The 72,089-nt window shown below is 36.3% G+C and overlaps 1 protein-coding gene, 1 long non-coding RNA gene and 1 other non-coding gene across 3 annotated transcripts; 1 reads left to right on the top strand and 2 right to left on the bottom strand.

Annotated features, from left to right (window-relative positions):
• Positions 1-41,869: 41,869 nt before the first annotated feature.
• LOC112718273 (uncharacterized) lies at positions 41,870-42,702 on the bottom strand. Its single transcript, XR_003160733.2, has 3 exons — positions 42,580-42,702; positions 42,294-42,393; positions 41,870-41,912 (listed from the first exon to the last, which is right to left on the bottom strand). It is a non-coding gene; the product is annotated as an uncharacterized lncRNA (long non-coding RNA).
• Positions 42,703-51,525: 8,823 nt separating this feature from the next.
• On the top strand, positions 51,526-52,876 carry LOC112715793 (uncharacterized). Its single transcript, XM_025767615.3, has one exon. It carries the CDS (start codon positions 51,885-51,887, stop codon positions 52,650-52,652), a length of 768 nt encoding a protein of 255 aa, XP_025623400.1. The 5' UTR covers positions 51,526-51,884; the 3' UTR covers positions 52,653-52,876.
• A 12,636-nt stretch (positions 52,877-65,512) lies between these two features.
• On the bottom strand, positions 65,513-65,616 carry LOC112719555 (small nucleolar RNA R71). The gene has a single exon (XR_003161853.1). It is a non-coding gene; the product is annotated as a small nucleolar RNA R71 (small nucleolar RNA).
• Positions 65,617-72,089: the final 6,473 nt, after the last annotated feature.

Raw genomic sequence — 72,089 nt, 5'->3', positions numbered from 1 at the left:
TACTTTTAATAATTATATTTTTATTATTATTTTAGGTTCTAATTTTTTACTAGTTATATTTTTATTATTATTTATAATTAATTTTTTATTTAATTTATCATTTTTAATAGGAACAATAATATATATTATTAAAAATTAAAATAGTAAACAATGCACAAAAATTAGAATAACTATTTTAATATTCTCAGTATTTTTTATTTAGAAAAAATGATGGAAAAAAACAAATAATAACGAGCAACAAACCTAAATGTATGTTGAGTAAAAGAAGAAGCTATAATTTCTTACTTCTAGTAAACGAGCTTTTAGGATGCAAAATCATGTTGGCGTTCAGAGAAAAAAAATTGCCAAACATCCAAGAACAACGTTCAAACCACTTAAACGCACTTTTATCCTCTCCAACGCGTTTCACAAAGACACCCTTTGTTATTCAATTTTTTTATGTTATATTTATATTTTTTATTTTTTTAAATTGTTAATAATTTCAATTAATATGAATAAGTGAATGAAAATACAAATAAAAATAAGAAACATAAATACCAGACAAAAAATAAAAATAAAAAAGTTATAAAAATAAATTAAAATAAAAATATGAAGACTGTGAAAATAAATATTTTAATTTATTTTCACAGTCTTCATATTTTTATTTTAATTTATTTTGATAACTTTTTTATTTCTATTTTTTTTGTGGCATTCATGTTTCTTATTTTTATTTATATTTTCATTCACTTATTCATGTTAATTAAAATTATTAACAATTTAAAAAAATAAAAATTATAAATATAATAATAAGGAAATTGAATAACAAAATAACTAGAAGTACTGTACTCTCTACGTTACAAGTCGATAAAGGTAATTGCTATTGATAATTAATTTTTAAGAAATAGTGTTTAATTTCATAAAAAAAATTAACACTTAATTTTTAATCCAAAAGCTATATTATCACTATCTTTCATCTTACCAACAAATATGGTCACAACTTATAGTTATTAAATTACATTTTTTATAGGGTTTTTTATGACATTTTTATTTAAGGCTTTTAAAAAAAAAACAAAAAATTTTCTAACATGATAAGTATAACTCCTTTTTCTTTATTTTGGTCAATCTAATGTAGTCCTTTTCTTTAGTCTTACAATCCACTCTTAAATTATGTACTACAAACAGTATTTTAATAAGACTAAAATTTTTTGGCTAAGTCCAAACATATTTCTCTTCTAAATCCGAGTTACTCTTTTTTAAAATAACCCATTACAGTTTTTGCAATAAATTCCAACCATAGTTACAAAAACACTACACACTTTAGTTACCGCAAGGATTAACCCAACGTTATAATTATAAATAAGTGTGTACGACTGCAGCTCTATGAGACTCATGATCTGCTACAAAATAAAAACTCAGTTTTCCATAATTTCTCACTCAATGCGTATCATTTCTGCAGTCTGTACATATGTCTTTAACACTTAAAGAAAAGAAAAGCCTTTAACATAATAAAATCTCCCTTAACTATCAAGAGATCCAATTCACTCCAAGTCAAGATGCCATAGATATAGTGGTAGCTTGTGGGGATAAATTAGAAACAAAATATCACTCCCTCATTAGAGAAGTAACGAATTTAACTTTGATGTTTGATTTTTACAACAATTACTTAAGTGTTATATATAATAAGAGAGATCTCAATTGATCTTTTTTTTGCCTGGCAGTGAGTATTGAGAACTTGTTAATCTTTTACCAACCAATGATGATTAGTTTACTAATTTATTTAAATAAGAGTTATAAATTTAAATTTTATTTTAGATATGTATTAATTTATTAGACTAATAACAAATTTCTAACTAGAACCTCTTCAAAAAAAAGTTAATCATTTTCTAATGTATTAATTAAAATTAAGGATTAGTTTACATTGAATCTTAAAAATCAATTTTGTTGGAAAACTAACTAGGAGGTAGATAACTAAAGTCAACTAGTTGAAAAACAAGAGATCTATTACAAAAAAGAAAAAATAACTCCCCACTATTCTAATTTTTCGAATTTCAAAACTAAAAATACAAAAGATTGATTTGAGTTGGCTTATGTTGTAGTTGGCTCTCTAGACGTTTTTTTTTAAATACTTTTCATATACTGACCCAAAATAAAGTCAATCCTAAAAAGGTTAAAAGTCCACCCAATAAGGGTGGCCTCATCTACTTCTATCCAACCTCATAGAGGTTGGGCATGACAACGGTAGTTCAATCTTATTAAGCTAAAAAAGTAACTAACTCCTAAGATATCTTCCACTTATCTAGAAGGGAGTAGGGAACAGTTATCCACCATCAAAGGTGGAACTACACTACAAGATGGTTATTTATTTTACTGTAAATATACTACAAACTCAGATATATTTAGAACTCAATCTACAAAAAAAACCTGCCTAAAACATTTGCTATTGATAATTAATTTTTAAGAAATAGTGTTTAATTTCATAAAAAAAATTAACACTTAATTTTTAATCCAAAAGCTATATTATCACTATCTTTCATCTTACCAACAAATATGGTCACAACTTATAGTTATTAAATTACATTTTTTATAGGGTTTTTTATGACATTTTTATTTAAGGCTTTTCAAAAAAAACAAAAAATTTTCTAACATGATAAGTATAACTCCTTTTTCTTTATTTTGGTCAATCTAATGTAGTCCTTTTCTTTAGTCTTACAATCCACTCTTAAATTATGTACTACAAACAGTATTTTAATAAGACTAAAATTTTTTGACTAAGTCCAAACATATTTCTCTTCTAAATCCGAGTTACTCTTTTTTAAAATAACCCATTACAGTTTTTGCAATAAATTCCAACCATAGTTACAAAAACACTACACACTTTAGTTACCGCAAGGATTAACCCAACGTTATAATTATAAATAAGTGTGTACGACTGCAGCTCTATGAGACTCATGATCTGCTACAAAGTAAAAACTCAGTTTTCCATAATTTCTCACTCAATGCGTATCATTTCTGCAGGCTGTACATATGTCTTTAACACTTAAAGAAAAGAAAAGCCTTTAACATAATAAAATCTCCCTTAACTATCAAGAGATCCAATTCACTCCAAGTCAAGATGCCATAGATATAGTGGTAGCTTGTGGGGATAAATTAGAAACAAAATATCACTCCCTCATTAGAGAAGTAACGAATTTAACTTTGATGTTTGATTTTTACAACAATTACTTAAGTGTTATATATAATAAGAGAGATCTCAATTGATCTTTTTTTTGCCTGGCAGTGAGTATTGAGAACTTGTTAATCTTTTACCAACCAATGATGATTAGTTTACTAATTTATTTAAATAAGAGTTATAAATTTAAATTTTATTTTATATATGTATTAATTTATTAGACTAATAACAAATTTCTAACTAGAACCTCTTCAAAAAAAAAAAAGTTAATCATTTTCTAATGTATTAATTAAAATTAAGGATTAGTTTACATTGAATCTTAAAAATCAATTTTGTTGGAAAACTAACTAGGAGGTATATAACTAAAGTCAACTAGTTGAAAAACAAGAGATCTATTACAAAAAAGAAAAAATAACTCCCCACTATTCTAATTTTTCGAATTTCAAAACTAAAAATACAAAAGATTGATTTGAGTTGGCTTATGTTGTAGTTGGCTCTCTAGACGTTTTTTTTTTAAATACTTTTCATATACTGACCCAAAATAAAGTCAATCCTAAAAAGGTTAAAAGTCCACCCAATAAGGGTGGCCTCATCTACTTCTACCCAACCTCATAGAGGTTGGGCATGACAACGGTAGTTCAATCTTATTAAGCTAAAAAAGTAACTAACTCCTAAGATATCTTCCATTTATCTAGAAGGGAGTAGGGAACAGTTATCCACCATCAAAGGTGGAACTACACTACAAGATGGTTATTTATTTTACTGTAAATATACTACAAACTCAGATATATTTAGAACTCAATCTACAAAAAATAACCTGCCTAAAACATTTGCTAACTTAAATATCGGAGTCTCTTGAGGTACCACCCCCACCTCTTCACAAAGAACTCGGACAGCGGCACCTCAGCTCCAATACAAGTCAGTCGGTGTCACAGAGGGAGTCTGGACCTCACGTTCAATCCTAAACACAATCCAATTTTAGGTAACCCTCGAAACATTGGCGTCATTGCCAGTGACCTGGGAGTCTACACCTACGCATGGTGGACAAACATTTCAAGGACAGCCATATGGCATCTGAATTGGAATTGAAGCCTCACAACGATGATCGAGCACTTGTGCTACCTCCACCACAGGAAAGAACAAGTGCCCCATCACAGGGAGGTACATCCGAAAATCTGCCACCACGGCGGGTCCATTCAAAAATTCACCCACCTGAAGATGAAAAACCTCTTCATCCCACAGAGATACTGGGACTCATACACAAGCATCACAGTCGATTAGAGCAACTCGAGCAAAAAGCTGAACGACAACGAGAAGCGGAAAGAGAATTGTGAAAAAAGGTACAGCAACAAAGAGAGATGGAGAAAAAGCTCTCGAGATTAGAAGCCGACCTTAGAAGTCGAAACAATCAGGCCAATCGAGAGAAAAGCCCTCTTGGAGGAGAAGATTCTTCGTTGAGAAAATCATGTGAGCTAGAGTTCCAAAAACTTTAAAATTCCCGACATAGATCTTTACGATGAGAGACACCACCTTAGATACTTTAAAAGTCGGATGTACCTGGCTAATACATTTGATGCAATTCATCGTAAGGCCTTCCCGATAACACATACCAAAGCAACATGAAATGGTCTGATAACTTACTGCCTAGGTGAGTGACTTGCTTTGATGATTTGGCAAGAAAGTTTCTTACCCGATTTTCAGTTTAGAAGGATAAAGTCAAACATGTTCCAAGTCTCTTAGGAGTAAAACAAGTGGTCAGGAATAATTTTGAGATTATATGAAAATATTCAACAAAGCTTGCTTCGAAATACAAAACTTACCTCTCGAAGTAGTGATAATGGAGTTGGTTAATGGCCTTAGAGAAGTGCCGTTTTTTCAATCTATATCAAAGTGACACCCAACTTCTTTGTACGAAGTGCAAGAGTGGTAGAGAAGTATATCAATATAGAGGAAAAGGCCCGACTTAGAGATCCAGTCCCAAAGCCAACCCTTCCTTACCAAGCTCGGGATAAGGAAAAGGAGCAAAAAAAAGAGGAGTACAATTCAGAGAAGCCTCGAATATAGCATAACTACACCCCACTCCGAGTTTCTCTTGTTGATATCTACAGGGAGATCTATTACACTAAAAAGCTTCCATCTCCTCGTCCTATTAAAATAAAACGGTAGAAGTCGGATAGAATATTGCAAGTATCACAAACTATACGGGCATTCTACCAATAACTATTATGATCTGAAAAATGTTATAGAAAAGTTGGTTAGAGAAAGTCGGGTAGAAAGGTTCCTCGCTGAAGGTCGGATGACCTAAGAAAAAGGAATAGAGGAGATGAAGATGGAAGTTGGCGAGATTGGGCACCATAAACCTTTGATAAGCATATACACATGATAATGAAGGATTCGCAGGAGGAGGAGTTACTAAATCCTCATGTAAAAGACATCTTAAAGAGGTATACCAAGCCGGGAAAGATAGTAGAGCTTCCGATCTGCCCACAATCTCAGTCACCAAAGAGGATGAACAAGGAGTGACACCTGGTCATGACAACCCTGTGGTAATTACAATGATCTTTGCTAATATGAATCTACACAGAACTTTGGTGGCCAAGAAAGTTCGACCAACATACTATTTGAGCCCGTGATGAGTCCATATTTGACAATATATTTTAGCTTGAATTGGATGGATTTCATCACATAAACTTTTACTTATTCACCAAAATAGCATACTTTTGTGTTTGATCCCTAAATTGAACCTAAATGTGAAAACATGCATTTTTGTGCTTAAATTGAGCAATTTAATCTCACTTTTATTCCATTTGATATGTTTGTTGAGTGATTTCAGGTTCTAGAGACAAGAATGGTTTGGTAGAAGTGGAAGAAAGCAAGCAAAAAGGGAGAAAACATGAAGAAAACAAAGGAGAAAAGTATCTCAGCCTGTGCCTACGCACAGCATCTATGCCGATGCACAGAATGGAAAATTAGGACCTGTGCCCACGCATAGCTTCTGTGCCCCTGCACAGGGGTAAAAAACAGCACCTGTGCCTACACACAGGCTGTGCCCATGCTCAGAACATAATGGAAATCAACACCTGTGCCCACACACAACTTCTGTGCCCACGCACAGGCTGTGCCCATGTACAGACCTGTGCGTACGCACAGGTACCAACGTGTGCCACCATTAAAATTGCACGTGGACTCCCATTTTGGGGGCTTTTTGGCCCATTTTTTGAAGGCTTTGGAGCATATTTAAAGGGGAAAGCAACTATATATCATACCATCCACTACCATACTTCATATAACACATTTTAGCAGTAGTTTTAGAGTAGTTTAGTTATAGATTTTCTCTCTTAGGGTTTTAATTAGGGTTTCAATTTAGCATTTTATACTTCAATTTTGTTCTTGGATTTTGCTATCTCATTGTAAGTATTTCTTTAATTCCTCTTTTATTACACTACTTGTTCTTCACTTTCTTCTACTTTAGTTTCCTTTGTCAATATTTACATAGCCTTGCAATTTTAGATTTCTAGTTGTTGAATTTGATGTTTGATACTTATTTTATGTTTATTTGAGTTGCTTTTATTGATTTTGAGCATTTATAATTCATAGTTTTTATCATTTTTCCAATTTTGCCATGTTTTATGTTTTTGCCCATTATGTGTTTGATGAAATGCCAATTTTGATTATGGGGTAATTTTCACCCCTTGGTTTGGGGAAAATGAGTTTATGGATTACTAGAACCATAATGTCCAACATTTAGTGATAATTCTTGGGTTGTTAGTTATTATTGTTTCCACTAACGCTAGCTTTTTACCAACTAGTTTGGTAAGTTAGTTAGGATTTGCGGATTAATAACAATTATGCTCACTTAACTTATCCTTCGATGTTAAGGGTTGACTTAGTGAGATTAATCCATCACAATTATCATAGTTGTGGTTATGGCAAGGAAGGAATTTCATAACTCATCCCAAGTCAAGGTTTCATTTTTGTTTTAAATCACATTTTCACCACTTTATAGTCTTACTTGTTTATACTGCATACATAATTCTTTTATTCCTTTATTAGTTCATTAATTACAATTTTGTCTAGTTCTTTTATCTCTTTATTTGTTTGTCTACTTCTATCATTGAAAACCCCCTTGCTTTCTCACAACCAAAATTATATGCACTTGTCGGCACTAGTTCCTAGGGAAAACGACCCGGGAGTCGAAATACTCTCGGTATATATATTTGCTTTGATTAGTGACATCTTTAGAATTATAATTTGATTGATGATCAATGGTTGGGTTTGGACTATACTTGCAACGTCAATCCTATTTTTAGTGCGAAAATCAAACCCGTGCTTTTGGCCATTGTCAAATTTTGGCGCCGTTGCCGGGGAACTAGCGTTATGAGTGCTATGTTTTAGTTGTTGTTAATATGTAAATAGTGTGAATAGATACTTTTTGGTTTTTTGTTTGTTTTTGTTGGTAATTAGGATTTTGTTTATTTTGTTAATTGATGTCTTTAGTTTTTGTTTTCTATTTTCTCTATGAGTTATCACCCTCTTGGTTTGGAGTTTGGTTGTGATTATTTTCTAGGGTTTGATAACTTCAATTTTGAATTGCATCATGGGATTGGAGCATCACTTTTGGAAGGAGCAACCTCCTCTATTCTATAATGAGTCATACCCTTCCCAATGCACATACTCAACCCAAGGATATGGTGGATTTCATCTTGATTATACACCTCCACCACCATATACCTATGATCATACCCCCAACATAATCCTCAACCACCACATTTTCAAACACCACACCACTACTACCAACAACCACATCCATACATACCACCTCCAGATGCTCATCAACATGAACTACCTCCCACATATACAACCTTCCTCCCAAACAATGAACCTCATTTTTCACCACAATGTGAAGCTTTTCCACCTTTGGCCCAAGAACCAAAAGACCTTCAAGCCTTTCTCCAAGAGCAAGAAGGATTCTGAAGGACATAAGGGCACTTTATGGCTACCATAGGTGAAGTGGTAAACCGCTTAATTCTTTTACACTCATCCGATCAAGGCATTCCTCTTGAGGAATGTATAGGATCAACTAAAGAATGTGGTAAAGAGGAGAGCATGGAGCCACAAGGGAAATAAGAAGGGTTTTGCACCTGAAGTGCAACAAGAGGGAGAGAGTGAAGTATGTGAACCGGAGGAGAGAAAGGAGGAGTTGAGAGAGATTGATCAAGATGAGGATTCCATCATTGATGATTTTTGTCCTCCTTAATCAATCCCCTCAATGATCCTAATGAGCCTCCTCCCATTGAGTTTGAGAGAGACATAGAGGTAGACTTCTCACAACCTCCATGTTATGATGTGAATGATGGAGAAGAGGAGGAAGAGGAAGTTGGCGAGGAAGAGGTTGACAACCAAGAGCATATTGAGTGGGTGGCAATCTCACCTATGAGCTTCATTAGGCCCCCATCAATATGCTATTTTGGAGACGGACTACCAACTCAAGGTCCTTCTTGGGTTGGTACATAGTGAAAAATTGGGGATTGGTTGCCAAAGGAGTCCAAGGTTCTTCAAGGAGACTAATTCAAGAATTGGAGCTTAAACATGGTGTGAAGCACAATTGAGTGGTTTCCGGAGAACGTTGGGTTGTTTCAAGGGTCATTTGAAAGCTTGTCCATCCGGCTTGAAGCATTGTGATCAACAAGAAGGTGACCGGATGCCTATAATATGGGATCCCAGAGGAGCCTTGAAGTGCAAGCATGGATGGAGATTCAAGGAGGAGTGGAAATGCAAGCAACCCTAACACGAGTCTCCTCAACAAGTCCAACTTAAGGACTATAAACCAAAGTGCTAGGTGGAAGACACCTGGTGGACGAAATTGTGATCACTTGTTCTTTTTACTTGTAGGATGTATACTCTGAGGGCATTGTTTATTTTCACAACTCCGTTCAACTAACCAGCAAGTGTACTGGGTCGTCCAAGTAATAAACCTTACGTGAGTAAGGGTCGAATCCACAGAGATTGTTGGTATGAAGCAAGCTATGGTCACCTTGCAAATCTCAGTCAGGCAGATTAAAAATGATTTATGGGTTTTTGAATAATTAATAATAAAAAGAAGAAATAGTAAAAGGGATAGAACACTTATGCAGATTCATTGGTGGGAATTTCAGATAAGCGGATGGAGATGCTGTAGAGCTTTCGGACGCCTGCTCTCCTACTCCTTCTACTCAATCCTTCTTACTCCTTTCCATGGCAAGCTTTGTATAGGGGTTCACCATCAACTGTGGCTACTTTCATTCCTCACGGGAAAATATCCTGTGCGGCTGTCACTCGCACAGCTAACCAGTCTGGAGGCATCACCCATGGCTGATGGCTACATCCCATCCTCGCAGTGAAAACTATGCTAACGCACTCTGTCACAGTACGGCTAATCACCGGTTGGTTCCCGCTCCTACTGGAATAGAATCCCTCTTTTGCGTCTGTCACTAACGCCCAGCAGGTTAAAGTTTGAAGCACGTCACGGTCATTCATTACCGGAATCCTACTCGGAACATCACAGACAAGGTTGGACTTTCCGGATACCCAGGATCCTACTCGGAATATCACAGACAAGGTGAGACTTTCCGGACCCTCATAAATGCCGCCATCTATCTAGCTTATACCACGAAGATTCTGTTGGGAAATCTAAGAGATACGCATTCAAGCTCTGTTGCATGTAGAACGGAAGTGGTTGTCAATCACGCACGTTCATAAGTGAGAATGATAATGAGGGTAATTTGACTCATAACATTCATCATGTTCTTGGGTACGAATGAATATCTTGGAATAAGAACAAGAGAGATTTGAATAAAAGATAATAGAACTTCATTAATACTTGAGGTACAGCAGAGCTCCACACCCTTGATCTATGGTGTGCAGAAACTCCACCGTTGAAAATACATAAGCAAAGGAGGTTCAGGCATGGCCGAATGGCCAGCCTCTCTAACGTGATCAATGATCCCCTAAGATGAAGAATAAAACAAAACTGAGATCAAAGATGTCTAATACAATAGATAAATGTCCTATATATACTAGACTAGCTACTAGGGTTTACATGAGTAAGTAATTGATGCACAAATCCACTTCCGGGGCCCACTTGGTGTATGCTTGGGCTGAGCTTGATCATTCCACGAGCTAAGGCATTTCTTGGCGTTAAACTTTGAGTTATGACGTGTTTTGGGCGTTTAACTCCGGATCATGACGTTTTTCTGGCGTTTAACTCCAGACAGCAGCGTGTACTTGGCGTTTAACGCCAAGTTACGTCGTCATTCTTCGAATAAAGTATGGACTATTATATATTGCTGGAAAGCCCTGGATGTCTACTTTCCAACGCCGTTGAGAGCGCGCCAATTGGAGTTCTGTAGCTCCAGAAAATCCATTTCGAGTGCAGAGAGGTCAGAATCCAACAGCATCAGCAGTCCTTTTGTCAGCCTTCTTCAGAGTTTTGCTCAAATCCCTCAATTTCAGTCAGAATTTACCTGAAATCACAGAAAAACACACAAACTCATAGTAAAGTCCAGAAATGTGAATTTATCATAAAAACTAATGAAAACATCCCTAAAAGTAGCTCAAACTTACTAAAAACTATATGAAAACAATGCCAAAAAGCGTATAAATTATCCGCTCATCACAACACCAAACTTAAATTGTTGCTTGTCCCCAAGCAACTGAAAATCAAATAGGATAAAAAGAAGAGAATATACTATAAAGTCCAAAATATCAATGAATATTAATTTAATTAGATGAGCGGGACTTGTAGCTTTTTGCTTCTGAACAGTTTTGGCATCTCACTTTTTCCTTTGTAGTTTAGAGTGATTGGCGTCTCTGGGAACTTAGAATTTCGGATAGTGTTATTGACTTTCCTAGTTAAGCATGTTGATTCTTGAACACAGCTACTTATGAGTCTTGGCCGTGGCCCTAAGCACTTTGTCTTCCAGTATTACCACCGGATACACAAATGCCACAGACACATGACTGGGTGAACCTTTTCAGATTGTGACTCAGCTTTGCTAGAGTCCCCAGTTAGTGGTGTCCAGAGCTCTTAAGCACACTCTTTTGGATCACGACTTTAACCACTCAGTCTCAAGCTTTTCACTTGGACCTTCATGACACAAGCACATGGTTAGGGACAGCTTGATTTAGCCGCTTAGGCCTGGATTTTACTTCCTTGGGCCCTCCTATCCATTGATGCTCAAAGCCTTGGATCCTTGCTACCCTTGCCTTTTGGTTTTAAGGGCTATTGGCTTTTTCTGCTTGCTTTTTCTTTCTATTTTTTTTTTTTGCCACTTTTTTTTTTTTTCACAAGCTTTTGCTTTTCACTGCTTTTTCTTGCTTCAAGAATCAATTCATGAATTTTTCAGTTCATCAATAACATTTCTCTTTGTTCATCATTCTTTCAAGAGCCAACAATTTTAACACTCATAAACAACAAGATCAAAAATATGCACTGTTCAAGCATTCATTCAGAAAACAAAAATTATTGCCACCACATCAATATAATTAAATTAAATTCACTAATAATTTCGAAAATTATGTACTTCTTGTTCTTTTGAATTAAAACATTTTTCTTTTAAGAGAGGTGAAGGATTCATGGAATTATTCATAATCTTTAAGGCATGGTTACACACTAATGATCATGAAGTAGAGACACAAAAACATAGATAAACATAACACTTAAAAACCGAAAACAGAAAGAAAATAAAGAACAAGGAATGAATCCACCTCTAGTGGCATCTTCTTCTTGAAGGACCAATGATGTTCTTCAACTCTTCTATGTCCCTTCCTTGCCTTTGTTGCTCCTCCCTCATAGCTCTTTGATCTTCTCTTATTTCTTGGAGAGTGAGGGCGTGTTCATGGTGTTCCACCCTTAGTTGTTCCACATTATGGCTCAAGTCTTCTAAAGAGGTACTGAGTTGCTCCCAATAGTTGTTAGGAGAAAAGTGCATTCCATGAGGCATTTGTTGATGAACTTCCTCATGTTCTCCTTGGGGGCCGTGAGGAACTTCCCTTGTTTGCTCCATCCTCTTCTTGGTGATGGGCTTGTCTTCTTCAATGGAGACATCTCCATCTATGATAACTCCGGCTGAATAACATAGATGGCATATGAGGTGGGGAAAGGCTAGCCGTGCCATGTATGAAGGCTTGTCGGCTATTTTGTAGAGTTCATTGGATATGACTTCATGAACTTCCACTTCTTCTCCAATCATGATGCTATGAATCATGATGGCCCGATCCACAGTAACTTCAGATCGGTTGCTTGTAGGGATGATGGATCTTTGGATGAACTCCAACCATCCTCTAGCTATAGGCTTGAGGTCCAGTCTTCTTAGTTGGACTGGTTTGCCTTTGGAGTCTACTCTCCATTGGGCGCCTTCCACACAAACGTCCATTAGGACTTGGTCCAACCTTTGATTAAAGTTGACCCTTCTTGTGTAGGGGCGTTCATCACCTTGCATCATGGGTAGATGAAACGCCAACCTTACATTTTTCGGACTGAAATCTAAGTATTTCCCCCGAACCATTGTGAGGTAGTTCTTTGGATTCGGGTTCATACTTTGATCATGGTTCCTAGTGATCCATGCATTAGCATAGAACTCTTGGACCATCAATATTCCGACTTGTTGCATGGGGTTGGTTATGACTTCCCACCCTCTTCTTTGGATCTCATGTCGGATTTCCGGATACTCATTCTTTTTGAGCTTGAAAGGGACCTCGGGGATCACTTTCTTCTTTGCCACAACATCATAGAAGTGGTCTTGGTGGCTCTTGGAGATGAATCTCTCCTTCTCCCATGACTCGGAAGTGGAAGCTTTTGCCTTCCCTTTTCCTTTTCTTGAGGAAACTCCGGTCTTGGGTGCCATTGATGGTGAATGAAAAATAAAAAGCTTAGGCTTTTTACCACACCAAACTTAAAATTTGCTCGTCCTCGAGTAAAAAAGAAAAGAAGAGTAGAAGAAGAAGAAGAGAATTGGAGTAGAGAGGGAGAAGAGGGGTTCGGCTATAGGAGAGAAGAAGGGGTTTGTGTTGTGTGAAAATGAAGAAGAAAGGAGAGGTATTTATAGGGAGAGGGGGGGTTGGGTTTCGGCCATTTTGGGTGGGAAAGGGTGGGAAATTGAATTTGAATGTAATGGAGGTAGGTGGGGTGTATGGGGAAGAGGAGGTTGATGTGAATGGTGAATGCGGTAATTGGGAAGAGGAATTGATGTGATTGGTGAAGAATATTGGGAGTGGTGACATTGAAAATGAGATTTGGATTAGGAAAGTGTGATTAGGATTAAAAGAAAAGGTAGGTGGGGATCCTGTGGGGTCCACAGATCCTGAGGTGGGGATCCTGTGGGGTCCACAGATCCTGAGGTGAAAAGAAATACCATTCCTTCACCCTATAGGCGTGTAAATTGCCTTCATGCATCATTCTGGCGTTCAAACGCCCATTGGTGCATGTTCTGGGCGTTAAACGCCCATGTGATGCTTGTTTCTGGCGTTGAACGCCAGTTTCAAGCTTGTTTCTGGCGTTCAGCGCCAGATTGCCCTCTGTGTGCGCATCCTGGCGTTAAACGCCAGGATGTTGCTTGTTTTGGGCGTTCAGCGCCAGAAAGATGCTCTGTTCTGGCGTTGAACGCCAGCCAGATGCATCTTCTGGGCGTTGAACGCCAGCCCGTGCGTCCTCCAGGGTGAAAAATTTTTTTCTTCTGTTTTTGACTCTGTTTTTAATTTTTTTGATTTTTTCGTGACTCCTCATGATCATGTACCTAATTCAACACAAAAATAACACCAAAACAAAATAAAATAAAATTAGATAAATAAAATTGGGTTGCCTCCCAACAAGCGCTTCTTTAATGTCAATAGCTTGACAGTGGCTCTCAGGGAGCCACAGAGCAATCAAGTCAATGTTGTCTAGTCCCAACACCAAACTTAGAGTTTGGATAGGGGGTTTGAACACCAAACTTAGAGTTTGGTTGTGGCTTCACAACACCAAACTTAGAGTCTGACTGTGTGGGCTCTTCTTGACCTTGAACTGAGAGAAGCTCTTCATGCTTACTCTCTTTTGTCACAGAGGGATGGCCATGTGCTTGAAACACAAGATATTCTCCATTTAATTGAAGGACTAGCTCACCTCTATTGACATCTATCACAGCTCCTGCTGTGGCTAGGAAAGGTCTTCCTAGGATGATGCATTCATCATCTTCCTTCCTAGTATCTAGGATTATGAAATCAGTAGGGATGTAAAGGCCTTCAACCTTTACTAGCACGTCCTCTACTATCCCATGAGCTTCTCTCATGGACTTGTCTGCCAATTGTAATGAGAACAAGGCAGGTTGTACCTCAATGATCCCTAGCTTCTCCATTACAGAGAGTGGCATAAGGTTTATTCCTGACCCAAGATCACATAGAGCTTTCTCAAAGCTCATGGTGCCAATGGTGCAAGGTATTAAGAACTTGCCAGGATCTTGTCTCTTTTGAGGTAGAGTTTCCTGAATCCAAGTATCCAAATCACTAATGAGCAAGGGAGGTTCACTTTCCCAAGTCTCATTACCAAACAGCTTGGCATTCAGCTTCATGATAGCTCCTAAATATTGAGCAACTTGCTCACCAGTCACATCTTCATCCTCTTCAGAGGACGAATAATAGTCAGAGCTCATGAATGGCAGAAGGAGATTTAATGGAATCTCTATGGTCTCTGTATGAGCCTCAGATTTCTCAGGATCCTTAATAGGAAACTCCTTCTTGCTTGAAGGACATCCCAGGAGGTCTTCCCCACTAGGATTTTCGTCCTCCTCCTCCCTAATGCATTCGGCCACTTTGATTAAATCAATGGCCTTGCACTCTCCTTTTGGATTCTCTTCTGTATTACTTGGGAGAATACTGGGAGGAGTTTCAATAACTTTCTTACTCAGCTGGCCTACTTGTGCCTCCAAATTCCTAATGGAGGATCTTGTTTCATTCATGAAACTGAAAGTGGCCTTTGACAGATCAGAGACTATATTGGCTAAATTAGAATTATTTTGTTCAGAGTTCTCTGTCTGTTGCTGAGAAGATGATGGATATGGCTTACTATTATTCAGCCTATTGCGTCCACCATTGTTAAAACCTTGTTGAGGTTTTTGTTGATCCTTCCATGAGAAATTTGGATGATTTCTCCATGATGAGTTATAGGTGTTTCCATAAGGTTCACCTAAGTAATTAACCTCTGCCATGGCAGGGTTTTCAGGATCATAAGCTTCTTCAGAAGCTACCTCTCTAGTACTGTTGGATGCATGTTGCAATCCATTCAGATTTTGAGAGATCATGTTGACCTGTTGAGTCAACACTTTGTTCTGAGCCAGTATGGCATTCAGAGCATCAATTTCAAGAACTCCTTTCTTCTGAGGGACCCCATTATTCACGGAATTCCTCTCAGAGGTATACATGAACTGGTTGTTTGCAACCATGTCAATGAGTTCTTGAGCCTCTTCAGGCATTTTCTTCAGGTGAATAGATCCACCTGCAGAATGGTCCAGTGACATTTTCGAAAATTCAGAGAGACCATAATAGAATATATCTAATAGGGTCCATTCTGAAAACATGTCAGATGGACATCTTTTGGTCAACTGCTTGTATCTTTCCCAAGCTTCATAGAGGGATTCACCGTCTTTTTGTTTGAAGGTTTGAACATCCACTCTCAGCTTGCTCAGCTTTTGAGGAGGGAAGAACTTATCTAAGAAAGCAGTGACCAGCTTATCCCAAGAGTCCAGGCTATCCTTAGGTTGTGAATCCAACCATACTCTAGCTCTGTCTCTTACAGCAAAAGGGAAAAGCATGAGTCTGTAGTCTTCAGGATTAACTCCATTCGTCTTTACAGTATCACAGACTTGCAAGAATTCAGTTAAAAACTGATAAGGATCTTCAGATGGAAGTCCATAAAACTTGCAGTTTTGTTGCATTAATGCAACTAGTTGAGGCTTAAGCTCAAAGTTATTGGCTCCAATGGCAGGAATGGAGATGCTTCTTCCATCAAACTTGGATGTTGGCTTTGTGAAGTCACCAAGCATTCTCCTTGCATTATTATTATTATTATTTTCGGCTGCCATCTCCTTCTCTTGTTCGAAAATTTCTGAAAGGTTATTTCTGGATTGTTGTAATTTAGCTTCTCTTAATTTTCTCTTCAGAGTCCTTTCAGGTTCTGGATCAGCTTCAACAAGAGTGCCTTTATCCTTGTTCCTGCTCATAAGAAAGAGAAGAAAACAAGAAAAGAAAGAGGAATACTCTATGTCACAGTATAGAGATTCCCTTATGTTAGTAGAAGAAGAAAGAGGTAGAAGAATGAAGAAGGAGATTCGGATTTTTGGATGAGGAGAGGTGAAGAGAAGTGTTAGTAATTAAATAATTAAAATAGAAGAAGAAAAGAGAAGAAGATTTTCGAAAATAATTTTGAAAAAGAGGTTAGTAATTTTCGAAAATTAAAGATAAGATGAGATTAAAATTAAAATTTAAAACAAAAAGAATTTTTGAAAAAGAGAGGGAGAATTTTCGAAAATTAGAGAGGGAAGAGTAGTTAGGTGGTTTTGAAAAAGATAAGAAACAAACAAAAAGTTAGTTAGTTGATTGAAAAAGATTTGAAATCAAATTTTGAAAAAAGATAAGATAAAAGATAAAAAAGATATATTTGAAAAAGATATCTTGAAAAAGATTTAATTTTTAAAATTGCTTAACTAACAAGAAACTAAAAGATAAGATTCTAGAACTTAAAGATTGAACCTTTCTTAACAAGAAAGTAACAAACTTAAAAATTTTTGAACCAATCACATTAATTGTTAGCTAATTTAATAAAAAGATAAGAAAAAGATTTTGAAAATATTTTGAAAAATAATTTTTGAAATTTTCGAAAATTATATAAAAAATGAAAAAGATATGATTTTTGAAAAAGTTTTTGAAAAAATAAGATTTTTAAAATTGAAATTTTGACTTGACTTGTAAGAAACAACTAATTTTGAAAATTTTTGACCAAGTCAACCCAAAATTTCGAAATTTTGGAGGAAAATAAGGAAAAGATATTTTTGATTTTTTGAATTTTTAAAGAAAAACACAAAAATGACCCAAAACATGAAAATTTTGGATCAAGACACAAGATGCATGCAAGAATTCTATGAATGTCAAGATGAACACCAAGAACACTTTGAAGATCATGATGAACATCAAGAACATAATTTTGAAAAATCTTTAATGCACACAAAACAAGAAATCATCAAGATCAAACAAGAAGACTTGTCAAGAACAACTTGAAGATCATGAAGAACACTATGAATGCATGAGATTTTCGAAAAAATGCAAGAAAAATTTTAAAAGCATGCAATTGACACCAAACTTAAAAATTAACACAAGACTCAAACAAGAAACACAAAATATTTTTTATTTTTATGATTTTCTAATTTTTTTGTATTTTTATTGATTTTTTTCGAAAAACATTTTTGGAAAAACGAAAAATAAAAGAAAAATTTTGAAAAAGATTTTTGAAAAGAAAATTACCTAATCTGAGCAACAAGATGAACCGTCAGTTGTCCATACTCGAACAATCCCCGGCAACGGCGCCAAAAACTTGGTGGACGAAATTGTGATCACTTGTTCTTTTTACTTGTAGGATGTATACTCTGAGGGCATTGTTTATTTTCACAACTCCGTTCAACTAACCATCAAGTGTACTGGGTCGTCCAAGTAATAAACCTTACGTGAGTAAGGGTCGAATCCACAGAGATTGTTGGTATGAAGCAAGCTATGGTCACCTTGCAAATCTCAGTCAGGCAGATTAAAAATGATTTATGGGTTTTTGAATAATTAATAATAAAAAGAAGAAATAGTAAAAGGGATAGAACACTTATGCAGATTCATTGGTGGGAATTTCAGATAAGCGGATGGAGATGCTGTAGAGCTCTCGGACGCCTGCTTTCCTACTCCTTCTACTCAATCCTTCTTACTCCTTTCCATGGCAAGCTTTGTATAGGGGTTCACCATCAACTGTGGCTACTTTCATTCCTCACGGGGAAATATCCTGTGCGGCTGTCACTCGCACAGCTAACCAGTTTGGAGGCATCACCCATGGCTGATGGCTACATCCCATCCTCGCAGTGAAAACTATGCTAACGCACTCTGTCACAGTACGGCTAATCACCGGTTGGTTCCCGCTCCTACTGGAATAGAATCCCTCTTTTGCGTCTGTCACTAACGCCCAGCAGGTTAAAGTTTGAAGCACGTCACGGTCATTCATTACCGGAATCCTACTCGGAACACCACAGACAAGGTTGGACTTTCCGGATTCCCAGGATCCTACTCGGAATACCACAGACAAGGTGAGACTTTCCGGACCCTCATAAATGCCGCCATCTATCTAGCTTATACCACGAAGATTCTGTTGGGGAATCTAAGAGATACGCATTCAAGCTCTGTTGCATGTAGAACGGAAGTGGTTGTCAATCACGCGCGTTCATAAGTGAGAATGATAATGAGGGTAATTTGACTCATAACATTCATCATGTTCTTGGGTACGAATGAATATCTTGGAATAAGAACAAGAGAGATTTGAATAAAAGATAATAGAACTTCATTAATACTTGAGGTACAGCAGAGCTCCACACCCTTGATCTATGGTGTGCAGAAACTCCACCGTTGAAAATACATAAGCAAAGGAGGTTCAGGCATGGCCGAATGGCCAGCCTCTCTAACGTGATCAATGATCCCCTAAGATGAAGAATAAAACAAAACTGAGATCAAAGATGTCTAATACAATAGATAAATGTCCTATATATACTAGACTAGCTACTAGGGTTTACATGAGTAAGTAATTGATGCATAAATCCACTTCCGGGGCCCACTTGGTGTATGCTTGGGCTGAGCTTGATCATTCCACGAGCTAAGGCATTTCTTGGCGTTAAACTTTGAGTTATGACGTGTTTTGGGCGTTTAACTCCGGATCATGACGTTTTTCTGGCGTTTAACTCCAGACAGCAGCGTGTACTTGGCGTTTAACGCCAAGTTACGTCGTCATTCTTCGAATAAAGTATGGACTATTATATATTGCTGGAAAGCCCTGGATGTCTACTTTCCAACGCCGTTGAGAGCGCGCCAATTGAGGTTTTGTAGCTCCAGAAAAATTCATTTCGAGTGCAGAGAGGTCAGAATCCAACAGCATCAGCAGTCCTTTTGTCAGCCTTCTTCAGAGTTTTGCTCAAATCCCTCAATTTCAGTCAGAATTTACCTGAAATCACAGAAAGACACACAAACTCATAGTAAAGTCCAGAAATGTGAATTTATCATAAAAACTAATGAAAACATCCCTAAAAGTAGCTCAAACTTACTAAAAACTATATGAAAACAATGCCAAAAAGCGTATAAATTATCCGCTCATCAACACCCCACCATGGTAACATTGTTCCTATACTTTACTTGTTTTAATTTTAGTTTCTTGAAAATTTGCTTGTTTTGGTTAGCTTAGGTTAGTTTAATTTTTGAGTTGGGTAGGTTAAGATTCATATGGATAATGATTTTATGGATTTTGAATGTTTGGGGTTGTAAAATGTGTTGAGATAAGGTGGAGGCCCCTAGAATTTGAAGAAAAATTTTTGGAAAACAGAGCATCTGTGCGTGCGCACACACCTATGCGTGCGCACAAACCTCCTTGTTTCGCGTCCTGTGCATGCACACTGCTCTGTGCGTATGCACGCGTCCCCCTTCTTGCGCTCCTTGTGCGGCCGCACAGGCGTGTGCGTCCACAGGCCAACCCACATCCCCTTTGGTGGGAGCGATGGCACAGCTTGTGTGCATGAACACCCTCACCCCTATTTGCTTATGTGCACACGCACGGTATCGTGTGCGCGCGCACACATGATCCTCCTTAAAAAAAAAGTGTTTTGTGCGTACGCACACTTCTTATTTTCCTCTCTGTCTAGAGAATTTGCACACTCTGTGCGGACGCACCCCTTCCCTTTTTCACTTAGTGTGCGTACGCACACATGCTTGTGCGTACGCACAAGTGCTGTTTTGGGCAAAATTTTTATTGCACTTTTCTTTGAGCCCTAACACACTTCCACCCCCTTTCACCTCTCTCTTCTCTTACTTTTTTCATGTTTCTCTACTTGTTTTACTTAGTTTTCATTGCATCTCATTTTTATTTTAGTAGTTATGTTATTTTTGGTTTACTTGCCTGTTAATTGAATAAGTTGCAAGTGTTGCTTTACATTGATTGGGTTGCTTTTTATTTGAATATCATCAATGCACTTATGCTTTGCCTCAATTTACTAGTAACTAGTGGGTTTGATAACTCATGTTTTGACTTTACCACTAGGATAAATTCTTATAAGTGCATATTGAATTAAGGGAGTTGAGTTGAAATTACTTGTTCATCATGATTTTCCATATCAAATTCATCACAAGTCCGGTACTTGTTCCTTGTTAATGCCTTGTATTTGTTTGAGTGATTCAACTTAGTTCTTATCAAGCTTGTCACTTTTTGTAACAAGTACCTTTACCATGTGACTTTTTCTTTATATTTCATGATGAATAAGGGGTTTTCTTTTCATTAATGGATTGGTTGTTATTTATTGTGCTATTTTATATCAATTTTGTGCTTTCACTTTCACAATTTCAATATCCAATACCTCAAACACTCAATTCACTTTTGTGGTTACCTAGGTTTGTTTGTGTCTTATCTCTTGTTATTCTTTAATTGCAACCTAGGCCATCTAATTGAGGAACACATGCTATTACTTTTGATTATGTGGATGCCATTTTAACCGGCCATTGTGCGTGTTCCAACCGCGCGCATAATTGGAATAACACATGGCTAATTTTTTTTATCATACCACACCTCTATATAAACTTCCTCAATTAGATGCTTGTTAGTCTCCCCCTTTACCCTTTTGTGCTACTTGCCCTATGATTCCTAATTATACCTTATTCACTCTTTTTGAGGATGAGACATAACGGCAAGGAGTCGGGAGAGGAGGAGGACACCAAGGATGGAGATGCCGAGAATGCATTGAACTTAACAATTTCCATGCAACCCAAACCCCACATCCGCCAACTGAAGGTGGATCTCTTGAGAGACATTGCCCCCGGATTGTGTTCGTGCACGGAGGACCGTGCAATGCTTAAGTGTTGGGGGAGGATTCACCATTTTTGGGGCGTAAACGTTCTTTTCCCAAACACTTTGCATTTTCATTTTTTGTTTTCTTTTATTATGTTTCTTGTAGATATTTGTTAGTATTTTTTATTATTGTATCTTTACTCTAGTTATTATATATTTATATATATATATATATATATATATATATATATTGCATTTTCTTGGTATATATAGTATAGATATTAGTTGTGATTGGATGTTGTGAATAGCATGTGCCTAGTTCAATTTTGTCCTAATTGTTCATGTTAATTTTTGGTTGTTGAAGATTTAGAATAGAACTAGGAATTTTTGAAAAAATTTGCATCCATCACATCATACATATAGGAAATAATCTTGGTTGAAAACAACAAGAATTTTTCAAGAATTTTGTTTCAAGGGCATTCTATTGATTTGATTTGGAAAATTGTTTTTAAAACTTTCTTGAATGACTTTTATGGAACATAGAAGAGAGATAGAACAAAGCAACCTTGTGAGTGTTGAGCCTTAATGAGTGATTACACATTATAACCACAAATTTTGTTCATTGTGTGCTATGCTCCTTCTATGATTGTAATCTTGGTTTTGCTTGATTCTTTATTTCCAATGTTTGATGTTATGGATGCATTTAGAATGATTGAGGCAATTTTTGAATTAAACTCACTCACCCATATGGACCTACCCTCGCATCTACATTTGTTAACCCGTTTTGAGCTTTTAATTCCTTTGTTCTAATTGTTAGCACATCACAACCCTAAGCGAAGAACCATAAATTACCTTGAATCGTATCTTTGATTAGTTTAGGTTGAAGAGTGTGTTTCATTTAAGTGTGGGGGGAACTTTTAGGAAACATTGGTAGTGAATGAAAAAAGTTTGTATTGGGTATGCATTGAAAAAGAAAAAAAAAACAATTTTTTTTGGGAAATGGGTGCACATTTATGTATCAATTTGCTTTAACCATATGCATTTTTCTAGAAAAAGAAAAAAATAAAAAACAAAATGAAAAAATAATAATAGTAATAAAATGGGACAAAAGTCATCCTAAAGAAAAAAAATGATGAATAAGAAGTGCATATGTGGATTTGAATGAAAAAGATGAATGAATGTGTATAAAAAGTGTGATTATGGGAAGTTAGGTTGCATATTCTGTTATTTGGTTGAGTTGGACACTTGAGCTAGTCAAAGATCAAATTCCTTAGTCCACTTAGCCATATTTATCCCACCTTAACCCTAACCCCATTACAACCCTCTAAAGACCTCATGATACTTGCACTCACGCATAACATATTTGTTGATTGTTAGATGAAAAGCAAAACCTTGAAAGCATGATTAGGAGGAGACTTGAGTGATTAGACCCTAAAACACCAAGCGTTGAGAGTGTATATACACCTAGTGAGGGTTCGATCACTCAACTCTATGTTTCTATACTTCTTATCATGTATTCTTCTAAGTTGCTTCATTTTGACGAGTAAATCAATTCTTTAGATTTTGAGTGCATTGGATTATTTCCTCGCATAGCCCTATATGTCTATATACTTGCTTGGAAATTTGATTGTTTATTTTCACCAATTCAATAGGATACTATAGTATATATAGTTATATATAATATATACATACTTGCATGCATATAGATAGTTGCATTCAATAAATTGTTTCCTTTTGATCATTCTCCTTGTTTGGTTTAGCATGAGGACATGCTATCATTTAAGTGTGGGGAAATTGATGAGTCCATATTTGACAATATATTTATCTTGAATTGGATGGATTTCATCACATAAACTCACACTTATTCACGAAAATAGCATACTTTTGTGTTTGATCCCTAAATTGAACCTAAATGTGAAAACATGCATTTTTGTGCTTAAATTGAGCAATTTAATTACACTTTTATTCCATTTGATGCTGTGATATGTTTATTGAGTGATTTCAGGTCCTAGAGACAAGAATGATTTGGTAGAAGTGGAAGAAAGCAAGTAAAAAGGGAGAAAACATGAAGAAAATAAAGGAGAAAAGCATCTCAGCTTGTACCCACACACAACATCTGTGTCTACGCACAGAATGAAAAATCAGGACCTGTGCCTATGCACAGGGGTCAAAAGCAGCACCTGTGCCTATGGACAGGGGTCAAAAACAGCACCTGTGCCCACGCACAGGCTGTACCTATGCTCAGAACAGAATGAAAATCAGCACCTGTGCCCATGCACAGGCTGTGCCCATGCACAGGCTGTGCCCATGCACAGGCTGTGCCCATGCACAGGCTGTGCCCATGCACAGACCTGTGCATACGCACAGATACCAGTGTGTGCCTCCATTAAAATTGCACGTGGACTCGCATTTTGGGGGCTTTTTGGCCCATTTTTTGAAGGCTTTGGAGCATATTTGAAGGGGGAAGCAACTATATATCATACCATACACTACCATACTTCATACAACACAATTTAGGAGTAGTTTTAGAGTAGTTTAGTTTTAGGTTTTCTCTCTTAGGGTTTTAATTAGGGTTTCAATGTAGCATTTTGTACTTCAATTTTGTTCTTGGATTTTGCTATCTCATTGCAAGTATTTCTTTAATTCCTCTTTTATTACACTACTTGTTCTTCACTTTCTTCTACTTTAGTTTCCTTTGTCAATATTTACATAGCCTTGCAATTTTGGATTCCTAGTTGTTGAATTTGATGTTTGATGCTTATTTTATATTTGTTTGAGTTGCTTTTATTGATTTTGAGCATTTATAATTCATAGTTTTTATCACTTTTCCAATTTTACAAAAGCAAAGTTTTTAAGACCAAATCCCATTTTCAAAAGCATCTGCCAACGCCGATAAAAACAAAAAAGATATCACCCATAACACAAGAAACAGAGAACAAAAGCTCCAAAAGGATAAGAAAACCAACTTTGAAGAGAGCATGAGGTAGAAGCGATGCATGATAATAGCAAAACACGAACGTTCCTCTCCAATGTGCGAGCAAAATCTTCAAAGTCTCAAGATAAAGAAATCTTGAATACAAGAAAAAATACATGAAACAAGTTGAATGGATATGGAAAAGAAGTGGAAGAAATGGCCAATTGTTTTGAAAGAAGAAGCGAAAAAGGAGAAAGAAGAAAAATTTGGGTATTTATAAGACACAAAGGGGAAAAAGGGTAAATCTATGCCCCTCATTAATGTCATGTGCAATTTCCAAGAAAACTGTAAACATAACGTACGACGTGACATAAAGGGACACAACATTTTGAATTTTTTGAAAACACGTTGAGTATCTGACACAAAGTTGGTATACCGGATGTTGAAAACTGAACTTAGAAATGCTTGAGCCCAACCTCATAAAAGCTCGAGCTCAAGCAGGGCACTGTTCATATCCTGACCCAAAATAAAGCCAGACCCAAAAAGGTTAAAAGCCCACCCAATAAGGGTGGCCTCATCTACTTCTACCTAACCTTATAGAGATCGGACATGATGACGGTAGTTCATCTTTATTGAGCTAAATAAGTAACTAACTCGTAAGATATCTCCTACTTATCTAAAAGGGAGATCTCAACAATTTTCAAAAAAAAAAAAAAACAGTTATCCACTATCAAAGGTGGAACTACACTAAAAGGTAGTTACTTATTCTACTATAAATACACTACACATTCAGGTAAATTTAGAACTCAATCTACAAAAAACTTACTTAAAACCTTTACTAACTTAAGCATCAAAGTCTTTTGCAGGTACCAACCTCACCTCTTCACAATGAACTCAGAGGGCGGCAGCTCGGTTCCAATACAAGTCGGTCGCTGTCACAGAGGAAGCTTGAACCTCACGTTCAGGTCCACATACAACCCAGTTTTAAGTAACTCTCATAATACTAGTTATTTTTTTCATCTTTTTAAAAAAGAATTTTTTCGGTGGGCAAATTTTTTTTTACGTTTGGATAGACTTTTTAAAAAGAATTTTTAAGTATTAAAAATATTTTTAACTTCTATTTTTTTAAAAGCAAGATATTGTTAGGTTTAAAAAAAAGCAAATAATTTATTTTATTAATAAAAATATTTTTTTAAAGACGTATCCAAATAAATTTTAAATTAAATAAAAATATTTTATTTATAAAAAAAAACTTTTTACTTAAAAAAATCAATCCAAACCAACACTAAATCTAAATTTAAAAAGGGGACAATTAGAGGCTAATTTTTTTTGTTATGGAAGTAGAAGTGGTGATATACCTTAACATTGTAATTTTTGGTATTTTTTAAAATTCTGGAAAGTACACAAATCGGAGGATTCAATTTCTGTACTTCAAATTTTTTAATTTGTTTTTAACACAAATCAAACGGTCCTATTTGTGTACCTCTCACAAATCGGACGGTCTGATTTCTGTTTCACTAGTTAAACGATTCCACATTTAAGTATAATATTCCAACAATCCACATTTTAAAAAAATACAACTACCACTCCAATATTAAAAATAAAAAGTTACAATTAGAATACGTTTTGAAATAAAAATAAAAATAAAATAGGTAGAAATAACAGTAGAACAGTCAACAGTGTGAACATTTAGCACATTTATAACGTGTTTAAAATGAAGTACGGTAGTGTGAAGATTTACATTTTTGTGACATGCTATTTTAATGACCCAATTATTCAACATTCATATACAACCACGTTTTGTTAGTTCAAGTGTCCAACCAAACTTGGATATTTTTTTTCATAAATAAAATAAAAGAAATCCAAAATTACAAATATTTTTTAAAGTAAATTTGATTACATTTGTGTCCTGTTTTTCTTTAAATATATATGTAAATCTTAGTTGAGATATTTTTCATAAATAAAATAAAGAAGCATATATCGTGGTTGTTTAAATCCTGGATGGTTAGCCAATATTTATGAGAAACAAACAAAGCTTAAAATCATGATTTTTATCCACGATTTCTAAACACAAACATCTAGATAAATCATAGTTGTGACCCACGATTTAAGAATTTATTAAACCTGTACATCATGGTTTTGTTCGACGATTATATATATTTTTGAATATGAAAAATAGAGAAAAAATCGTAGTTTTGAAGAGATTTTTTATGATATACTTATTTGTATTAAGATATCGTTATTTATTATTTAAAGAGTAAATATCCTTTCTGTCTTTAATGTTTGAAATAAATTCTAAAATTGTTTTTAATATTTAATTATCTTATTTAAGTTTTTAATATTTTAAAATCATTTTAACATTGTCCTATCGTTAGTGATATGTTAATAGAGTTAATGGTGGAACATAATTAAAACGATTTTAAAACGTTATGGACTTAAATAGGATAAAAATGTTAGAGATAAAAACGATACATTACTCTTAGAAAAATTACCAAAAATTAATTTATTTAGATTGAAAATAATGTGATTAAGAATAATTGATGTGATTAAAAATAAATAATTTTCTATCATAAAATTGATATTGTTGAAGGATAAAATTAAAATTTATTTTAAAATTAAAAATAAAATTTAATTAAATTAAACATTAAATTAAAGAAGTTCGGTAAATTAGAGACAATATATAATTTATACTTTATTGTATATGTAGTATGTTATTTTTCTCTTTTTTCATAAGTTCATGTAGTAGCCATTCTACAAGTATTTGATGATGAGTAAAAATCTTAAAGAATAAAAGTGAAAAAAAATAAATTTACTTAAAATAAAAGTAATGTGATTAAGAGTAATTTACTTAGATATATTTTGTAACACCCTACCTTTTAAAGCCTTATACTTAAGTCATAAATCAATGGGGGTTTGGTACTACGACACAAAGTTGAGATATAAATACTTATGTATAGAAGAAGATATTAAGCTAGAAGCTTGTAAAGGGATTTAAACCCCGAATAAAAAGACAATGGCCAATCGTTCACACTCAATAATATACGTAAGCGCGTCGGAAAAGGTAGATAGTCAAAAGCTTAAAGGAATAATAAGAGTAAAGAGACATATATAAGTATATATAGATATCTACTAGTTCCGGCCCGTGAAGATTAAACCGGCTAGAGTTACAACAGTAAAACAGTTGATATACATAACCTATCTCTCCACATATACATCATAAACCTTTATAGACAAGTATTTAAAATAAATAAATAAATACATCACATAAATTTTTCCAAATGGAAGAGAGATTCTAAAATCAAAACAAAAGCAAAAGGTCTTCTTTGCTATCTTTTAGATAGAACTTTCGCTCACTGAGGAGCACTGGAACCTGCATCTAAAAAAGAAAAATAAATATGGGTGAGAACTCAAACCACTATATTCTCAGTAGGCTAAAAGTGCCAAATTGATACAATATAAGGTAATAGGAATTCTCTAAGCAATCTTAATCTCTAACATGTCATTGATCCAAGCCTAGGATTCTCACTAAACCAGAAAATGGCAACTTGCTTAAAGGATTCTAATCTATCCATTTATTCTTAGTTTTTCACAAACCTGCAATCACCACAAGAAACAAGTATAACCCTCAGTGTTACCATATCATAAGGGATCTCTCAGTTGTTCAAACACATACAAAACAATACAAAGAATACACAAATAGAGAGAATAGATAAAGTAATTAGATCAAGTAGCAAATATATGTACAATTAATCAATAAGGCAAGCTAAAAACAAGATTCACACTCAATTAATACACACAAATACAAATGATGCATGTCTGCCCTACGGCCAATAAGCTCATTTGTCAGTTATACAATCAAAATCTGACATATCTGGTAGCGAATCTTGAACAGTCCCTCGGTGCGTGCATCCTCAAGAGGTATTCACTTTCCTTGGAGGAATCATATGAAAAGGTCTAAGTATCCGGCCACATCTTGCGATGGAGGGTCAATAAAGTCTCAAATCTCAACCCGGAACAAGTGGGGCGAACCACTACATCTACCGAGGGAGTTCCAATCTCAACCTGGAGCAAGTGTGAACCACATCCTTACATCCACCTAGGGAGGTATCATTCTCAACCCAGAACAAGTAGGGTGAACTACACCCTTTCATCTATCCAGAGAGCTCAAATATCATTTCGGAGCAAGTGGGACAAAGTCACAACCCTTGCATATACTCAGGCAACTCAAATATGAATCAATCTCATTTCCCTCCTCCAATAATATCACTTCATCCCTTCAATCACTTTCAACTCATTTTGATTGCATAATTTCCTTCCCAACGCTTTCTATCGTCTAATCCACCGTCTCTAAACTCATTATAGGGGTTACAGAAGTGAAAAAGCTGGTTGGATAGGTTAAAACAGTAAAAAATAACATTTTCTTAAAAATAACATAGTCGTGCGTATGCATTCCTCATGGGTACACACGAGCTCCCTTATTCAGCGTACGCGCGAAACGCGCACAAAAAAAAAATAATTAAAACATGGCTTGTGTGGGCGCATGACCCCAATTTTTTGCAACATTTGCAGACTTTAGTTTTTATCCCCCAAATTCAAACCTCTATAACCTTTTATGAAATTATCCATTTTCCTTCGTTCTTAAATTTTGAAGATATTTTTACCAGCTGTTCCGAGGGTTACCTGAAACGATGAGGTCGATCTCAGACGAGATCTTCCGGCTTGATCAGAGCTGCTGCGTCCGACTTGTTGGAGCTTGAGGTGCTGCTAGTCCTTGATCACCAGAGAGTGGTGGTACCTGCAAGAGACTCAGAAGCTTAAGTCAGCACGGGCTTTAAGCAGGTTTTTTTGTAGAATTGGAGTATGAGTTATACCTGGATGCTCCTGTGTATTTATAGTAGTGTGGAGTGACTTTTCTTGAGATAAGTTAGTTATCTTATCTTATCTTTTGAGGGTGAGATCACCTATCTTTTAGCCAGCCACCTTTAGAGGGGCTGTAATCCTCAGCTTTGGGCCTGCTTGGGCCTCTATGGCAATTGGGCCGAGCCCTTTAAGAAGAGGTCAGTGACGACCACCTTTAGTAGAGGTCGGTTGCTTTTTGTCTTCGTCCAACCCGGACCATATAGCTCGGTCCAGGGTATGAACAGTGCCCCTGCTTAAGCTTCAATCTTTCCCTTGAGGTCGTGTTTTTAAAACTTTGACTCTTTTGAGGAAGTCGTGCTCAAGCATCTTTGTCTGATCTGTTCCTGAGTTTTGCGTTTGTTTTTAAATACGAAGCATTTTTTACCTTTGCTTTTACTGCGTTTGTTCCTCGAAGGGGTTACCTCCTTGGGAATGCGCACGCGCTTTTAATGCCTATTGATTGGGCCTTTATTCTATTTTTCCGTTCCATTCCCTCGCTTCATTTTGAAATTGAAAAGCCTTAGACTTTGGTTTTCAGTTTCTTGCTTTCATCCATTTCATTTGCTCAGTGAAGAGTGGCTTTCTTTTGTTCATCCTTTGCTTTTTCGTTCATCTGGATCCTTGCAAAGAACACCCTCTTTCTCTATAAAAACTTTGTCCCAAGCTTTTCTTCTTTCTTTGGTGTTTCGAGGCTTTCATTGGTTCGTTCGTGCTTTCGCTACGCACCTATCGTCGATTCTCATTCTTCTTTGCAGGTTGGTGCTTTGCTTCATACCTTTTCTTATTTTACATGCTTTGATCATTTTCCTTCTCTGTACTTTACTGTTGCATGCTTTGTTTTTGTACAAAGTTTTTATCTTGCTGAACTTCTTTTGAAGAGGTTGAAACTTTCCTGGCGATTATTGTATGCCTTTGTTTCTTGAAAGTTATAATCTTTTTATCTTGTTGTTTATGTGAAGAAATATTGGTATCTAGGTTTCTGTTTGCCTCCTTGAGTTTTCTTTTGTTTGAGAGGGTTAGGGCTTTGTCTTTTGAGTTGTTTTGCTCTGTTGTTGCCTCCAAAGGGTGCCCCTGGGCTTTCGGTATTGCTTCGTTGCTCTTTGTGAGTCCTAGGGTTCCCTTTTATTGCCATACCTGATGTTTGTTGGTTGTTTCTTCCTATTCTGTTGCTGTTTGAGTTGTTTGGTAGTGACCCTCTTTTTGTTTTCTTGCCGTAGGTGTAGTTTCTATATGTCTTCCCGTAAGAATATTGTCGAGATGTCCACCAAAGTCCCTGCTGGTATGGCCGATTGGTTAGATTCGATAGTCCTGATGTGTGTTACTGTGACTGATCTGGAGTACTGTGAGAGACTTAGGAGGTTCCATAGTGTTCCGAGGGTTACCTGAAACTGAAGGTCGATCTCGGATAAGATCTGCTGTTGTAACTGGAGCTGTCGTGTCTGAGTTGTTGGATCTGGTAGAGCTGCTGATCCTTGATCACTGGAGGGTGATGGTACTTGCAAGAGACTTCGATGCTTAAGTTAGCACGTGCTTTAGGCAGGTTTATTGTGTAGAATCAGAGTGTGAGTTATACCTGGGTGCTCTAGTGTATTTATAATAGTGTAAATTGACCTTTCTAGAGATAAGTTAGTTACCTTATCTTATCTTTGAGCGAAGTCACCTTATCTTTCAGGCCAGCCGCCTTTAGAGGGGGGTGTGCCCTTTTGTATGGGCCTACTTGGGCCTCTGAGGTGATGTGGCCGAGCTCTTTAGAGAGAGGTCAGTGTAGACCAGCCTTTATAAGAGGTCGGTTGTTTTTGTCTTTATCAAACCGGCTTGCCTAGCTCGACCCATGGTATGAACAGTGCCCCTGCTCGAGTCTCGATCTTCCCTTGAGGTCGTGCTTTCAAGCCTCGATCCCTTAGGGGAGTCGTGCTCAAGCACCTTGGTCCAAGCTGGCGAGTTTTTTAAATGCGAAGCGTTTTGTTTTTCAGCTCCTTTATTGTCGCGTTCGTTCCTTGAAAAGGAGGTTACTTTCTTGGAAATATGCACGCACCTTTAATGCCTATTGATTAGGCTTTTTACTTTGCCATTTCTTTTTCCCCCTTAAAACTTCCTTTTGAAATGGTTTAATTACTCTGTTGGTCCCTATAGTTTCACGAAATTTTCAATTAGGTCCCTATATTTTTTTTCCTTTTAATTGGGTCCCTATAAGTTAATTTTTTTTTTCAATTTAGTCCCTGTTAATGTTAAACGTCAAAAAATGTTAGTGAATTGTAAAATTACTTTTATACCCTTAGGGACCTAATTGAAAAGAAAAAAAATATAGGGACTTAATTAAAAATTTCGGTAGAACTATAAATATTCAATGAAAGATATTCTTATAGGTTTAGTGGTATTTTATTTACAAGTGTGAGACATTCAAATATAAATACAAAGATACAATATCGTATTTAAGTTATTTTAGAATATTGAATTAGTATATTTTTCATTTTTTTTGTTAAGAAGGACACAAAAACATTAAATGAGGACATAAAAACAAGTTGGATAATAATTTTAGTTTGTTTGATCTTTGAAATATTTTTGAAAATCCAATAACATGATTAGATTTTTATGTGGAAAAATTCTACACATGCATTATGATTACATTCAAATTTTATACTATCAACTAAAACATTATAATATCTTTCAAATAATTTCTACCACTAGTGCTAGATAAAAGCCATTAAAATTAACAATCATTGGTTCAACAACAGCATCCAATAAAATCATTTGCCAACTTTGTCCTCTATAGATATTAATCCAAAAAAATTGGCATCAAGGGCACATCCCCATTGATTTTTATGTTTTACAATATATAGCAATTTTCATTCCGATGCAATGGAGTTATATAAATCAGCCATCAAAATCAAGCAGAGATAACCTCAACCTGTGGCAGAATCATCTGCACCTTTCAAAAACTTTTAATCATCAAAATCAAGCCTAAAAACTAATGCTAAAACTGTAGCTGGATGAAACACTTTTAGTCTTCAAACTCAATAATCTTAACAACAGAAGCATCACCAAGTTTCTGGCAAACAACAACTCTATCATGCGACTTTATAATTCCCATTGCTTTTCCATGGTCAAGGGCAACCTTAAGAATCGACTCGTTTGTTGCACTTGTTGACTCGGCCTGCAGACAAAATATGCGATAAAAATATAGTCAAATATGGTCACCATATGATGGGTGCATAGCTGGTGCACGAAATTGCAATCACACTTTTGCAACTCCGCACAACTAACCAGCAAGTGCACTGGGTCGTCCAAGTAATACCTTGCGTGAGCAATGGTCGATCCCACGGAGATTGTCGGCTTGAAGCAAGCTATGGTTATCTTGTAAATCTTAGTCAGGATATCAGAAATTATCAGGATTGATTGTGAAAAGCAAAAGAACATGAAATGGTTACTTGTTTTGCAGTAATGGGGAATAGGTTGAGGTTTTGGAGATGCTCCATCTTCTGAATCTTTGCTTTCCTACTGTCTCCTTCATCAAACACGCAAGGCTCCTTCCATGGCAAGCTGTATGTAGGGTTTCACCGTTGTCAATGGCTACCTCCCATCCTCTCAGTGAAAATATTCCTATGCTCTGTCACAGCATGGCTAATCATCTGTCGGTTCTCGGTCAGGCCAGAATAGAATCCAGTGATTCTTTTGCGTCTGTCACTAACGCCCCGCCTGCTAGGAGTTTGAAGCACGTCACAGTCATTCAATCATTGAATCCTACTCAGAATACCACAGACAAGGTTTAGACCTTCCGGATTCTCTTGAATGCCGCCATCAGTTCTAGCTTATACCACGAAGATTCCGGTTAAAGAATCCAAGAGATAACTACTTAATCTAAGGTAGAACGGAGGTGGTTGTTAGGCACACGTTCATAGTTGAGAATGATGATGACTGTCACGGATCATCACATTCATCCGGGTTAAGAACAAGTATTATCTTAGAATGGAAGCAAGCATGATTGAATGAGAAACAGTAGTAATTGCATTAATCCATCAAGACACAGCAGAGCTCCTCACCCCCAACCATGGGGTTTAGAGACTCATGCCGTGGAAGATACACAAAGAAACGTGTAAAGTGTCATAAGGTACTGATACAATGTCAAAAGATCCTATTAATAGTAAACTAGTAGCCTAGGGTATACAGAAATGAGTAAATGACGTAAAAATCCACTTCTGGGTCCACTTGGTGTGTGCTTGGGCTGAGCAATAAAGCATTTTTGTGTAGAGACCTTTTCTGGAGTTAAACGCCAGCTTTTATACCAGTTTGGGCGTTTAACTCCAAGTTTTATGCCAGTTCCAGCGTTTAACGCTGGAATTTCTGAGGCTGATTTGCCACGCCGGTTTGGGCCATCAAATCTTGGGCAAAGTATGGACTATCATATATTGCTGGAAAGCCCAGGATGTCTACTTTCCAACGCCGTTGAGAGCGCGCCAATTGGGCTTCTGTAGCTCCAGAAAATCCACTTCGAGTGCAGGGAGATCAGAATCCAACAGCATCTGCAGTCCATTTCAGTCTCTGAATCAGGTTTTTGCTCAGGACCCTCAATTTTAGCCAGAAAATACCTGAAATCACAGAAAAACACACAAACGCATAGTAAAGTCCAGAAAAGTGAATTTTAGCTAAAAACTAATAAAAATATACTAAAAACTAACTAAATCATACTAAAAACATACTAAAAACAGTGCCAAAAAGCGTATAAATTATCCGCTCATCACAACACCAAACTTAAATTGTTGCTTGTCCCCAAGCAACTGAAAATCAGAATAGGATAAAAAGAAGAGAACATACTATAGACTCCAAAATATCAAGGAAACTTAGCTCCAATTAGATGAGCGGGACTAGTAGCTTTTTGCCTCCGAACAGTTTTGGCATCTCACTCTATCCTTTGAAGTTCAGAATGATTGGCATCTATAAGAACTCAGAACTCAGATAGTGTTATTGATTCTCCAAGTTAAGTACAATGATTCTTGAACATAGCTAATGTATGAGTCTTGGCTGTGGCCCAAAGCACTCTGTCTTCCAGTATTACCACCGGATACATACATGCCACAGACACATAATTGGGTGAACCTTTTCAGATTGTGACCCAGCTTTGCTAGAGTCCCCAATTAGAGGTGTCCAAGGTTCTTAAGCACACTCTTTTTGCCTTGGATCACAACTTTATTCCTTTCTTTCTTCTTTTTTTTTTCGAAATTATTTTTTTCTTTTTTTTTCTTTTTTGTATCAACTGCTTTTTCTTGCTTCAAGAATCAATTAGATGATTTTTTAGATCCTCAATAACAGTTCTCTTTTTCCTCATTCTTTCAAGAGCCAACAATCTTTAACATTCTCAAAACAACAAATTCAAAAGACATATGCACTGTTCAAGCATTCATTCGGAAAACAAAAATTATTGTCACCACATCAAACTAATTCAACTAGTTTCAAGGATAAATTTCGAAATCCTGCACTTCTTGTTCTTTTGTGATTAAAGCATTTTTCATTTAAGAGAGGTGATGGATTCATAGGACATTCATAGCTTTAAGGCATAGACACTAAGATACTAATGATCATGTAATAAGACACAAACATGGATAAACATAAGCATAAAGATTCGAAAAATAGAAGATAAAGAACAAGGAGATTAAAGAACGGGTCCACCTTAGTGATGGCGGCTTGTTCTTCCTCTTGAAGATCTTATGGAGTGCTTGAGCTTCTCAATGTCCCTTCCTTGCCTTTGTTGCTCCTCTCTCATGATTCTATGATCTTCTTTAATTTCATGGAGGAGGATAGAATGTTCTTGGTGCTCCACCCTTAGTTGTCCCATGTTGGAACTCAATTCTCCTAGGGAGGTGTTGATTTGCTCCCAGTAGTTTTGTGGAGGAAAGTGCATCCTTTGAGATGAATCTCTTCATCTCCCATGGCTCGGAGGTGGAAGCTTTTGCCTTCCCCTTCCTCCTTCTAGAGGTTCCTCCGGCCTTAGGTGCCATAAATGGTTATGGAGAAACAAAAAGCAAAGCTTTTACCACACCAAACTTAGAAGGTTTGCTCGTCCTCGAGCAAAAGAAGAAAGAAGAGAGAGAGTGGTGGGGTAGATGGGGATCCTGTGGGGTCCACAGATCCGGAACTGTCAAGGAAAAGTCATCCCTGCACCAAGTGGCATGCAAAAATGCGTTTTGAGCCAATTCTGGCGTTAAACGCCGGGCTGGTGCCCATTTCTGGCATTTAACGCCAGCTTGGTGCCCATTCCTGGCGTTTAACGCCAGTCTGGTGCCCCTTTCTGGCGTTAAACGCCCAGAATGGTGCCAGACTGGGCGTTAAACGCCCATCTGCTAGCCTTACTGGCGTTTAAACGCCAGCAGGGTCTTCCTCCAGGGTGTGCTGTTTTTCTTTCTATTTTTCATTCTGTTTTTGCTTTTTCAATTGATTTTGTGACTTCTCATGATCATTAACCTACAAAAAACATAAAATAACAAAGGAAAATGTATAAAATATAACATTGGGTTGCCTCCCAACAAGCGCTTCTTTAATGTCAGTAGCTTGACAGAGGGCTCTCATGGAGCCTCACAGATGTTCAGAGTAATGTTGGAACCTCCCAACACCAAACTTAGAGTTTGAATGTGGGGGTTCAACACCAAACTTAGAAGTTGGTGGTGGCCTCCCAACACCAAACTTAGAGTTTGACTGTGGGGGCTCTGTATGACTCTGTTTTGAGAGAAGCTCTTCATGCTTCCTCTCCATGGTTACAGAAGGAGAACCTTGAGTCTTATAGTTTGCATTGTCTGCAAGCCACGGAGTTTCTTGAATAGCAAACAATTGCTCATCCGGAAAGGTTTCAGAGATCTCAGTAGGAAAGAGGGATGCTCCTGCTACTAGTTCTATCCTTGACAGGTGATCAGCTACTCGATTCTCTGTCCCTTTTCTGTCTCTTATTTCTATATCAAACTCTTGCAGAAGCAACACCCATCTTATGAGTCTGGGTTTTGAATCCTGCTTTGTGAGTAGATATTTAAGAGCAGTATGGTCAGTGTACACAATCACTTTTGATCCTACTAAATAAGATCTGAACTTGTCAATGGCATAAACCACTGCAAGTAACTCCTTTTCTGTGGTTGTGTAGTTCTTCTGTGCATCATTTAGGATACGGCTGCCATAGTAAATGACATGCAGAAGCTCACCATGCCTTTGTCCCAATACTGCACCAATGGCATGGTCACTGGCATCACACATTAGTTCAAATGGTAATGTCCACTCTGGTGCAGATATGACTGGTGCTGTGACCAGCTTAGCTTTCAGGGTCTCAAACGCCTGCAGACACTCCTTATCAAAGATAAATGGTGTGTTAGCAGCTAGCAGATTACTCAGAGGTTTGGCAATTTTTGAAAAATCCTTTATAAACCTTCCGTAGAATCCTGCATGCCCCAGAAAGCTTCTGATTGCCTTAACATTGGTAGGTGGTGGTAATTTTTCAATTACTTCAACTTTAGCTTGATCCACCTCTATTCCCTTGTTTGAAATTTTATGCCCAAGGACAATCCCTTCAGTCACCATAAAGTGACACTTTTCCCAGTTTAAAACTAGGTTGGTCTCTTGGCATCTTTTCAGAACAAGTGCTAGATGGTTAAGGCAGGAGCTGAATGAGTCTCCAAATACTGAAAAGTCATCCATGAAGACTTCCAGAAATTTCTCTACCATATCTGAGAAGATAGAGAGCATGCACCTCTGAAAGGTTGCAGGTGCATTGCACAGACTAAAAGGCATCCTTCTGTAGGCAAATACTCCAGAAGGACATGTAAATGCTATTTTCTCTTGGTCCTGAGGATCTACTGCAATTTGGTTGTAACCTGAGTAGCCGTCCAAAAAGCAGTAGTATTCATGACCTGCTAGTCTCTCTAGTGTCTGGTCTATGAATGGTAAAGGAAAATGATCCTTTCTGGTGACTGTATTGAGCCTTCTGTAGTCAATACACATCCGCCACCCTGTAACTGTTCTTGTAGGAACCAGTTCATTCTTTTCATTATGAACCACTGTTATGCCTCCCTTCTTGGGGACAACGTGAACAGGGCTCACCCAGGGGCTGTCAGAAATAGGATAAATAATCCCAGCCTCTAGTAATTTAGTGACCTCTTTCTGCACCACCTCCCTCATGGCTGGATTTATCCGCCTTTGTGGTTGAACCACTAGCTTAGCATCATCCTCCAATAGGATCTTGTGCATGCATCTTGCTGGGCTAATGCCCTTAAGATCACTTATGGACCACCCAAGAGCTGTCTTGTGTGTCCTTAGCACTTGAATTAGTGCTTCCTCTTCCTGTGGATTTAAAGCAGAGCTTATGATCACTGGAAAAGTGGCACCTTCTCCCAGAAATGCATATTTCAGAGATGGTGGTAGTGGCTTGAGCTCTGGTTTAGGAGGTTTGTCTTCTTCTTGAGGAATTTTCAGAATTTCTTTTATTTCCTATAGTTCCTCCAGATCAGGCAAAACATCTTTAAAGATGTCATCTAGCTCTGATTCAAGACTTTCAGTCATATTGACCTCCTCCACCAAAGAGTCAATAATATCAGTGCTCATGCAGTCATTTGATGTGTCTGGATGCTGCATAGCTTTGACAACATTCAACTTGAACTCATCCTCATTGACTCTCAGGGTTAATTCCCCTTTTTGGATGTCAATGAGGGTCCGTCCAGTTGCTAGGAAAGGTCTTCCTAGAATGAGAGTTGCACTCTTGTGCTCCTCCATTTCCAGCACTACAAAGTCAGTTGGAAAGGCAAATGGCCCAACCTTGACAATCATGTCCTCAATTATGCCTGATGGATATTTAATGGAGCCATCAGCAAGTTGGAGGCATATCCGGGTTGGTTTGACTTCTTCAGTCAACCCAAGATTCCTTATAGTGGATGCAGGTATTAGATTGATGCTTGCCCCAAGATCACATAGAGCTTTCTTGGTACAAGAACCCTCTAATGTGCATGGTATCATAAAGCTTCCAGGATCTTTAAGCTTCTCTGGTAAGCTCTTTAATATGACTGCACTGCATTCTTCAGTGAGAAAAACTTTTTCAGTTTCTCTCCAATCCTTCTTATGACTTAAGATCTCTTTCATGAACTTAGCATAAGAAGGTATTTGCTCAAGTGCCTCTGCAAACGGAATCTTTATTTCAAGAGTCCTTAGATTGTCTGCAAAGCGGGCAAATTGCTTATCCTGTTCCGCTTGGCGGAGTTTCTGAGGATAAGGCATCTTGGCTTTATATTCTTCAACCTTAGTTGCTGCAGGTTTATTCCTTACAAAAGTGGTTGGAGAAGCCTTTTTAGAGGGGTTACTATCAGCACTTACAGGTGTCTGATTCCCCATTGGCATTTGAACGCCAGGGTTGGGTGGAAAATGGGCGTTTAACGCCAACTTTTCCCCCTTTTCTGGCGTTTGAACGCCAGAACTGGGCAGGGAATGGGCGTTTAACGCCAGCTTTCCCTCCTTTTCTGGCGTTTGAACGCCAATAGCATTCCTCTCTGGGCTCTTACTGTCCTCAGAGGGATTTTGGATAGTGGTTTGGCTATCCTCTGTCAATTGTTCCTTTACTGACTTTTTGCTACTTTGAGCAGTGTTATTCAGTGTCTTCCCACTCCTCAATTTAACTGCTTGACATTCTTCTGTTATCTGTTTAGATATCTGCTGTTTTGCTTGATTCAACTGCAGTTCTATGTTCCTGTTAGCAACTTTAGTTTCAATGAGCATCTCTTTAAATTCTGCTAACTGTTCTGTCATCAGGAGCAATTGTTGATTGAGCTCAATCATCTGTTCTTGAAGATTAGGATCAGTGGCTACTGCCATGACTTCCTCTTTTGGGGAGAACTCATTGCCAGAGTATAAATATTGATTTCTAGCAACAGTGTCTATGAGCTCTTGAGCCTCTTCAATTGTCTTCCTCATGTGTATAGATCCACCAGCTGAGTGGTCTAAAGACATCTGAGCTTTTTCTGTAAGCCCATAGTAGAAGATGTCTAATTGTACCCACTCTGAAAACATTTCAGAGGGGCATTTTCTTAGCATACCTCTATACCTCTCCCAGGCATTATAAAGGATTCATTATCCTCTTGTTTAAAGCCTTGGATGTCCAGCCTTAGCTGTGTCATCCTCTTTGGAGGGTAAAAATGATTCAGGAATTTGTCTGATAACTGTTTCCATGTCTTTATGCTTGCTGTAGGTTGGTTATTCAACCACCTTTTAGCTTGATCTTTTACAGCAAATGGAAACAGTAATAGTCTGTAGACATCCTGATCCACCTCTTTATCATGTACTGTGTCAGCAGTTTGTAAAAATTGTGCCAGAAACTCAGTAGGTTCTTCCTGTGGAAGACCGGAATACTGGCAATTTTGCTACACTATGATAATGAGTTGAGGGCTTAGCTCAAAGCTGCTTGCTTTGATGGGAGGTATACATATGCTGCTCCCATATGCAGCTGTAATGGGGTTGGCATATGACCCCAGAGTCCTTCTGGACTGATCAATCCCACTTAGGTCCATAGTGGATAAAGGGAACTGATATGGATTGCAAATAGATAAATATTTTTATTTTTTTATTTTTTTTATTTTTTTTTGAATTAACCGAAAAAAAATTAAAATAAAACAAAAGGAAATTAAAATAAAAAAATTCGAAAATTAAAAAGAAAGCAAGATCAAAGCAAATTGAGAACTGAATCAATTAGTTAATTAAAAAGATTTTGAGATAAGCAATTAGAAAGATATGATTGAAAAATTTTTATGAAAAAGATTTGATTTTTGAAAAGAGGAAAGAGAAAAACAACAAAATGACACCAAACTTAAAATTTTTAGAAAATCAAACACTAGTTTTCGAAAATCTTTAAGGGAAAAACACAAAGAGGACACCAAACTTAGAATTTTTATGAATCAAAAAGGGACTAAGAACATGCAAAATCGAAAATTAAAAGAAAAACAAAAGCATGCAATTGACACCAAACTTAAAATATGAAACTAGACTCAACTAAAAGACTCTAAACCTACAAAAATAAACAGTCCTAATCTAAGCAACAAGATAAGCCGTCAGTTGTCCAAACTCGAACAATCCCCGGCAACGGTGCCAAAAACTTGGTGCACGAAATTGCAATCACACTTTTGCAACTCCGCACAACTAACCAGCAAGTGCACTGGGTCGTCCAAGTAATACCTTGCGTGAGCAAGGGTCGATCCCACGGAGATTGTCGGCTTGAAGCAAGCTATGGTTATCTTGTAAATCTTAGTCAGGATATCAGAAATTATCAGGATTGATTGTGAAAAGCAAAAGAACATGAAATGGTTACTTGTTTTGCAGTAATGGGGAATAGGTTGAGGTTTTGGAGATGCTCCATCTTCTGAATCTTTGCTTTCCTACTGTCTCCTTCATCAAACACGCAAGGCTCCTTCCATGGCAAGCTGTATGTAGGGTTTCACCGTTGTCAATGGCTACCTCCCATCCTCTCAATGAAAATATTCCTATGCTCTGTCACAGCATGGCTAATCATCTGTCGGTTCTCGGTCAGGCCGGAATAGAATCCAGTGATTCTTTTGCGTCTGTCACTAACGCCCCGCCTGCTAGGAGTTTGAAGCACGTCACAGTCATTCAATCATTGAATCCTACTCAGAATACCACAGACAAGGTTTAGACCTTCCGGATTCTCTTGAATGCCGCCATCAGTTCTAGCTTATACCACGAAGATTCCGGTTAAAGAATCCAAGAGATAACTACTTAATCTAAGGTAGAACGGAGGTGGTTGTCAGGCACACGTTCATAGTTGAGAATGATGATGACTGTCACGGATCATCACATTCATCCGGGTTAAGAACAAGTATTATCTTAGAATGGAAGCAAGCATGATTGAATGAGAAACAGTAGTAATTGCATTAATCCATCAAGACACAGCAGAGCTCCTCACCCCCAACCATGGGGTTTAGAGACTCATGCAGTGGAAGATACACAAAGAAACGTGTAAAGTGTCATAAGGTACTGATACAATGTCAAAAGATCCTATTAATAGTAAACTAGTAGCCTAGGGTATACAGAAATGAGTAAATGACGTAAAAATCCACTTCTGGGTCCACTTGGTGTGTGCTTGGGCTGAGCAATAAAGCATTTTCGTGTAGAGACCTTTTCTGGAGTTAAACGCCAACTTTTATGCCAGTTTGGGCGTTTAACTCCAAGTTTTATGCCAGTTCCAGCGTTTAACGCTGGAATTTTTGAGGCTGATTTGCCACGCCGGTTTGGGCCATCAAATCTTGGGCAAAGTATGGACTATCATATATTGCTGGAAAGCCCAGGATGTCTACTTTCCAACGCCATTGAGAGCACGCCAATTGGGCTTCTGTAGCTCCAGAAAATCCACTTCGAGTGCAGGGAGATCAGAATCCAACAGCATCTGCAGTCCATTTCAGTCTCTGAATCAGGTTTTTGCTCAGGACCCTCAATTTCAGCCAGAAAATACCTGAAATCACAGAAAAACACACAAACTCATAGTAAAGTCCAGAAAAGTGAATTTTAGCTAAAAACTAATAAAAATATACTAAAAACTAACTAAATCATACTAAAAACATACTAAAAACAGTGCCAAAAAGCGTATAAATTATCCGCTCATCAATAGCATGCATAACATTCTAGGTCATTTATATGGACACCCATAGCACAAAACATATAACTAGTGGTGTACGTTTTATGCATAATGAAGATTATGTTCCAACAATTTAATCATAAGCTACATCATAACTAGACTTGAGGACAATCAAAGTTGTATTTAAATGAACAATTACAAGATCCAAACAAATAAAGAAGCAATAATAACTACAGAGCATGGGAAAGAGACCTCTTACAATGAGTGATTGCCTTGCCTGTTAACACAAATTGATTTAAGCGCAGATAATGCAAAATTGCAACAAAATTCATCATATATTAGAAAGGAAGCTCATACTATCTCATGGTAAAATTAAATTCATTATAATTAATAATTTTCGGAAATGGAAAAGGAGTACAGACAAAATATTTCCTTTTTTTTTCCTCCTCCCGTGCAAAAGAAAATTGTTATTTAGCAAAATGAAGCAGAAAAATTGGGTCTACCAAAGAAGAATAATGCAATTAGAATTCCTTAGCACCAAAGTTATCATATTATCATACATATATGTACAACCACTCTGTCGGCAAGGCAACAGCATCAACAAAAGTCATCAATAGTTAAAAGAAATAGCAGTTATATTACAAGTTAAGAATCCAACCTCAAAGGCACCACTAAAGCTCCACTTTAGCTGATTTGTCTTGAGTCGGGGGATCACAACAGAGAGAACTGGCATTGTTGGCCTATACTTTGCAATCAATCTGACAAGTACATATAGCAATTTTAGGCAAAAACTTTTGCAGGCATAAAGATGCATAAAAGTAATAAAAAAAGGATATTAAGAAGACAGGGTCAAATTCCAAGTGAAACTGAAATCTGAGAGACTAGTTCACTTGTGAAGATAGTAATTATGAGAACATTCATAGCTGAATACTTAGAGGCAGTACCTTGCGGCCCTTCCAGATGAAGTGAAGCAAATTATTACAGAGGCCTTAACCTTAATTGCTGCTCGCACCTAAAAACATAAAAATTCGCAACAGAGATAAAATATTACCAACCATCACAGCACAAAAGCAGAAAACATCAAAACCAAAACAAAATCATATTACATATATACAGATAAATAAAGTGATAGAATCATTACAGCAGGTCCATGAACAGGATCCAAAGCAATGAACTGATCAACATCAGAATCAGTCCAAGGATGGAGTGGCTTATCACGTTGGATAGCATTGGAATAGTTGCTAAGGAAGGAGAACCTCTCCGACCAAAATTCCTTGTAGCTATCCCAGAAAGATGTCATATAACACCATCAGCGCTGAGCAGAGCAGACGGACGATCAGCGCAGAGCAGTGCAGCGTAGACCAAGGACGATGGACAATGACGACGACCGACGCTCACGCCACCAAGGACGACGACAACAACACCAACAAAGGGAGGAAAAACGCCACTGACTTCAGAGAACAATAGCCACTAGGGTTTTTACTTTTGGGACAAAATGTCAAGGGTGATTTTGGTATTTTGAAAAAATGGATGTGGGATCAATTAGCTGTTCTAATTTAATTAAGAGAATATTCTATTCTTGAATAGAATATTCCGTTATATCAAACCATTTTGTCACGGTAAGGACTAAATTGAAAAAAAAATTAACGTATAAGGACCCAATTAAAAGGAAAAAAAGTATAAGGACCTAATTGAAAATTTCGCGAAACTATAAGGACCAACAGAGTAATTAAACCTTTTGAAATCAAAGAATAAGTTTTTGGCCTTTAACTTTTAGTTTCCTTCTTCCCCTTCTTTCGTTTCATCTTCAAACTTTGAAAAGAATTTCCCTTTTTGGATCTTGCTCCTTTGTCTTCTTACTTCCAAGCTCCCAAGTTTTCTCTTCGCAGCACTTGTTAGTGTGGATTGCTCGTGTTTCCGTCTGTGCATTCACCGTGCTCACTCCTTCGTAGTAGGTTGGTATTCCTCTTTTCTTCTGTGTTTTTTAATAGTCATCTTTGTATGTGCTTCCTTTGTTGCATGTTCCTTTTTTCGCATAAAGTTTTGATCTTTATTGCATTTTCTCAGTAAAAGATTACTTCGCTTTTCTGGAAGATTGTGTATCCTTGTTTTAATCAAAGTTGTGATCTTACTTGATAGCCTTGGCATTGAGCTCCACCTTTTTTCTGTCTTCTTCAGTCCAAATGGCTTCGCCTTGAGAGAGACCACTCCATCAGCACTTGTAGTGGCTGGAAATTAAGGACCTTCCAGGATTATCTTCTAGAGTCTGTAATCTATTGCTTGCACAAACATCTTCATTCTTTCCTTCTAATAAGTATAGTTCTTTCCATTAAAGAGAGGAGGTCTGTTGCTTGACTGCCCTTCTGTCAAAGTGTCGGACACCAGGTTTGAGACACTGTTATCCGCTATAAGGATCTTTTCTCCAAACTGCAAAGCTTGATCTCTTTAAGACCAAGCTCTTATATCAATTGATGGTTATCAGTTGCTAAGAAAAGGGGGGTTGAATCCTAACCCCTTTTTCGCTTAGTAACACTTGCTGCCTTTCAGATCGCTTTGAGGAGATATTCTTGCTTTTTGTCCCATACCTAGCCAAGAGATATCTTCTTTTTATCTCATAACCAGGCAAGAGATATTTTTCAGTTTTGTCTTCTATGCAGCAGAAACAGAAATGGAGTAGAAGAGAGAGAGAATCACACCAAGAAATATCCTGGTTCAGTTGCTAAGTGCAATGCAGCCTACATCCAGTCTCCATCACAACTATGACGGAATTTCACTATAATCATACAGATTACAAACACAAATTCTCCCTAGGAACTACCCTTCCTATCCGGGACAAGTCCAGAATCTATCCCCAATCCAAAACTTGACTTAGTCACCTACCAAGCTTTCAACTTCTAGGTGCTAACCCAACTTGTAAGGAGATTTCCACAGAATCATGAAACACAATACAGATGTACAAAGGACCTCTAAGACATCTATGGCTTTTTCTTTTAATTTTGTACCCTTTGCCTTTTTCCGCTCACTGGCTTTTTTTTACAAACCTCACACAGTTTGCCTTTTTCACCATAAGACTCAAGACAGACAAAAATAAACAGAAAAATACAACATGAAACACATTGAAGGAGAAGAACTTCTATTAGCTTGGGTAGTTATGAGAACTCTGTGCTTTTTACTCCTTTTCTCCTTGCTTAAAGCCTTGGCTGTTCACCCTTATTATAGAAGGGGAAGCCTCCAAGGTTGAAACGGTTAAACCGAGCCAACTTCTTCTTCTTCAATCATCAAACCGGTCCGGACAGAGAGAGAAGAGAGAGAATAGAAAACAAAAGCCAACATGCAATTGCCTCTCTCTCATCCCTTCTCATCAAGCTTCATCAATCTGAGCCTTCCATCTTGACTTGGGTCCCAAGAAGGATTTTTGACCCTTGATGAACCCTTGATCCTTGACAGCTCCATCTTCTGCTTCTTCCCCACGTAGCTACATTAGCTACCTCCTGTGATGGATGAACAAAAGTAGAGACGAGCCATACCCCAGGGATCTTCTTCTCTGACCAAATTGGATCTTTCACCATTTTTAGGTATGGTGATCTTGAGACTTCTTCACCACATCTTATCATTTGTGGCAAAGATCTCAGTCACACCATACTATAGATCTTTCTTTTGCTAAGGCCATCATTACCTTAGCCTCTTGCTTGTTCATAGCTTCTCTGTGATTTTTCTAATAGCATGCTTCAACCCTCCTTTCCTGCTAGAAATGACTAAAAGAGAGAGGAGAGAAAACAGAGAAAAGCTTTCAATGGAATTAAGGAAGAAATTAAAATGAGTTAAGTTTACATTACCTATGCCTAGTAACGTGTAAAGCAATAATAGCAATCAAATCAATGTAAGCTTTCTCTCTCATGTTACCAAGGCATGCATTAAATCCATTTAATCAAATTTGAATTCAATCAAAGAGAGTGGATAACCGAACCACTTCTCTTTCCTTTCTTTTCTTTTCAAATTCGGCCCATGAGGGAATTGGTCTTTCAACACAAGGTTTTGGGCTTCTTTTTGGTATTATTGGCCCAATCAACACAAGAACATTTCAGCCACAAAGTTTAGAATATTTTCGTACAAGGCTGAAAGTTAACTTCACATTGGGCTTGTCATTTTTGGCCCAAAACCAAATCTGCACAACACAAAGTTGTTAAGCAACCAATTTATAATTATAATAAAATTCCATTAACAATTTTGTAATTTAAACCCTTTTTAACAATGTTTGGTCATCACCATATTTCAAGTTTTCCAAACTCAACATGGTTGAAATAAGTGAGAAATATATATTGTGAGAAATTAAAGATACATGCAAGGAATTAAATGAAAAGCAATTAAAGTAACAAAAATAGAATTTAAGTGACAAAAAGGACTCTTAGCAAGGATTGAAAATTAAGGATTCCTATCATAATCATAGACCACAAACATAATAATTGCTAAAAATTAATCCCAACTAGTCTATCTTAACATCGAGGATAAGTCAAAAGGGCATAATTGATCTTAATCCATAAATGAAAACATAAATAAAAGTACACTAAAACAATAATTAAAAACTAAAATTAAAGAGAAATTAACCTAGAAACCCTAAATTCTGGAGAGAATGGAGAGCTTCTCTCTCTAGAAAAACTAAGCTAAAACATGTAAAAACCTAAACCTAATTGCTCCCCCCTTCATCCCTCTTCAATTTGGCTTGAAATAGCTTCATAAATGAGTTGGATAGGGCTCTGGAAGTCCAGAAATCACTGCCAGCAAGTTGCAATTAATGAGTCATGTGTTAAGACTTGTGTGTACGCACACACACTAGCTAAATCCTGACTCGTGCGTACGCAAACATTGTGTGCGTATGCACACTTAAACTTATGTCCACTTAGACTTATATCCACTATAGCAAATTGTATATTATTTTGAAGCCCCTGATGTTAGCTTTCCAATGCCCCTAAAACTGCCTCATTTGAACCTCTATAGCTCAAGTTATGATCAATTTAGTACCGAGAGGTCAAGATTGACAGCTTTGCAAATCTTTCATTTCTTGAATTTTTCTACTTTCCATACTTTTCTTCCACTTTCTCAGACCATTCTTCCATTCAAAACCTTAAATCACTCAAACAAACATATCAACGCATCGAGTGGGAGAAAGTGAATTAAAATTGGCAATTTTAAGCATAAAAGCATGTTTTGCTTGTTGTACAAAACCTATGTTTCGGACAAATCAGATTGAACATCTAAGATTCTGATAAATTGAATACCTAATCTTAATAGATTTTTTTAAAATAGTTCGATCTTTATTGAATCTATAATCCTTAATTATTTGGGTCAGAATATAAATAAAATATTATAAAAATTATTTATAATTTATTCATAAACAAAGAGAATTAAAAGAGAATAGTTTAATATTTTTTAATAAAATAATAATAAAACCCATTGTATGCAAATTTACATTGACGTTTTATTTTGTTGTTCTTTACTCCATATTTGTCATTCATAAGCAGTTTTTTTAATTGATTAATTATTTAAAAAATTAGAAGTAAAATTAATAGTTCATATGTATTAAAATAATTCATAAATTTTTAGCGATACTTTGATACAATTTTTAAGAAAGATCTTTTTTAATTGAAAACCATCAAAATAGTATTTTTGTATAAAATAATAGCCATGTCTCATATGGTATAGTCCAAAAATTTTTTTCGAACAATAAACTATTAATCATCTTATTTTTGGATTTTTTACTCTTCTAACATATTTTTGTAGGTTAATATGGTACGAAATCATATCAATTTCATCTATGTTGCAATTTTGTCACGATAGATGTGAAATTTTTTCAAATGTTGTTTCGGTGACTTTTAATTTTAGATAATACTATTTATTCTTAAAATTTTAGTCCTCGTTCAACTTTTTAATTTAATAATATTATTTAATTATATTTCAATTAAATTATTTTTTTATTTTAGATAAAGATTTAATTTAAATTTCATCAATTAAAATTTTTTTAATTTTCTCTTTAAAAATAAAACAATTACTTTTTTATTTTCTCTCTCTCATTATATTGATTATTTTTAAAAAAATAAAACGATTACTTTATTAATTTTTTATTTTCTCCATTACCACTATTACATACAACATTTATTTTCTCTCAGCTTTATTTATTATTCGATTCTATATCTTCTTACGGTAAATTTAATCAACTTCTTTTTCTTTTTATTTGTTCTTATTATTCTTTGGCGAAAGCTAGTGCACTCCAGATAAAGTAGGGAGTGCAGCACTCCTTAAAAGTTAATCTACTATCAAAAGTTATCAGGTAAATTTAATTTATTTATTATTGTTATAATTCTTTTTGTCATGGGCTGAACAAACAAACCAGCACTAACAAAAAGACTAATTCCTCTATTACTCTGTTATTATCGATGTGATGTCTTCAAATATTTTCACTGTTTTGTTTGATGGCAGGTGCTTCCACTATCGTTTTAGCTAGCTATAGATTTTGACGCTCTTGAACCCACCCTATTTCACTTCTACCATAAATGACCATCAAAGTCCGAAAAATTGCTGCTATAGAAAAGGAAGATGCATGTCTGTCGCCACTGCTGGTTAGCTAACTCCAAACGCAAAACAGATTCTGTAGAAGAACCCCGGTTTTCATGAAGGCGCATGATTCTCAGATGACGACGCAAGCACAGTATGCATGGCAGTTACAACAAGTCCATTATCTTTTATTTCAAATTAACCTCAAAACCCAATATCTGAGACTTGCCAAAAAAATTTAAAATTTCTAAAAAAAAAAATTAACCTGATTAACAGGTTATCTTTTTAAATCCAGACCATTCAAATAAAATATAATAAATGAAGAGTTTAGATTTAACAAATTCACAAGGTGTGCAGCATTCCATACTTAGCAAGGAGCGTTTAAGGATGAGCCTTATTCTTTACAATGTGTGTGAATTGGATTACTTAATTATGATATTGTTTTTGTTTATTTTTGAGTTAATAGTTAAATTAGTGCTTAAAAAATAGTTCATTCTTTAAATTTATTCTTAAAAAATTTTATTAATCAAATTAATCTTTCAAAAATTATAAATTAATTATTTTTGTCTTTTATATTTATAAAAATTTATCAATTTAGTGTCATTAGGTTATATTAAGATATTAGGATTAAGATTTATATAATTAAAAAAATTGACTAAATTAATAAATTTTTATAAATATATTTGTTCAACGTCTAATTGGACATATTACAATGTATTATGTATGCTATTAGTTAATATTTTATATCATCAAATTGTTTATAAAAATTATTAATTATATAACAAAAGAACAAAAATAATTAATTTATAATATTTAAATAACTAATAACAAATTTAAAAAAATATCTATCTTTTAGAAACTAATTCGACCATTAATTCTTTTGTTTTCTCTTTATTGTTTAAGGAACATAGAACCATAAGAGTCAGCAACTTTAATTTATGCAAACACTAAAGAAGAATAAAGCATGTATATTTTACATATATTTTGTAGGTATTTTTTTATTACTTTATATATATTTATAACACATCTAAAATAATAAGATAACATATAAAATATTTTAGTATATGTCTAAAATATGTTTAAATTTCTATTTATAAATTTTTAACATAAATAATCTTTTTAATAAATTCAAAATAATAAAATAACATACAAAATATTTTTAATATACATCTAAAGTTGTTCAGATCCATACCTATATTTTTTTAAAACAAATTATTTTTAATACATCCAAAATAAAAAGCTAAGATACACAAGATATTTTTAATACACATCTAAAATTTATATTTATATTTTTTAATATAAATAATTTTTTTAACACCTCTAAAACCCATCCAAAAATAATTGTGAATATTATTTTTGTTAAATAACTATTTATTAGACTTAAAACCCAAAAAATTAATTCTGATACTACTATTTTAATTTTAATTTAGTTAGAATTTAATTTTGGTTTGTTATTCTTGTTATGTTATGTTTAAAATTAAATTTAAATTCAAATATTTTAATTTTAAAGAAATATAATTTAAATTTTAAATATATAAAAAAATTTGAGATATAATATCTAAAATCAATTATGTTATTATAATATATAATAATTGATTAAAAATGATTTATGATGAATAGCTAGTTACATGCACCGTATAAATTTTGAATTTTTCTCGTTTATGGTGGAAGAATCAATGATTAGTTCCAATCAAATCAAGATAAGCATTTTCGATTCCTCCCTAATCCATGATTGAAACAAATTTATTAATTAGCTACACGCATCTAAAATAAATAAGGGATTATCATGTTAACAGAAACAGATTCAATAATAAATGTCATGGATTTTTTTTTTGCATGTCATTCGTTTCTAATAAATAGTGTTAAATTTATTTTTAAAAAATAGTGCCAAAAGATTTATTCTCTTAGTTTATTTCTTTATTTGATAGGATAAAATATTAAAAAAGTGTTATTTTTATTCGCTAAACGTGTATCTTAGACAATAAAATTGTTTTTTTTATGGGTTCGCAATAAAATATTTGGAATTTAGAGAGTGAAATATCATATAACGGCGAATTATTATTGCACTAGTTACATCCTATAATTTAACTTCTTTTTATTTATTTTCCTTTTACTCATTTGCATAATGTTATTGTAAACCGTCAATAATAAGAGTTTAGTTTACAAAATAAATTAATATCAATGTTTTTTTTAAAGAAAAATGAATTTTGTTAGAATACTAAATAAATTATTGGAAACATTTTAAGTACATTAGGAGTACTAGTGTACTAATTATTTTAACTGTTGATCTGAATTATAAAAAATATATATAATATATATTAATTAAAATTAACGGTTAAAATAATTGATAGATCACTACAGTGCACTTAAAATGTTTTCTAAACTATTATTCAATAATAGAAACTACTTAGAACTTCTATTACAGCTATCAACATCCAAAGCATGGAATTTTTTTTTTAAATCAGGACCCATAGTATTTGATAGCAAGACCCCTAACAAATTGAATCCATAAAATAATACATGTATAATATATTGTTGGTCCATGTTTATCACGCTAGCGGATGCTGACGATGATATGATGTATTGCAACTTGGAACAACTGGTTTTTTAGTTAAACAATACCCTCTGCAAGTTCCAGCGGTACAAGATAAAAAAAATCCCGGAAGATAAAAAAAAAATTTTCGGAAGAGTGCAGTTAGTTATACTTTATCTTTCGGTTTCTCACACCCAACTCGCAAGAAACGAAATAACGCGCGAATATTCTGCATTTAAAAAAAAAACTGAAAAATGATGACATGGCAACGTACTACTCCTATGTGTCATCCACGTTGCACTCTATTAGCCAATCGTTTACACTCAGTGAATGCTCCCAGTGTGCTCGCCTTCGCAATCCATGCACTCTTCGCGTGCCGTCTCGTGCGTTTCCTGCCTTCGTTTCTCACGTCACATACCGACCTCACTCCCAATCCCCTGCGCTCACTCCTTCCATGCTCCCCCTACTCTCGTTCCATCTTAACCCTTGCTTTCAACATCAGCAAGTCAAAGTAATCAAACCCCATGGCTACCCTATACCCGGACCAAAAATTGGCACTTGCTACAATTTGCGAAAGCGTGGAAGGCTCGTGGAGTTACCCTCCAAGCCACGTTGCCATGCAAACAAGCCTCGTGCCCTTCAAAATTTCACTCCTCTACAACCTACCCCCACCTTATATGCCTACACGCTCACATTATAACCGTGGATTCTTCCTATATTGGAGCATAAGGTGTACTTACCCGCAGAGGAACAAAAGCAGCCTAAAATTATTAGGATTGTGAGTTTGTTGTGATATGAATTTTAAACAGTAGCCAGAAGGAGTCCGAGTCAGAGTCCGATAGAGTCACCTATGCATCAGATCAGAACCGTCGAATTTGAAAAAAGCGTTGATCAACCGTTAATCTTGAACGCGTCACTGAAGCTATAATAATCGCCTCACCCATTACGCTTCTTCTATCCCTTTATCTATCTTAACAGCTTTCTCTGATTCTCGTTCTTCCCTCTCTTCTCCTTCTTTATTTGAATTCTTGAGACGAAAGCACAAACCCTTCGTCACAAACAGAAACTAATAAAAGCTTTCATCGCTTTTGGCTTTAAGATTCTCTCTTGTTGCCTTTCTTCTGCGTGTTTTCTTCCTTTCCCCGCCATCCACGCAGGCAGAAGAAGATGGCGTCGTCATCTCTCGGCATTGCTTGCGGCGGAAACAGCCGCCTTGCCGCCGCTAACTTGAGAATGAAGGATCGGTGTTGTTTTGCCTCGCCGTGTTCCGTCGTGATCGGAGACCTGGCGCGCTCCACGGCGTGTAAGGGGAGGATCTCGATTGCTTCGGCGGCGCCAACGGCGGCTAGGGGGGCGGTGGTGGAGAATCGGATGAGCATTGAGCCGTTCGGGAAGAGAGAGGATTCTAATAAGGGAGGAGGCCGTGACGCCGCCGCCGTCTTGGAGGCGCAGGAGAGGCTGGACACGTGGATGAGGGATTCAGTGGTGGAAATCGTGAAGAATCTGAAGGACGCGCCGCTTCTGGTGCAGATTTTTTCTAAGAGAAAGGGAGAAGAAATCACCACATCGACGACGACGGAGAAGCAGGTGGTTGTGGAGGATTGGCCAGCGGTGAAGCAACGGTGGGAGTCAGGGGAGACGCCGGTGCCAGAAGGAGTCATCTTCGTGGAGGAGATCGGAGGGGAGGATGAGGCGGAGGACGGCGGTTCCGATACAGAAAGAACAACAAGAGCGTGGGGGATCGTAGTTCAGGGGAAAGGCGTAGGGTGCGGGCCGGTTTGCTACCTCTTGAAAACGAGCCGGGTCGGATCTGGTCCTGGATCGGGCATGGGCTTGTGTTCAATCCATTTTTGTTTGGTTCGGGTGAAGAGCTTCAGAGAAAGCGTGGAGTCTCAGCTGAAGAATTGTTGGTTGCTACAGAGTCAGTGGCAGTAGCGGGAAGTATTGGAAGTTGCATCATCTCTCTATTCAATCAATGATTTTGTGAAACCATGGCTTGGTGGTTATAGTAATTAGTAGGGCGCTGTGGTTCAATTTGTACAGATTAAAGATGCTATTTTAGGTTAATTGGATCATGTCATGTACTACTTCTTTAATTCATTGAAAATTGATAATCGGATTACTTAATTTCATGTTAATCAAAATTCCCATTATTCTTAGTATTTTAGTAGTAGTTATTGAATTAGGTCTTTTTCACGTTTTAATTAGTTGATTTATGAAATTTCAGTTGTAGCGAATGTTCAATGAATTTCCAATTTGAATGTCAACTTTGGTTCCTTTTTTATGTCACAAATCACAATTACACCCCCTGATCAAGATTCTTGGTTGAAATTGTGACGGTTTTTTCCATACATGTATGAACTTTAATTTCATAATCACCAATTATAAATTTATTGGTTCTTTCATTCATTCCTTTTTTTATGTTCTGAAAATATTTATGTTCTAAAAATACATGTATGTTCAAGATATGTGCAAGCGGGGAGTAAAAAATATTTATATTCTGAAAATACATGTATGTTCAAGATATATGCAAGCGGTGAGTAAGAATTTAAACTGCAAGGATGACAAGCGGTGAGTAAGAATTTAAACTGCAAGGATGACAGTGCTGAAGACACATGTATGTGCAAAGTATTTTTATGTTCTGAAGATATATGTATGTTCAAGATATGCGAGTGAGAATTTAAGCTAAAATACATGTATGTTCAAGATATGTGCAAGCGGTGAGTGAAAATTTAGGGATGACAGTGCTGAAGACACATGTATGTGCAAAGTATGTGTAAGCTGTGAGTGAGAATTTAAGCTGGATGACACGCTAATTTGAGCTGCAGCAAGCGCTGAGTGAGAATTTAAGTTGGATGACATGCGGTGCTACAGGCATGACACGTGGTAAGTGACAAAAGCATGGAAAAGCTGAGTCATGGCAAGACACGTGGTGTGAGTGACAAAAGCACATGTGGCGAGTGACAAAAGCATGGGAAAGCTGAGTAACTCAGAGTTAGAAGACTAATATGTTTGGGTTTAGACAAAAAAACCTTAGTCTTACTGTATTGATGTTTGTAGCATAATTTAAGAGTGGATTGTAAGACTAAAAAAAGGGGACTGGATTGAATTCACCAAAATAAAAAAAGGAGTTATACTTAACATGCTAGAAAATTTTTTGTTTTTCTGGAAAGTGTTAAATAAAAATGTCATAAAAAAATTCATAAAAATGTGTAATTTAATTATTAAAATTGTGAACACATTTGTTGGCAAGATGAAAGATAGTAATAATATAATTTTTGGATTAAAAATTAAGTGTTAATTTTTTTATGAACTTAAAAACTATTTCTTAAAAATTAATTGTCAATAGCAATCACTTTTATTTACTTGTAACGTAGAGAGTACGGTACTCCCAATTATTTTGTGTTTTTGGATTCACGTTGGTCAACTGTAGTTTGAATGAAAGTGATTTTTTAGAATTGATTTTGGGTAGAAGTTAGTTTGTGCCAACATGATTTATGTTTGGTAATTTTAATTAAAATTGATTTTGATAAAATAAATATTGTTTGGATAATATTAATTAAAATCACTTTTAGATAAATAATTAATTAATTACTAAAAAAATATAATATTAAATTATAATATTATTTTTTAAGTATATTTAATTTTTTATATTTTTTAATATTTTTATATAGTATTTTTTTCATAGTACTCTATTTTAGTATATTATAATTTTTTATTATTATAATAAAAATTAATATTTATTTTTGATATTAAAAATAACATAAAAATTGACAAATTTTTTAAGTATTTTTTTATAATAAAAATTAATATTTATTTATTAAATTAAAAATAATATATAAAATAACATATTTTAATACTCTTTTTAAGTACTTTTAATAATTATATTTTTATTATTATTTTAGGTTCTAATTTTTTACTAGTTATATTTTTATTATTATTTATAATTAATTTTTTATTTAATTTATCATTTTTAATAGGAACAATAATATATATTATTAAAAATTAAAATAGTAAACATTGCACAAAAATTAGAAAAATTATTTTAATATTCTCAGTATTTTTTATTTAGAAAAAATGATGGAAAAAAACAAATAATAACGAGCAACAAACCTAAATGTATGTTGAGTAAAAGAAGAAGCTATAATTTCTTACTTCTAGTAAACGAGCTTTTAGGATGTAAAATCACGTTGGCGTTCAGAGAAGAAAAATTGCCAAACATCAAAGAACAACGTTCAAACCACTTAAACGCACTTTTATCCTCTCCAACGCGTTTCACAAAAACACCCTTTGTTATTCAATTTTTTTATGTTATATTTATATTTTTTATTTTTTTAAATTGTTAATAATTTCAATTAATATGAATAAGTGAATGAAAATACAAATAAAAATAAGAAACATAAATATCAGACAAAAAATAAAAATAAAAAAGGTATAAAAATAAATTAAAATAAAAATATGAAGATTGTAAAAATAAATATTTTAATTTATTTTCACAGTCTTCATATTTTTATTTTAATTTATTTTGATAACTTTTTTATTTCTATTTTTTTTTGTGGCATTCATGTTTCTTATTTTTATTTATATTTTCATTCACTTATTCATGTTAATTGAAATTATTAATAATTTAAAAAAATAAAAATTATAAATATAATAATAAGGAAATTGAATAACAAAATAACTAGAAGTACCGTACTCTCTACGTTACAAGTCGATAAAGGTAATTGCTATTGATAATTAATTTTTAAGAAATAGTGTTTAATTTCATAAAAAAAAATTAACACTTAATTTTTAATCCAAAAGCTATATTATCACTATCTTTCATCTTACCAACAAATATGGTCACAACTTATAGTTATTAAATTACCTTTTTTATAGGGTTTTTTATGACATTTTTATTTAAGGCTTTTCAAAAAAACAAAAAATTTTCTAACATGATAAGTATAACTCCTTTTTCTTTATTTTGGTCAATCTAATGTAGTCCTTTTCTTTTGTCTTACAATCCACTCTTAAATTATGTACTACAAACAGTATTTTAATAAGACTAAAATTTTTTGGCTAAGTCCAAACATATTTCTCTTCTAAATCCGAGTTACTCTTTTTTAAAATAACCCATTACAGTTTTTGCAATAAATTCCAACCATAGTTACAAAAACATTACACACTTTAGTTACCGCAAGGATTAACCCAACGTTATAATTATAAATAAGTGTGTACGACTGCTGCTCTATGAGACTCATGATCTGCTACAAAGCAGAAACTCAGTTTCCCATAATTTCTCACTCAATGCGTATCATTTCTGCGGTCTGTACATATGTCTTTAACACTTAAAGAAAAGAAAAGCCTTTAACATAGTAAAATCTCCCTTAACTATCAAGAGATCCAATTCACTCCAAGTCAAGATGTCATAGATATAGTGGTAGCGTGTGGGGATAAATTAGAAACAAAATATCACTCCCTCATTAGAGAAGTAACGAATTTAACTTTGATGTTTGATTTTTACAACAATGACTTAAGTGTTATATATAATAAGAGAGATCTCAATTGATCTTTTTTTTGCCTGGCAGTGAGTATTGAGAACTTGTTAATCTTTTGCCAACCAATAATGATTAGTTTACTAATTTATTTAAATAAGAGTTATAAATTTAAATTTTATTTTATATATGTATTAATTTATTAGACTAATAACAAATTTCTAACTAGAACCTCTTCAAAAAAAAAGTTAATCATTTTCTAATGTATTAATTAAAATTAAGGATTAGTTTAGATTGAATCTTAAAAATCAATTTTGTTGGAAAACTAACTAGGAGGTAGATAACTAAAGTCAACTAGTTGAAAAATAAGAGATCTATTACAAAAAAGAAAAAATAACTCCCCACTATTCTAATTTTTCGAATTTCAAAACTAAAAATACAAAAGATTGATTTGAGTTGGCTTATATTGTAGTTGGCTCTCTAGACATTTTTTTTAAATACTTTTCATATACTGACCCAAAATAAAGTAATCCTAAAAAGGTTAAAAGTCCACCCAATAAGGGTGGCCTCATCTACTTCTACCCAACCTCATAGAGGTTGGGCATGACAACGGTAGTTCAATCTTATTAAGCTAAAAAAGTAACTAACTCCTAAGATATCTTCCACTTATCTAGAAGGGAGTAGGGAACAGTTATCCACCATCAAAGGTGGAACTACACTACAAGATGGTTATTTATTTTACTGTAAATATACTACAAACTCAGATATATTTAGAACCCAATCTACAAAAAAAACCTGCCTAAAACATTTGCTAACTTAAATATCGGAGTCTCTTGAGGTACCACCCCCACCTTTTCACAAAGAACTCGGATGGCGGCACCTCAGCTCCAATACAAGTCAGTCGGTGTCACAGAGGGAGTCTGGACCTCACGTTCAATCCTAAACACAATCCAATTTTAGGTAACCCTCGAAACATTGGCGTCATTGCCAGTGACCTGGGAGTCTACACCTACGCATGGTGGACAAACATTTCAAGGACAGCCATATGGCATCTGAATTGGAATTGAAGCCTCACAACGATGATCGAGCACTTGTGCTACCTCCACCACAGGAAAGAACAAGTGCCCCATCACGGGGAGGTACATCCGAAAATCTACCACCACGGCGGGTCCATTTAGAAATTCACCCACCTGAAGATGAAAAACCTCTTCATCCCACAGAGATACTGGGACTCATACACAGGCATCACAGTCGATTAGAGCAACTCGAGCAAAAAGCTGAACGACAACGAGAAGCGGAAAGAGAATTGTGAAAAAAGGTACAGCAACAAAGAGAAATGGAGAAAAAGCTCTCGAGATTAGAAGCCGACCTTAGAAGTCGAAACAATCAGGCCAATCGAGAGGAAAGCCCTCTTGGAGGAGAAGATCCTTCGTTGAGAAAATCATGTGAGCTAGAGTTCCAAAAACTTTAAAAGTCCCGACATAGATCTTTACGATGAGAGACACCACCTTAGATACTTTAAAAGTCGGATGTACCTGGCTAATACATTTGATGCAATTCATCGTAAGGCCTTCCCGATAACACATACCAAAGCAACATGAAATGGTCTGATAACTTACTGCCTAGGTGAGTGACTTGCTTTGATGATTTGGCAAGAAAGTTTCTTACCCGATTTTCAATTTAGAAGGATAAAGTCAAACATGTTCCAAGTCTCTTAGGAGTAAAACAAGTGGTCAGGAATAATTTCGAGATTATATGGAAATATTCAATAAAGCTTGCTTCGAAATACAAAACTTACCTCTCGAAGTAGTGATAATGGAGTTGGTTAACGGTCTTAGAGAAGTGCCGTTTTTTCAATCTATATCAAAGTGACACCCAACTTCTTTGTACAAAGTGCAAGAGTGGTAGAGAAGTATATCAATATAGAGGAAAAGGCCCGACTTAGAGATCCAGTCCCAAAGCCAACCCTTCCTTACCAAGATCGGGATAAGGAAAAGGAGCAAAAAAAAAAAAAAAGAGGAGTACAATTCAGAGAAGCCTCGAATATAGCATAACTACACCCCACTCCGAGTTTCTCTTGTTGATATCTACAGGGAGATCTATTACACTAAAAAGCTTCCATCTCCTCGTCCTATTAAAAATAAAATGGTAGAAGTCGGATAGAATATTGCAAGTATCACAAACTATACGGACATTCTACCAATAACTATTATGATCTGAAAAATGTTATAGAAAAGTTGGTTAGAGAAAGTCGGGTAGAAAGGTTCCTCGCTGAAGGTCGGATGACCTAAGAAAAAGGAAGAGAGGAGATGAAGATGGAAGTTGGCGAGATTGGGCACCATAAACCTTTGATAAGCATATACACATGATAATGAAGGATTCGCAGGAGGAGGAGTTACTAAATCCTCATGTAAAAGACATCTTAAGGAGGTATACCAAGCCGGGAAAGATAGTAGAGCTTCCGATCTGCCCACAATCTCAGTCACCAAAGAGGATGAACAAGGAGTGACACCTGGTCATGACAACCCTGTGGTAATTACAATGATCTTTGCTAATGCGAATCTACACAGAACTTTGGTGGCCAAAAAAGTTCGACCGACATACTATTTGAGCCCGTGATGAGTCCATATTTGACAATATATTTTAGCTTGAATTGGATGGAGTCATCACATAAACTTTTACTTATTCACCAAAATAGCATACTTTTGTGTTTGATCCCTAAATTGAACCTAAATGTGAAAACATGCATTTTTGTGCTTAAATTGAGCAATTTAATCTCACTTTTATTCCATTTGATATGTTTGTTGAGTGATTTCAGGTTCTAGAGACAAGAATGGTTTGGTAGAAGTGGAAGAAAGCAAGCAAAAAGGGAGAAAACATGAAGAAAACAAAGGAGAAAAGTATCTCAGCCTGTGCCCACGCACAGCATCTATGCCGATGCACAGAATGAAAAATCAGGACCTGTGCCCACGCATAGCTTCTGTGCCCCTGCACAGGGGTAAAAAACAGCACCTGTGCCTACACACAGGCTGTGCCCATGCTCAGAACATAATGGAAATCAACACCTGTGCCCACACACAACTTCTGTGCCCACGCACAGGTACCAACGTGTGCCACCATTAAAATTGCACGTGGACTCCCATTTTGGGGTCTTTTTGGCCCATTTTTTGAAGGCTTTGGAGCATATTTAAAGGGGAAAGCAACTATATATCATACCATCCACTACCATACTTCATATAACACATTTTAGCAGTAGTTTTAGAGTAGTTTAGTTATAGATTTTCTCTCTTAGGGTTTTAATTAGGGTTTCAATTTAGCATTTTATACTTCAATTTTGTTCTTGGATTTTGCTATCTCATTGTAAGTATTTCTTTAATTCTTCTTTTATTACACTACTTGTTCTTCACTTTCTTCTACTTTAGTTTCCTTTGTCAATATTTACATAGCCTTGCAATTTTAGATTTCTAGTTGTTGAATTTAATGTTTGATACTTATTTTATGTTTATTTGAGTTGATTTTATTGATTTTGAGCATTTATAATTCATAGTTTTTATCATTTTCCCAATTTTGCCATGTTTTATGTTTTTGCCCATTATGTGTTTGATGAAATGCCAATTTTGATTATGGGGTAATTTTCACCCCTTGGTTTGGGGAAAATGAGTTTATGGATTACTAGAACCATAATGTCCAACATTTAGTGATAATTCTTGGGTTGTTAGTTATTATTGTTTCCACTAACGCTAGCTTTTTACCAACTAGTTTGGTAAGTTAGTTAGGATTTGCGGATTAATAACAATTATGCTCACTTAACTTATCCTTCGATGTTAAGGGTTGACTTAGTGAGATTAATCCATCACAATTATCATAGTTGTGGTTATGGCAAGGAAGGAATTTCATAACTCATCCCAAGTCAAGGTTTCATTTTTGTTTTAAATCACATTTTCACCACTTTATAGTCTTACTTGTTTATACTGCATACATAATTCTTTTATTCCTTTATTAGTTCATTAATTGCAATTTTGTCTACTTCTTTTATCTCTTTATTTGTTTGTCTACTTCTATCATTGAAAACCCCCTTGCTTTCTCACAACCAAAATTATATGCACTTGTCGGCACTAGTTCCTAGGGATTAGTGACATCTTTGTTTGTCTACTTCTATCATTGAAAACCCCCTTGCTTTCTCTTTTAACTCTCGGTATATATATTTGCTTTGATTAGTGACATCTTTAGAATTATAATTTGATTGATGATCAATGGTTGGGTTTGGACTATACTTGCAACGTCAATCCTATTTTTAGTGCGAAAATCCAAACCCGTGCTTTTGGCCATTGTCAAATTTTGGCGCCGTTGCCAGGGAACTAGCGTCATGAGTGCTATGTTTTGGTTGTTGTTAATATGTGAATAGTGTGAATAGATACTTTTTGGTTTTTTGTTTGTTTTTGTTGGTAATTAGGATTTTGTTTATTTTGTTAATTGATGTCTTTAGTTTTTGTTTTCTATTTTCTCTATGAGTTATCACCCTCTTGGTTTGGAGTTTGGTTATGATTATTTTCTAGGGTTTGATAACTTCAATTTTGAATTGCATCATGGGATTGGAGCATCACTTTTGGAAGGAGCAACCTCCTCTATTCTATAATGAGTCATACCCTTCCCAATGCACATACTCAACCCAAGGATATGGTGGATTTCATCTTGATTATACACCTCCACCACCATATACCTATGATCATACCCCCAACATAATCCTCAACCACCACATTTTCAAACACAACACCACTACTACCAACAACCACATCCATACATACCACCTCCAGATGCTCATCAACATGAACTACCTCCCACATATACAACCTTCCTCCCAAACAATGAACCTCATTTTTCACCACAATGTGAAGCTTTTCCACCTTTGGCCCAAGAACCACAAGACCTTCAAGCCTTTCTCCAAGAGCAAGAAGGATTCTGAAGGACACAAGGGCACTTCATGGCTACCATAGGTGAAGTGGTAAACCGCTTAATTTTTTTACACTCATCCGATCAAGGCATTCCTCTTGAGGAATGTATAGGATCAACTAAAGAATGTGGTAAAGAGGAGAGCATGGAGCCACAAGAGAAAGAAGAAGGGTTTTGCACCTGAAGTGCAACAAGAGGGAGAGAGTGAAGTATGTGAACCAGAGGAGAGAAAGGAGGAGTTGAGAGAGATTGATCAAGATGAGGATTCCATCATTGATGATTTTTGTCCTCCTTGATCAATCCCCTCAATGATCCTAATGAGCCTCCTCCCATTGAGTTTGAGAGAGACATAGAGGTAGACTTCTCACAACCTCCATGTTATGATGTGGGTGATGGGGAAGAGGAGGAAGAGGAAGTTGGCGAGGAAGAGGTTGACAACCAAGAGCATATTGAGTGGGTGGCAATCTCACCTATGAGCTTCATTAGCCCCCATCAATATGCTATTTTGGAGACGGACTACCAACTCAAGGTCCTTCTTGGGTTGGTACATGATGAGCGGATAATTTATACGCTTTTTGGCATTGTTTTTATATAGTTTTTAGTAAGTTTAAGCTACTTTTAGGGATGTTTTCATTAGTTTTTATGTTAAATTCACATTTCTGGACTTTACTATGAGTTTGTGTGTTTTTCTGTGATTTCAGGTAAATTCTAACTGAAATTGAGGGATTTGAGCAAAACTCTAAAGAAGGCTGACAAAAGGACTGCTGATGCTGTTGGAATCTGACCTCCCTGCACTCGAAATGGATTTTCTGGAGCTACAGAACTCCAATTGGCGCGCTCTCAACGGCGTTGGAAGGTAGACATCCAGGGCTTTCCATCAATATATAATAGTCCATACTTTATTCGAAGAATGACGACGTAACTTGGCGTTAAACGCCAAGTACACGCTGCTGTCTGGAGTTAAACGCCAGAAAAACGTCATTTTCCGGAGTTGAACGCCCAAAACACGTCATAACCTGGAGTTTGACGCCAAGAAATGCCTTAGCTCGTGGAATGATCAAGCTCAGCCCAAGCATACACCAAGTGGGCCCCGGAAGTGGATTTATGCATCAATTACTTACTCATGTAAACCCTAGTAGCTAGTCTAGTATATATAGGACATTTATCTATTGTATTAGACATCCTGGATTGTAAATTGAATCCTGTGATCACGTTAGAGAGGGCTGGCCATTCGGCCATGCCTGAACTCTTTGCTTATGTATTTTCAACGGTGGAGTTTCTGCACACCATAGATTAAGGGTGTGGAGCTCCGCTGTACCTCAAGTATTAATGAAATTCTATTATCTTTTATTCAAATCTCTCTTATTCCTATTCCAAGATATTCATTCGTACCCAAGAACATGATGAATGTTATGAGTCAGATTACCCTCATTATCATTCTCACTTATGAATGTACGTGATTGACAACCACTTCCGTTCTACATGCAACAGAGCTTGAATGCGTATCTCTTAGATTCCTTAACGGAATCTTCGTGGTATAAGCTAGATAGATGGCGGCATTTATGAGGATCCGGAAAGTCTCACCTTGTCTGTGGTATTCCGAGTAGGATCCTGGGAATCCGGAAAGTCTCACCTTGTCTGTGGTATTCCGAGTAGGATTCCGTTAATGAATGACTGTGACGTGCTTCAAACCTGTAACCTGCTGGGCGTTAGTGACAGACGCAAAAGAGGGATTCTATTCCAGTAGGGGAGGGAACCAACCGGTGATTAGCCGTACTGTGATAGAGTGCGTGAGCATTAGTTTTCACTGCGAGGATGGGATGTAGCCATTAGCCATGGGTGATGCCTCCAGACTGGTTAGCTATGCGAGTGACAACCGCATAGGATATTTCCCCGAGAGGAAGAAAGTAGCCACAGTTGATGGTGAACCCCTATACAAAGCTTGCCATGGAAAGGAGTAAGAAGGATTGAGTAGAAGCAGTAGGAGAGCAGGCGTCCTTGAGCTCTACAGCATCTCCATCCGCTTATCTGAAATTCCCACCAATGAATCTGCATAAGTGTTCTATCCCTTTTATTATTCCTTTTTATTTCTTTATTCCAATAATCATAATTACCCTTTAATCTCCCTAACTGAGATTTACAAGGTGTCCATAGCTTGCTTCATACCAACAATCTCTGTGAATTCGACCCTTACTCACGTAAGGTTTATTACTTGGACGACCCAGTACACTTGCTGGTTAGTTGAACGGAGTTGTGAGAATAAACAGTGCCTTAAGGGTAAATATATGCTAAAGCTCAAAAGATAGAAATCACAATTTCGTCCACCAAGTTTTTGGCGCCGTTGCCGGGGATTGTTCGAGTATGGACAACTGACGGTTCATCTTGTTGCTCAGATTAGGTAACTTTCTTTTCAAAAATCTTTTTCAAAAATTTTTCTTTCCTTTTTCGTTTTCCAAAAATGTTTTTCGAAAAAAATCAATAAAAATACAAAAAAAAATTAGAAAATCATAAAAATCAAAAATATTTTATGTTTCTTGTTTGAATCTTGTGTTAATTTTTAAGTTTGGTGTCAATTGCATGCTTTTAAAATTTTTCTTGCATTATTTTCGAAAATCTCATGCATTCATAGTGTTCTTCATGATCTTCAAGTTGTTCTTGATAAGTCTTCTTGTTTGATCTTGATGATTTCTTGTTTTGTGTTGTTTGTTGTTTTTCATGTGCATCTTTGCATTCATATTTTCCATGCATTAAAAATTTCTAAGTTTGGTGTGTTGCATGTTTTCTTTGCATAAAATTTTTTTCAAAATTATGTTCTTGATGTTCATCATGATCTTCAAAGTGTTCTTGGTGTTCATCTTGACATTCATAGCATTCTTGCATGCATCTTGTGTCTTGATCCAAAATTTTCATGTTTTGGGTCATTTTTGTGTTTTTCTTTAAAACTTTAAAAATCAAAAATATCTTTTCCTTGTTTCCCTCCTAATTTTCGAAATTTTGGGTTGACTTGGTCAAAAATTTTTAAAATTAGTTGTTTCTTACAAGTCAAGTCAAAATTTCAATTTTAAAAATCTTATCTTTTCAAATCTTTTCCAAAAATCATATCTTTTTCATTTTTTATATAAATTTCGAAAATTTCAAAAATCCTTTTCAAAATATTTTCAAAATCTTTTTCTTATCTTTATATCAAATTTTCGAAAATTAGCTAACAATTAATGTGATTGGTTCAAAAATTTGAAGTTTGTTACTTTCTTGTTAAGAAAGGTTCAATCTTTAAGTTCTAGAATCTTATCTTGTAGTTTCTTGTTAGTTGAGTCTTTTTAAAAATTAAATCTTTTTCAAATATATCTTTTTATCTTTTATCTTATCTTTTTCAAAAATTTTATCTTTTTCAAAATTTGATTTCAAAATATCTTATCTAACTTCTTATCTTCTTATCTTTTTCAAAATTTGATTTCAAAATCTTTTTCAATCAACTAACTAACTTTTTGTTTGTTTCTTATCTTTTTCAAAACCACCTAACTACTTTTCCCTCTCTACTTTTCGAAAATGCTATCTCTCTTTTTCAAAAATTCTTTTTATTTTAAACTTTAATTTTAATTATATTTTGTCTTTGATTTTCGAAAATTACTAACCTCTTCTTCAAAATTATTTTCGAAAATCCTCTCCCTCTCCTCTCTTTTTCTATTTAATTATTTAATTACTAACACTTCTCTTCACCTCTCTTCATCCACAAATCCGAATTTCCTTCTTTCTTCTTCTACTAACATAAGGGAATCTCTATACTGTGACATAGAGGATTCCTTTTTCTTTTCTTGTTTTCTTCTCTTTCATATGAGCAGGAACAGGGAAAAGGGCACTCTTGTTGAAGTTGATCCAGAACCTGAAAGGACTCTGAAGAGAAAATTAAGAGAAGCTAAATTACAACAATCCAGAAACAACCTTTCAGAAATTTTCGAACAAGAGAAGGACATGGCAGCCGAAAATAATAATAATAATAATGCAAGGAGAATGCTTGGTGACTTCACAAAGCCAACATCCAAGTTTGATGGGAGAAGCATCTCTATTCCTGCCATTGGAGCCAATAACTTTGAGCTTAAGCCTCAACTAGTTGCATTAATGCAACAAAACTGCAAGTTTTATGGACTTCCATCTGAAGATCCTTATCAGTTCTTAACTGAGTTCTTGCAGATCTGTGAGACTGTGAAGACGAATGGAGTTGATCCTGAAGTCTACAGACTCATGCTTTTCCCTTTTGCTGTAAGAGACAGAGCTAGAATATGGTTGGATTCACAACCTAAGGATAGCCTGGACTCCTGGGATAAGCTGGTCACTGCCTTCTTAGATAAATTCTTTCCTCCTCAAAAGCTGAGCAAGCTAAGAGTGGATGTTCAAACCTTTAAACAAAAAGATGGTGAATCCCTCTATGAAGCTTGGGAAAGATATAAGCAGTTGACCAAAAGATGTCCATCTGACATGTTTTCAGAATGGACCATGTTAGATATATTCTATTATGGTCTCTCTGAATTTTCGAAAATGTCACTGGACCATTCTGCAGGTGGATCTATTCACCTGAAGAAAACGCCTGAAGAGGCTCAAGAACTCATTGACATGGTTGCAAACAACCAGTTCATGTACACCTCTGAGAGGAATTCCGTGAATAATGGGATACCTCAGAAGAAAGGAGTTCTTGAAATTGATGCTCTGAATGCCATATTGGCTCAGAACAAAGTGTTGACTCAACAGGTCAACATAATCTCTCAAAATCTGAACGGATTGCAACATGCATCCAACAGCACTAGAGAGGTAGCTTCTGAAGAAGCTTATGATCCTGAAAACCCTGCCATGGCAGAGGTTAATTACATGGGTGAACCTTATGGAAACACCTATAACCCATCATGGAGAAATCATCCAAATTTCTCCTGGAAGGATCAACAAAAGCCTCAACAAGGCTTTAACAATGGTGGACGCAATAGGCTAGGCAATAGCAAGCCATATCCATCATCTTCTCAGCAACAGATAGAGAATTCTGAACAAAACACCTCTAATTTAGCCAATATAGTCTCTGATCTGTCAAAGGCCACTTTCAGTTTCATGAATGAAACCAGATCTTCCATTAGAAATTTGGAGGCACAAGTGGGCCAGCTGAGTAAGAAAGTCATTGAAACTCCTCCCAGTATTCTCCCAAGCAATACAGAAGAGAATCCAAAAGGAGAGTGCAAGGCCATTGATGTGATCAATGTGGCCGAATGCACAAGGGAGGAGGAGGACGAAAATCCTAGTGAGGAAGACCTCCTGGGACGTCCCTCAAGCAAGAAGGAGTTTCCTATTAAGGATCCAGAGGAATCTAAGGCTCATCTAGAGACCATAGAGATTCCATTAAATCTCCTTCTGCCATTCATGAGCTCTGAAGACTATTCTTCCTCTGAAGAGGATAAAGATGTGACTGGTGAGCAAGTTGCTCAATATCTAGGAGCTATCATGAAGCTGAATGCCAAGCTATTTGGTAATGAGACTTGGGAAAGTGAACCTCCCTTGCTCATTAGTGACTTAGATACTTGGATTCAGGAAACTCTACCTCAAAAGAAACAAGATCCTGGCAAGTTCTTAATACCTTGCACCATTGGCACCATGAGCTTTGAAAAAGCTCTATGTGATCTTGGGTCAGGGATAAATCTTATGCCACTCTCTGTAATGGAGAAGCTGGGAATCATTGAGGTACAACCTGCTTCGTTCTCATTACAATTGGCAGACAAGTCAATGAGACAAGCTTATGGAATGGTAGAGGACGTACTAGTAAAGGTTGAAGGCCTTTACATCCCTGCTGATTTCATAATCCTAGATACTAGGAAGGAAGATGATGAATGCATCATCCTAGGAAGACCTTTCCTAGCCACAGCAGAAGCTGTGATAGATGTCAACAGAGGAGAATTAGTCCTTCAATTGAATGGGGAATACCTTGTGTTTCAAGCACATGGTCATCCCTCTGTGACAAAAGAGAGTAAGCATGAAGAGCTTCTCTCAGTTCAAGGTCAAGAAAAACCCACACAGTCAAACTCTAAGTTTGGTGTTGTGAGGCCACAACCAAACTCTAAGTTTGGTGTTCAAATTCCATATCCAAACTCTAAGTTTGGTGTGGAGACAACACATTAAAATGACCTGATCATCTTGTGGCTCCATGAGAGCCACTGTCAAGCTATTGACATTAAAGAAGCGCTTGTTGGGAGGCAACCCAATTTTATTTATCTAATTTTATTTTATTTTGTTTTGGTGTTATTTTTGTGTTGAATTAGGTACATGATCATGAGGAGTCACGAAAAAATCAAAAAAATTAAAAACAGAGTCAAAAACAGAAGAAAAAAATTTTTCACCCTGGAGGACGCACGGGCTGGCGTTCAACGCCCAGAAGATGCATCTGGCTGGCGTTCAACGCCAGAACAGAGCATCTTTCTGGCGCTGAACGCCCAAAACAAGCTACATCCTGGCGTTTAACGCCAGGATGCGCACACAGAGGACAATCTGGCGCTGAACGCCAGAAACAAGCTTGAAACTGGCGTTCAACGCCAGAAACAAGCATCACATGGGCGTTTAACGCCCAGAACATGCACCAATGGGCGTTTGAACGCCAGAATGGTGCATGAAGGCAATTTACACGCCTATATGGTGAAGGAATGGTATTTCTTTTCACCTCAGGATCTGTGGACCCCACAGGATCCCCACCTCAGGATCTGTGGACCCCACAGGATCCCCACCTACCTTTTCTTTTAATCCTAATCACACTCTCCTAATCCAAATCTCATTTTCAATGTCACACTTCCCAAAAACCTTCACCAATCACCTCAACCCCTCTTCCCAATTTCCCCATGCACCATTCACATCAACCTCCTCTTCCCCATAAACCCCACCTACCCTCATCAAATTCAAATTCAATTTCCCACCCATTCCCCCCCAAAAATGGCCGAAACCCAACCCTCCCTCACCCTATAAATACCTCTCCTTTCTTCTTCATTTTCACACAACAACCACCCCTTCTTCTCTCCTATAGCCGAACCCCTTCCTTTCCTTCTCTACCAACATTTTCTTCTTCTTCTTCTTCTACTCTTCTTTTCTTTTTTGCTCGAGGACGAGCAAATTTTAAGTTTGGTGTGGTAAAAAGCCTAAGCTTTTTATTTTTCATTCACCATCAATGGCACCCAAGACCGGAGTTTCCTCAAGAAAAGGAAAAGGGAAGGCAAAAGCTTCCACTTCCGAGTCATGGGAGAAGGAGAGATTCATCTCCAAGAGCCACCAAGACCACTTCTATGATGTTGTGGCAAAGAAGAAGGTGATCCCCGAGGTCCCTTTCAAGCTCAAAAAGAATGAGTATCCGGAAATCCGACATGAGATCCAAAGAAGAGGGTGGGAAGTCATAACCAACCCCATGCAACAAGTCGGAATATTGATGGTCCAAGAGTTCTATGCTAATGCATGGATCACTAGGAACCATGATCAAAGTATGAACCCGAATCCAAAGAACTATCTCACAATGGTTCGGGGGAAATACTTAGATTTCAGTCCGGAAAATGTGAGGTTGGCGTTTCATCTACCCATGATGCAAGGTGATGAACGCCCCTACACAAGAAGGGTCAACTTTAATCAAAGGTTGGACCAAGTCCTAATGGACATTTGTGTGGAAGGCGCCCAATGGAGAGTAGACTCCAAAGGCAAACCAGTCCAACTAAGAAGACTGGACCTCAAGCCTGTAGCTAGAGGATGGTTGGAGTTCATCCAAAGATCCATAATCCCTACAAGCAACCGATCTGAAGTTACTGTGGATCGGGCCATCATGATTCATAGCATCATGATTGGAGAGGAAGTGGAAGTTCATGAAGTCATATCCAATGAACTCTACAAAATAGCTGACAAGCCTTCATACATGGCACGGCTAGCCTTCCCCCACCTCATATGCCATCTATGTTATTCAGCCGGAGTTATCATAGATGGAGATGCCTCCATTGAAGAAGACAAGCCCATCACAAAGAAGAGGATGGAGCAAACAAGAGAAGTTCCTCACGACCCTCAAGAAGAACATGAGGAAGTTCATCATCAACAAATGCCTCAAGGAATGCACTTTCCTCCCAACAACTATTGGGAGCAACTGAGCACCTCTTTGGAAGACTTGAGCCATAATGTTGAACAATTAAGGGTGGAACACCATGAACACGCCCTCACTCTCCAAGAAATAAGAGAAGATCAAAGAGCAATGAGGGAGGAGCAACAAAGGCAAGGAAGGGACATAGAAGAGTTGAAGAACATCATTGGTCCTTCAAGAAGAAGACGCCACTAGAGGTGGATTCATTCCTTGTTCTTTATTTTCTTTCTGTTTTCGGTTTTTAAGTATTGTGTTTATCTATGTTTTTGTGTCTCTACTTCATGATCATTAGTGTGTAACCATGCCTTAAAGCTATAAATAAAATCCATTAGTCCTTCACCTCTCTTAAAAGAAAAATGTTTTAATTCAAAAGAATAAGAAGTACATAATTTTCGAAATTATTAGTGAATTTAATTTAATTATATTGATGTGGTGGCAATACTTTTTGTTTTCTGAATGAATGCTTGAACAGTGCATATTTTTGATCTTGTTGTTTATGAGTGTTAAAATTGTTGGTTCTTGAAAGAATGATGAACAAAGAGAAATGTTATTGATGATCTGAAAAACATCATGAAATTGATTCTTGAAGCAAGAAAAAGCAGTGAAAAAAAAAGTGGCGAAAATTTTAAAGCAAGGATCCAAGGCTTTGAGCATTAATGGATAGGAGGGCCCAAGGAAATTAAAATCCAGGCCTAAGCGGCTAAATCAAGCTGTCCCTAACCATGTGCTTGTGTCATGAAGGTCCAAGTGAAAAGCTTGAGACTGAATGGTTAAAGTCGTGATCCAAAGCTAAAGAGTGTGCTTAAGAGCTCTGGACACCACTAACTGGGGACTTTAGCAAAGCTAAGTCACAATCTGAAAAGGTTCACCCAGCTATGTGTCTGTGGCATTTGTGTATCCGGTGGTAATACTGGAAGACAAAGTGCTTAGGGCCACAGCCAAGACTCATAAGTAGCTGTGTTCAAGAATCAACATGCCTAACTAGGAAAGTCAATAACACTATCTGAAATTCTAAGTTCCTAGAGAAGCCAATCACTCTGAACTACAAAGGAAAAAGTGAGATGCCAAAACTGTTCAGAAGCAAAAAGCTACAAGTCCCGCTCATCTAATTAAATTAATATTCATTGATATTTTGGACTTTATAGTATATTCTCTTCTTTTTATCCTATTTGATTTTCAGTTGCTTGGGGACAAGCAACAATTTAAGTTTGGTGTTGTGATGAGCGGATAATTTATACGCTTTTTGGCATTGTTTTTATATAGTTTTTAGTAAGTTTAAGCTACTTTTAGGGATGTTTTCATTAGTTTTTATGTTAAATTCACATTTCTGGACTTTACTATGAGTTTGTGTGTTTTTCTGTGATTTCAGGTAAATTCTGACTGAAAATGAGGGATTTGAGCAAAACTCTGAAGAAGGCTGACAAAAGGACTGCTGATGCTGTTGGAATCTGACCTCCCTGCACTCGAAATAGATTTTCTGGAGCTACAGAACTCCAATTGGCGCGCTCTCAACGGCGTTGGAAAGTAGACATCCAGGGCTTTCCAGCAATATATAATAGTCCATACTTTATTCGAAGAATGACGACGTAACTTGGCGTTAAACGCCAAGTACACGCTGCTGTCTGGAGTTAAACGCCAGAAAAACGTCATTTTCCGGAGTTGAACGCCCAAAACACGTCATAACCTGGCGTTTGACGCCAAGAAATGCCTTAGCTCGTGGAATGATCAAGCTCAGCCCAAGCATACACCAAGTGGGCCCCGGAAGTGGATTTATGCATCAATTACTTACTCATGTAAACCCTAGTAGCTAGTCTAGTATATATAGGACATTTATCTATTGTATTAGACATCCTGGATTGTAAATTGAATCCTGTGATCACGTTAGAGAGGGTTGGCCATTCGGCCATGCCTGAACTCTTTGCTTATGTATTTTCAACGGTGGAGTTTCTGCACACCATAGATTAAGGGTGTGGAGCTCCGCTGTACCTCAAGTATTAATGAAATTCTATTATCTTTTATTCAAATCTCTCTTATTCCTATTCCAAGATATTCATTCGTACCCAAGAACATGATGAATGTTATGAGTCAGATTACCCTCATTATCATTCTCACTTATGAATGTACGTGATTGACAACCACTTCCATTCTACATGCAACAGAGCTTGAATGCGTATCTCTTAGATTCCTTAACGGAATCTTCGTGGTATAAGCTAGATAGATGGCGGCATTTATGAGGATCCGGAAAGTCTCACCTTGTCTGTGGTATTCCGAGTAGGATCCTGGGAATCCGGAAAGTCTCACCTTGTCTGTGGTATTCTGAGTAGGATTCCGTTAATGAATGACTGTGACGTGCTTCAAACCTGTAACCTGCTGGGCGTTAGTGACAGACGCAAAAGAGGGATTCTATTCCAGTAGGGGAGGGAACCAACCGGTGATTAGCCGTACTGTGACAGAGTGCGTGAACATTAGTTTTCACTGCGAGGATGGGATGTAGCCATTAGCCATGGGTGATGCCTCCAGACTGGTTAGCTATGCGAGTGACAGCCGCATAGGATATTTCCCCGAGAGGAAGAAAGTAGCCATAGTTGATGGTGAACCCCTATACAAAGCTTGCCATGGAAAGGAGTAAGAAGGATTGAGTAGAAGCAGTAGGAGAGCAGGCGTCCTTGAGCTCTACAGCATCTCCATCCGCTTATCTGAAATTCCCACCAATGAATCTGCATAAGTGTTCTATCCCTTTTATTATTCCTTTTTATTTCTTTATTCCAATAATCACAATTACCCTTTAATCTCCCTAACTGAGATTTACAAGGTGTCCAT

Source organism: Arachis hypogaea, chromosome 10, assembly GCF_003086295.3.
Source record: "Arachis hypogaea cultivar Tifrunner chromosome 10, arahy.Tifrunner.gnm2.J5K5, whole genome shotgun sequence".
NCBI lineage: Eukaryota > Viridiplantae > Streptophyta > Magnoliopsida > Fabales > Fabaceae > Arachis > Arachis hypogaea.
Note: the sequence above shows the minus strand (reverse complement) of the source record. Positions and strands in the feature narration are given on the sequence as shown.

Excerpts from the sequence above, each read along its gene's own strand:
- LOC112715793 (XM_025767615.3), top strand. The coding sequence starts at position 51,885 with ATGGCGTCGTCATCTCTCGGCATTGCTTGCGGCGGAAACAGCCGCCTT.